General features: G+C 33.0%; 1 protein-coding gene across 1 annotated transcript; it reads right to left on the bottom strand.

Annotated features, from left to right (window-relative positions):
• Window positions 1-14,907: 14,907 nt before the first annotated feature.
• On the bottom strand, window positions 14,908-64,068 carry LOC119611651 (the record flags this gene model as incomplete). Its single annotated transcript, XM_037967301.1, is given in 20 exon segments — window positions 14,908-15,949; window positions 18,997-19,142; window positions 19,212-19,623; window positions 22,746-22,844; window positions 25,685-26,012; window positions 26,578-26,691; window positions 34,359-34,462; window positions 34,524-34,949; window positions 35,120-35,449; window positions 38,263-38,646; window positions 38,700-38,839; window positions 38,950-39,021; window positions 39,024-39,084; window positions 56,215-56,280; window positions 61,666-61,785; window positions 61,788-61,824; window positions 62,869-63,136; window positions 63,139-63,159; window positions 63,230-63,600; window positions 63,816-64,068. Coding segments are annotated over 20 exon segments (4,034 nt in total), but the record flags the coding sequence as incomplete, so codon positions are not given.
• Window positions 64,069-72,089: the final 8,021 nt, after the last annotated feature.

The following is a 72,089-nucleotide window of genomic DNA, read 5'->3' as shown; positions in this document are numbered from 1 at the left end:
TGAAAATTTAATTTAAAACAAGTGTGTAAATGATGTCGTTGGTAAAGGTCGACTTAAAAGTGTACTTAATAGCATAAACTATAAAATATACAATAACTAGACTAAAGAAAAGACTACAGACTTGACATTAGACTAGATTTTAGACTATAGACTAGACTATAGACTAGACGATAGACTAGACTATAGACTAGACTATAGACTAACTATAGACTAAACTAGACTAGACTAGACTATAGACTAGACTATAGACTGACTATAGACTAGACTATAGACTAGACTATAGACTAGACTATAGACTAGACTATAGACTAGACTATAGACTAGACTATAGACTAGACTATAGACTAGACTAGTACTAGACTATAGACTAGACTATAGAACTAGACTATAGACTAGACTATAGACTAACTATAGACTAGACTATAGACTAGACTATAGACTAGACTATAGACTAGACTATAGACTAGACTATAGACTAGACTATAGACTAGACTATAGACTAGACTATAGACTAGACATACTAGACTATAGACTAGACTATAGGTTAGGCTATAGGTTAGACTATAGACTAGACTATAGACTAGACTATAGACTAGAACTATAGACTAGACTATAACTAGACTATAGACTAACTATAGACTAGACTATAGACTAGACTAGAGACTAGACATAGACTAGACTATAGGTTAGCTATAGGTTAGACTATAGACTAGACTATAGGGTAGGCTATAGACTATACTATAGTTAGGCTATAGGCTAGGCTATAGACTAGACTATGAACTATATAATAGAAAATAGACTAGACTATGACTAGACTATGTTTAGACTATGACTAGATTATGACTAGACTATGACTAGACTATGACTAGACTATGACTAGACTATGACTAGACTATGACTTGACTAGACTATGACTAGACTATGACTAGACTATGACTAGACTATGACTAGACTATGACTAGACTATGACTAGACTATGACTAGACTATGACTAGACTATGACTAGACTATGACGAGACTATGACTAGACTATGACTAGACTATGACTAGACTATGACTAACCTAGACTAATAGACTAGACATTACTAGACTATGACTAGACTATGACTAGACTATGACTAGACTATGACTAGACTATGACTAGACTATGACTAGACTATGACTAGACTATGACTAGACTATGACTAGACTATGACTAGACTAATGACTAGACCTATGACTAGACTATGACTACTATGACTACGTAGACTATGACTAGACTATGACTAGGCTATGACTAGACTATGACTAGACTATGACTAGACTATGACTAGACTATGACTAGACTATGACTAGACTATGACTAGACTATGACTAGACTATGACTAGACTATGACTAGACTATGACTAGACTATGACTAGACTATGACTAGACTATGACTAGACTATGACTAGACTATGACTAGACTATGACTAGACTATGACTAGACTATGACTAGACTATGACTAGACTATGAGTAGACTATGACTAGACTATGACTAGACTATGACTAGACTATGACTAGACTATGACTAGACTATGACTAGACTATGACTAGACTATGACTAGACTATGACTAGACTATGACTAGACTATGACTAGACTATGACTAGACTATGACTAGACTATGACTAGACTATGACTAGACTATGACTAGACTATGACTAGACTATGACTAGACTATGACTAGACTATGACTAGACTATGACTAGACTATGACTAGACTAGACTAATGACTAGACTATGACTAGACTATGAACTAGACTATGAACTAGACTATGACTAGACTATGACTAGACTATGACTAGACTAATGACTAGACTATGACTAGACTATGACTAGCCACTATGACTATACTATGAAAGACTAATGACTGACTATGACTAACTATGACTAGACTAGGACTAGACTATGACTAGACTATGACTAAGACTATGACTAGACTATGACCTAGACTCATACTAGACTATGACTATACTATGACTAAGACTAATAATTTGGACTATGACTAGACTATGACTAGACTGATATTTGGACTATGACTAGACCTATACGAGACTATGACTAGACTATACTAATGACTAGACTATGACGAGACTATTAACTAGACTAATGACTAGACTATAGAAGCTACACTATAGACTGGGACTATAGACTACAAACTACTAGTACTGGACTATAGAATACACTATAATACTGGACTAGACTATAAACTAGAGTATAGGATAAACTATGACAGACTATAACTAGACTGCAGACTAGACTATAGATTGGACTATAGACTGGACTATAAACTAGTCAATAGACTAGACTATAGACTTGACTGAAGACTACACTATAGACTAGACTATAAACTAGTTTAGAGTATAGTACAGACTATAGACTATACTGTAGATTTGACTGTTGATAAGACTATAGATTAGACTATAGACTAGACTATAGACTGGACTATAGACTATTCTATAGACTATACTATAGATTTGACTATATACTAGACTATAGACTATACTTTGGACTAGAATATAGGCTATACTATAGACTAGACTATAGACTAAAATATATACTACACAAAGCTAGATTAGACTATAGACTAAATTCTAGGCTTAACTATAGCCTAGAGTATGTAGTATACTATAGACTGGAATATAGACTAAACTATAGACTAAACTATAGGCTAGACTATAAACTATACTATAGACTAAACTAGATTAGATTGAAGACTACACCATGGAATGGATTATAGAAAAGACTTTAGGCTATTTTATAGTCTATGTTATAGACTTGGCTATGGACTAGACTTTAATTTACTTCCCTTTCTCAGATAGCGACACAATTTAAACAATAACAACATCAAAGCAATTAACGGACATTGTCACTAACTGCAATAACAACAGCAAAAAAAATCCACATTTAACATTCAAAATTAATTAAATAATTCGTCATAAGGTTTTTTTTAAGTTAAAATAATATAAAAAATAATTAAACTAAAATGTAAGCAATATAAATTTAAGAAAAATAATTAAAATAAAATTTTTTTGTTAAATTCAATTTTTTCACTGTAAATCAAAGTGACTGACTTTTGATTTCAATAATCATAAACGCAAGGAGGTCTAGCATTTGTGCTGCACACACACACACTCAAGTAAATCCATATAAAATATTCATTACTTTGGTTTTTTGCCATTTAAAAAGAAATATTTAACAAAAAGCATACCAGTTTAATGAAAGATCTCGATAACCTAACGAGATCATCAACATCAGCGTCATCATCACTTTAGCACAGCCATCGTCATTTTATAGAATTTTTATATTTTAAGTAGATTGTGTTTTTTGTTGTTTCTCGTTCATTTACTTGTAAATCTGGACATTTTGATGAATGTAAACTTGTAAGCAGTTGTAAAAACTTGTAAGCAATTATTAAACATACAATAATATAAAACCGAGTTGTTGTCGAAAAAAGTAAAGTAGGAGGTTACGAGTCAAGGATTTAAGTGATGTGTGGTGATACTTTGCTGTTGTCATTGTTACGTTGCCGAGGTGGGCTGGAAATGGCACGACCGGAGAGTTAAAAAACAGATGTTTATGTCTCATGCGATCGAGTAAACGATCTTAAGGTGAGATAGATTAAGATGTGGCCAGTTATGTAGTCCCAGATTTAGTCTATTATGTAGTCTCCGATGCAATCTGGACTGCAAGCTACATCTTGACCTGTACTTTGCGCATCTCCCTAAGTAACTAGGGCGACTACTAACTAACTAACTAACTAACTAACTACTAACTAACTAACTAACTAACTAACTAACTAACTAACTAACTAACTAACTAACTAACTACTAACTAACTAACTAACTAACTAACTAACTAACTAACTACTAACTAACTAACTAACTAACTAACTAACTAACTAACTAACTAACTAACTAACTAACTAACTAACTAACTAACTAACTAACTACTAACTAACTAACTAACTAACTAACTAACTAACTAACTAACTAACTAACTAACTAACTAACTAACTAACTAACTAACTAACTAACTAACTAACTAACTAACTAACTAACTAACTAACTAACTAACTACTAACTAACTAACTAACTACTAACTAACTAACTAACTAACTAACTAACTAACTAACTAACTAACTAACTAACTAACTAACTAACTAACTAACTAACTACTAACTAACTAACTAACTAACTAACTAACTAACTAACTAACTAACTAACTAACTAACTAACTAACTAGCTAGCTAGCTAACTAACTAACTTGTGTTCTTGCTAGTCCTGTTCTAGTTCAGTTCAGTTCAGTTCTAGTTCAGTTCTAGTTCAGTTCTAGTTCAGTTCTAGTTCAGTTCTAGTTCAGTTCTAGTTCAGTTCTAATTCAGTTCTAGTTTAGTTCTACTTCAGTTCTAGTTCTGTTCTAGTTCAGTTCTAGTTCAGTTCTAGTTCAGTTCTAGTTCAGTTCTAGTTCAGCTCTAGTTCTATTCTAGTTCTGTTCTAGTTCGGTTATAGTTCTGTTCTAGTTCTGTTCTAGTTCTGTTCCAGTTTTGCTCCACTTCTGTTCTACTAACTAACTAACTTGTGTTTGATCTGGTATGTGATTTGTACCTAGTCTATGAAATATTCGATGATCATGTATGTTTATGATCAGCTCTATGATCTGCCTTATAGATTAGGAATTTTCCCAGGCTGCTCCAGAATATTTATAAACATTTTAAAAACATATATAATTACACTTTCTTAGAATTTCTTCTACTACTCCAAACTTATTGCCACTCCACTAACCTTAAAAAACAAATAAAATGATTGATTTCACCAACTTTTAATCACTTGTCGTTTTCAAATCTCTACTAAATCATCTACATATAACGAACACTTTCAAATAAATCATTTCTACTCTTTAACAAAATCTTGACTCTTTAAAATGCTCTTAATCTCCATACAAACCTGTTGCTGAGTTTTTAACATGAATCTCTGAAAATTAAATAAGAAAAATTTAAAACAAAACGCAATGAAAAGAATTCTACGAATTTGTCTTCTCCAACATTGTTGGAAATATAAAAATTTTAATTACTTTAACTAAATCATCTAGAGAAGATGGGGAATTAATGTTTGTGTGATGGCTTGAACTTTTAAAATTTGATATTGAGCATGACTAATGTTTTAAATGTTAACTAATGGTTTGTTTTACAAAAAAAAAAAAAACAAATCAACTTGCTGAAAACTCCAGACCCCTATAAGAAATTTACAAATAACTTAGTAACCCACCCAGCCGGTGATGATGATCTGGCGAGTCTTACCCCATAACATACGAGCTAATAATGTGTTTGTCTTCAAACGACGTGGCACTAAATTCTCGTTGACATTTTGACAAATTTTCGAACTACCAACAAATGTTTTCCCCCTTGTTATAAGTGCTTGAAATGAACGAATGCTCAGCATGTAGCCACTGGTTGCGCCTTTTCATCTGAAATTTGATATTTCGCTCTTATTTTGTTTGTTCTCTTCTCACTCTTTACGATTTTCTGTCTTTTAGAGTTTGAGCCAAATGCCGACCGGCATACATACACATTGATACAATCTTGTTGTTGGCCATTGGTTTGCTGTTTTGGTGTTTTTTGTTTAGCTTTAATTATTCAAATTTAATGAAAAAAGGTGGTCCAATATTTATAGTGGCTTACTGCCTGGTGGTTTTTTGCAGGCTAAAGACAGTGGTGTGGAATGACGTTTTTTCAGTTACTGAGCAACTTTTCTGTTTTAGTTCTGTTTTTATTTCTGTTCTAGTTTTGTTCTAGTTCTGTTCTAGTTCTGTTCTAGTTCTGTTCTAGTTCTGTTCTAGTTCTGTTCTAGTTCTGTTCTAGTTCTGTCTAGTTCTGTTCTAGTTCTGTTCTAGTTCTGTTCTAGTTCTGTTCTAGTTCTGTTCTAGTTCAGTTCTGTTCTAGTTCAGTTCTAGTCAGTTCTAGTTTGTTCTAGTTCTGTTCTAGTTCTGTTCTAGTTCTATTCTAGTTCTGTTCTAGTTCTGTTCTAGTTCTGTTCTAGTTCTGTTCTAGTTCTGTTCTAGTTCTGTTCTAGTTCTGTTCTAGTTCTGTTCTAGTTCTGTTCTAGTTCTGTTCTAGTTCTGTCTAGTTTCTAGTTCTGTTCTAGTTCTGTTCTAGTTCTGTTCTAGTTCTGTTCTAGTTCTGTTCTAGTTCTGTTCTAGTTCTGTTCTAGTTCTGTTCTAGTTCTGTTCTAGTTCTGTTCTAGTTCTGTTCTAGTTCTGTTCTAGTTCTGTTCTAGTTCTGTTCTAGTTCTGTTCTAGTTCTGTTCTAGTTCTGTTCTAGTTCTGTTCTAGTTCTGTTCTAGTTCTGTTCTAGTTCTGTTCTAGTTCTGTTCTAGTTCTGTTCTAGTTCTGTTCTAGTTCTGTTCTAGTTCTGTTCTAGTTCTGTTCTAGTTCTGTTCTAGTTCTGTTCTAGTTCTGTTCTAGTTCTGTTCTAGTTCTGTTCTAGTTCTGTTCTAGTTCTGTTCTAGTTCTGTTCTAGTTCTGTTCTAGTTCTGTTCTAGTTCTGTTCTAGTTCTGTTCTAGTTCTGTTCTAGTTCTGTCTAGTTCTGTTCTAGTTCTGTTCTAGTTCTGTTCTAGTTCTGTTCTAGTTCTGTTCTAGTTCTGTTCTAGTTCTGTTCTAGTTCTGTTCTAGTTCTGTTCTAGTTCTGTTCTAGTTCTGTTCAGTTCTGTTCAGTTCTGTTCTAGTTCTGTTCTAGTTCTGTTCTAGTTCTGTTCTAGTTCTGTTCTAGTTCTGTTCTAGTTCTGTTCTAGTTCTGTTCTATTCTGTTCTAGTTCTGTTCTAGTTCTGTTCTAGTTCTGTTCTAGTTCTGTTCTAGTTCTGTTCTAGTTCTGTTCTAGTTCTGTTCTAGTTCTGTTCTAGTTCTGTTCTAGTTCTGTTCTAGTTCTGTTCTAGTTCTGTTCTAGTTCTGTTCTAGTTCTGTTCTAGTTCTGTTCTAGTCTGTTCTAGTTCTGTTCTAGTTCTGTTCTAGTTCTGTTCTAGTTCTGTCTTTGTTCTGTTCTGTTCTTTCTGTTCTAGTTCTGTTCTAGTTCTGTTCTAGTTCTGTTCTAGTTCTGTTCTAGTTCTGTTCTAGTTCTGTTCTAGTTCTGTCTAGTTCTGTTCTAGTTCTGTTCTAGTGTTCTAGTTCTGTTCTAGTTCTGTTCTAGTTCTGTTCTAGTTCTGTTCTAGTTCTGTTCTAGTTCTGTTCTAGTTCTGTTCTAGTTCTGTTCTAGTTCTGTTCTAGTTCTGTTCTAGTTCTGTTCTAGTTCTGTTCTAGTTCTGTTCTAGTTCTGTTCTAGTTCTGTTCTAGTTCTGTTCTAGTTCTGTTCTAGTTCTGTTCTAGTTCTGTTCTAGTTCTGTTCTAGTTCTGTTCTAGTTCTGTTCTAGTTCTGTTCTAGTTCTGTTCTAGTTCTGTTCTAGTTCTGTTCTAGTTCTGTTCTAGTTCTGTTCTAGTTCTGTTCTAGTTCTGTTCTAGTTCTGTTCTAGTTCTGTTTAGTTCTGTTCTAGTTCTGTTCTAGTTCTGTTCTAGTTCTGTTCTAGTTCTGTTCTAGTTCTGTTCTAGTTCTGTTCAGTTCTGTTCTAGTTCTGTTCTAGTTTGTTCTAGTTCTGTTCTAGTTCTGTTCTAGTTCTGTCTAGTTGTTCTAGTTTGTTCTAGTTCTGTTCTAGTTCTGTTCTAGTTCTGTTCTAGTTCTGTTCTAGTTCTGTTCTAGTTCTGTTCTAGTTCTGTTCTAGTTCTGTTCTAGTTCTGTTCTAGTTCTGTTCTAGTTCTGTTCTAGTTCTGTTCTAGTTCTGTTCTAGTTCTGTTCTAGTTCTGTTTAGTTCTGTTCTAGTTTGTTCTAGTTCTGTTCTAGTTCTGTTCTAGTTCTGTTCTAGTTCTTTCTAGTTCTGTTCTAGTTCTGTTCTAGTTCTGTTCTAGTTCTGTTCTAGTTCTGTTCGAGTTCTGTTCGAGTTCTGTTCTAGTTCTGTTCTAGTTCTGTTCTAGTTCTGTTCTAGTTCTGTTCTAGTTCTGTTCTAGTTCTGTTCTAGTTCTGTTCTAGTTCTGTTCTAGTTCTGTTCTAGTTCTGTTCTAGTTCTGTTCTAGTTCTGTTCTAGTTCTGTTCTAGTTCTGTTCTAGTTCTGTTCTAGTTGTTCTAGTTCTGTTCTAGTTCTGTTCTAGTTCTGTTCAGTTCTGTTCTAGTTCTGTTCTAGTTCTGTTCTAGTTCTGTTCTAGTTCTGTTCTAGTTCTGTTCTAGTTCTGTTCTAGTTCTGTTCTAGTTCTGTTCTAGTTCTGTTCTAGTTCTGTTCTAGTTCTGTTCTAGTTCTAGTTCTGTTCTAGTTCTGTTCTAGTTCTGTTCTAGTCTGTTCTAGTTCTGTTCTAGTTCTGTTCTAGTTCTGTTCTAGTTCTGTTCTGTTCTGTTTGTTCTGTTCTAGTTCTGTTCTAGTTCTGTTCTAGTTCTGTTCTAGTTCTGTTCTAGTTCTGTTCTAGTTCTGTTCTAGTTCTGTTCTAGTTCTGTTCTAGTTCTGTTCTAGTTCTGTTCTGTTCTGTTCTAGTTCTGTTCTAGTTCTGTTCTAGTTCTGTTCTAGTTCTGTTCTAGTTCTGTTCTAGTTCTGTTCTAGTCTGTTCTAGTTCTGTTCTAGTTCTGTTCTAGTTCTGTTCTGTTCTGTTTGTTCTGTTCTAGTTCTGTTCTAGTTCTGTTCTAGTTCTGTTCTAGTTCTGTTCTAGTTCTGTTCTAGTTCTGTTCTAGTTCTGTCTAGTTCTGTTCTAGTTCTGTTCTAGTTCTGTTCTAGTTCTGTTCTAGTTCTGTTCTAGTTCTGTTCTAGTTCTGTTCTAGTGTTCTAGTTTCTTTTTTCTGTTCTAGTTCTGTTCTAGTTCTGTTCTAGTTCTGTTCTAGTTCTATTCTAGTTCTGTTCTAGTTCTGTTCTAGTTCTGTTCTAGTTCTGTTCTAGTTCTGTTCTAGTTCTGTTTCGTTCTGTTCTAGTTCTGTTCTAGTTCTGTTCTAGTTCGTTCTAGTTCTGTTCTAGTTCTGTTCTAGTTCTGTTCTAGTTCTGTTCTAGTTCTGTTCTAGTTCTGTTCTAGTTCTGTTCTAGTTCTGTTCTAGTTCTGTTCTAGTTCTGTTCTAGTTCTGTTCTAGTTCTGTTCTAGTTCTGTTCTAGTTCTGTTCTAGTTCTGTTCTAGTTCTGTTCTAGTTCTTTCTAGTTCTGTTCTAGTTCTGTTCTAGTTCTGTTCTAGTTCTGTCTAGTTCTGTTCTAGTTCTGTTCTAGTTCTGTTCTAGTTCTGTTCTAGTTCTGTTCTAGTTCTGTTCTAGTTCTGTTCTGTTCTGTTCTAGTTCTGTTCTAGTTCTGTTCTAGTTCTTTAATGTTTTACTCGACAATATATTCCATATTTAGATTTTCACCATAAAACTGCCTAATCATACCACTGTCTTTATATTTATTGGCTTTTTTTTACTACCTCTTGTCCGTTTTAGCCAATTTTAATGTCATGTGTTATCGGTTTCGATCTCAACTTGTATGGTCATTTGTTGTTGTTGTTGTAACAACTATTTCAAAATAGTGGTAATAAAATGTTTTTCTAGTTTTTTTGTGTTATTTATTTTATTATTTATATTTAAACTAGTAAAATTATTGCCAAATTTGTGTGGTTTGTTGTTTTTTTATAGATAAAAGCCTAAATACAAGTTGAGTTTTTGTTTTTTTTGCATGTGGAAATCATTTAAATCGTTTCTAAATTAATGTTAATTTAAATGCTATTAAGGTGTAACATAAAAATTAATCTTTTCATTTAGTAGAGCATTTTATTTGAAATTTACATTCATATGTATGTTTGATATTGAGTAGATGTATATATGTAAACTCTTCGTGAATGTGTGAATAAAGTTTAAAAATTATTTTTAGCTTTATAGCGGAACTGAAGTTTTTTTTTTAATTTTATTAAATAAAATTCCATAAATTGAAGTTTGGTAGTACCTAATTAGATCATAACTCAGACATATTCGAAACAATCTTATTTATTTCCATTACCTAGTTACACGATCGTTTGTCTAGTAAACTGATTCCAGTCTAGGTTCCATAACAGCCAGAAGCGCCCAAATAATAACACCTTTTAATTTTGTTAAATTTTTTTATTACTCTTTTTCATTAAATAACATAAAGAAAAACATTTAGTTTAATACTGACTTAATAATTTATATATTTACAAATATGTATATTTGTTGTTTTGTTGCTTGTTTTTTCTTCATTACAATCTAAATCTGTATTTATAATTTAAATCTCAAAATATGTTTTTTATAAGATTTTTATTTGTTGGTTTTTTGAAAATTTAAAAAAAGCATTTGAAAGTGTGTTGAGTTATTTTGTTTTTAGTATTTTGTTGTTGTTTTTGTAATATAAATTGTAAATAGTTTTAATATCTTATTTGTTTTTAAAAGCGAGTTTTTTGAATTTGTTTTGTAATATTTTTGCGGCCTGTGGAAGGAACAATGGACGATTCCTAGATACATATAAACTAAAAAAAGTGAAAAAATTTTAAACTAACAGCTTTTCTTTAGGAAAAGTTGCGCATAAACTAGAACAGAACTAGAATGGAACTAGAACAGAACTAGAACTAGAACAGAACTAGAACAGAACTAGAACAGAACTAGAACAGAGCTAGAACAGAACTAGAACAGAACTAGAACAGAACTAGAACAGAACTAGAACAGAACTAGAACAGAACTAGAACAGAACTAGAACAGAACTAGAACAGAACTAGAACAGAACTAGAACAGAACTAGAACAGAACTAGAACAGAACTAGAACAGCACTAGAACAGAACTAGAAGCTAGACTAGAACTAGAACAGAACTAGAACAGAACTAGAACAGAACTAGAACAGAACTAGAACAGAACTAGAACAGAACTAGAACAGAAACTAGAACAGAACTAGAACAGAACTAGAACAGAACTAGAACAGAACTAGAACAGAACTAGAACAGAACTAGAACAGAACTAGAACAGAACTAGAACAGAACTAGAACAGAACTAGAACAGAACTAGAACAGAACTAGAACAGAACTAGAACAGAACTAGAACAAACTAGAACAGAACTAGAACAGAACTAGAACAGAACTAGAACAGAACTAGAACAGAACTAGAACAGAACTAGAACATAACTAGAACAGAACTAGAACAGACTAGAACGACTAGAACATAACTATAACATAACTAAACAAACTAGAACAGAACTAGAACAGAACTAGAACAAACTAGAACAGAACTAGAACAGAACTAGAACAGAACTACTAGAACAACTAGAAAGAACTAGAACAGAACTAGAACAGAACTAGAACAGAACTAGAACAGAAACCTAGAACTAGAACAGAACTAGAACAGAACTAGAACGAACTAGAACAGAACTAGAACAGAACTAGAACAGAACTAGAAAAACAGAACTAGAACAGAACTAGAACAGAACTAGAACAGAACTAGAACAGAACTAGAAAACTAGAACAGAACTAGAACAGAACTAGAAACAGAACTAGAACAGAACAGAACAGAAAACTAGAACAGAACTAGAACAGAACTAGAACAGAACTAGAACAGAACTAGAACAGAACTAGAACAGAACTAGAACAGAACTAGAACAGAACTAGAACAGAACTAGAACAGAACTAGAACAGAACTAGAACAGAACTAGACAGAACTAGAACAGAACTAGAACAGAACTAGAACAGAACTAGAACAGAACTAGAACAGAACTAGAACAGAACTAGAACAGAACTAGAACAGAACTAGAACAGAACTAGAACAGAACTAGAACAGAACTAGAACAGAACTAGACAGAACTAGAACAGAACTAGAACAGAACTAGAACAGAACTAGAACAGAACTAGAACAGAACTAGAATAGAACTAGAACAGAACTAGAAGAGAACTAGAACAGAACCTAGAAGAGAACTAGAACAGAACTAGAACAGAACTAGAACAGAACTAGAACAGAACTAGAACAGAACTAGAACAGAACTAGAACAGAACTAGAACAGAACTAGACCGAACTAGAACAGAACTAGAACAGAACTAGAACAGAACTATACATAACGACAGAACTATAACTAGACCTACAACAGAACTAGAACAGACAGAACTAGAACAAACTAGAACAGACTAGAACAACTAGACAGAACTAGAACAGAACTGAACAGAACTAGAACAGAACTAGAACAGAACTAGAACTAGAACTAGAACAGAACTACAGAGCAGAACAGAACAGAACAGAACTAGAACTAGAAAGAACTAGAACAGAACTAGAACAGAACTAGACAGAACTAGAAAGAACTAGAACAGAACTAGAACAGAACTAGAACATAAAAACTAGAACAGAACTAGAACAGAACTAGAACATAACTAGAACAAACTAGAACAGAACTAGAACAGAACTAGAACAAAACTAGAACAGAACTAGAACAGAACTAGAACAGAACTAGAACAGAACTAGAACAGAACTGAACTAGAACAGAACTAGAACTGAACTAGAACTGAACTAGAACTGAACTAGAACTGAACTAGAACTGAACTAGAACTGAACTAGAACTGAACTAGAACTGAACTAGAACTGAACTAGAACTGAACTAGAACTGAACTAGAACTGAACTAGAACTGAACTAGAACTGAACTAGAACTGAACTAGAACTGAACTAGAACTGAACTAGAACTGAACTAGAACTGAACTAGAACTGAACTAGAACTGAACTAGAACTGAACTAGAACTGAACTAGAACTGAACTAGAACTGAACTAGAACTGAACTAGAACTGAACTAGAACTGAACTAGAACTGAACTAGAAACTGAACTAGAATTGAAACTAGAACAGAACTAGAACTGAACTAGAAGCGAACTAGAAACTAGAAGAACTAGAACTGAACTAGAACTGAACTAGACTGAACTAGAACTGAACTAGAACTGAACTAGAACTGAACTAGAACTGAACTAGAACTGAACTAGAACTACTAGAACTGAACTAGAAACTGAACTAGAACTGAACTAGACTGAACTAGAACTGAACTAGAACTGAACTAGAACTAAACTAGAACTGAACTAGAACTGAACTAGAACTGAACTAGAACTGAACTAGAACTGAACTAGAACTGAACTAGAACTGAACTAGAACTGAACTAGAACTGAACTAGAACTGAACTAGAACTGAACTAGAACTGAACTAGAACTGAACTAGAACTGAACTAGAACTGAACTAGAACTGAACTAGAACTAAACTAGAACTAAACTAGAACTAAACTAGAACTGAACTAGAACTGAACTAGAACTGAACTAGAACTGAACTAGAACTAACTAGAACTGAATCTAAAATAAAATAGAACATGTTCAAATAGTTATCTAGTGCATGAGAAAAAACAAAAAAAAAACTTAAAAATTCAACAAATTTTCTATTAAAACTAGGGATGCCAATCGGGACTGATATTTAGAAATCCCGGGATTCGGGATTTTTAAATAAATCCCGGAATCCCGATATCGGGATCCCGAGATTTTCGGGATTTCAAAATCACGAAAAATATAAAAAAATTCAAAAAATCTTAATAATTCACCGACAAAAATAACATTTTCTATTTCATATTGCAATATGAATACACTTAGAAGGTGTTTATTTTCCAATAAGCATTTGTGAAAAGAAAAACAAATTAATTCAAAGTACTTATAATAAAAATCTTTCCATCCCAGGTACTGAATAGTAGAATAAAAACCTACTTTTGAGCAAAAGCTTCTATATCTTATAAATATAAAATAATACCCATGATATCCAAATTTACAATGGTTTCCAAATTTACAATTTGATGAAACCTAATATTTAGATAGTATGCGTAATGAGGATCCATACGAGGCTACATAGAGCTCCTGTACTGCACCTATGTACTCATGAGACCATTCGTCTTGAGATGAATATCGGATATCTGGTTTTTAATGGTCAGTAGAGAAATAGTAATTCCATAGTAATTCCAGCTTTTGCCGTGTTCTCTAACCCAAATAAGGGAATTATCATCTCGCCATCTTATTGACAGGTGACTTCCATTATAGATTCTAATACACCCATTAGATATCCGATTATTGCCCTTTTTATACCCTATACCACCTTAGTGGGGAAGGTATATTGGGTATCTTCGGAGTATTGCTTTTGTTTTATACTGTCCTTAAATACCCTGATGAATTTTGAAGTTATCGGGCTTCTTCTCATCCTAGCCTAGTGTCCACATTTCGCTTAAAAAGAGAAGTGCCGTAATGAAATTCAGCATAAATAAATTTTATGTAACCGTAAATTCTTCCTCCAAATTTTATGAGGATCGACTCATGTGAAGGCTTCCCCCAAGCATATTTCAGAAAATAGTTTTTTAACAATAAATTGCTAAAATATATCGGAGGCGAAGTATAAATCAACTTAAATGATTATTATGAAAACTAAATCACATTTTACTCTCATAACTGTTGCAGGGGGTTATATGGTCGTCCTCGCCCGCCAATAATTTCTTACTTGTTATTTTATATATCCGATAGTATCTATGCCTATTTGTTGCCCTTTTTATTTTTGATATTTCAGCTTGTAAGTTAGTATAGTCATCTTAAGTCCAAAAACTTTTAAAATTCTCTTATTTAATAGTTTATAATGTATAAAATAGCGGAAAAACACTTAAAAATTCGGGATTTTAAAATCCCCAAATTTCCCGGTATTTCATTTTTTAAAATCCCGGTTTCGGTACTTTCAAATCCCGAAAATCCCGGGATTTTCGGGAATCGGGAATTCCCGTTTGGCATCCCTAATTAAAAACTCATAATTATCACATTTATTTAGCAAATTATATAAAAATATTTAATTTTCTATATTTTTCTGTTATGATTTTTTTTTTTTAGTTTAACTTGTTTTCTATTAAATTTGCAACCTAAATTTGTTAACAATTTTGTTTTATATGTTTTTGTAAGATTTTTTTTTTTTTTCAATCAACCATTAAATTTTTGTCTAAAAATTCTATGACTACAAAATAAATATCTTGATGATCTTCTAAGACTAATTTGAGTTTTTCTGTTTTGGTTTTGTTTTGTCACTAACTACTACAGTTTTTTTCTTTAAGTGTATTTGTTTATTTAATATGTTTGTTATTAGTAAAATGTTGTTGCTGTTTTTTTCATGCTTTTTGTAATTTTGTAAAATTTTTATTTTAATGTATTTTTTCGCATTCTGAATTAGATTTCGTTTGTATATTAAGTCACTTTTAGTTTTTTTTTGGTTTTTTATTTTTAGTTTTAAGGTGTGATTAGTTTTCGTTTTAGTTGGTTTAACTGTTTTAAAATAATTGTTGTAATTCGGAGTTTTTCAACTAAAAAAAGTCTTAAATTATAAAACATTATAAATACTTAAGTAGATTTTAAACCTTTTTTATCTTGGGGAGAAGTAAACTCTTCCTGAAAAATGCACTTTTGTCCAAAGGACTTGTATATGCTTATAAAGAGAATATAATGAAAACTAACAAATTCAAATTTAAAGATCTTCACTATCATCCAAAACTTCTGGTGAAAGATCTCTAATCATTAATATTTCTCTATAGTACACGCAGACAAAAAATGTTTTTTTTTCATTGTGGAAATGAACGTATATTTACACATCCTCTTTGATTTAAAAACTGCCGGAAGAAGAACTATGATGCTGCTGCTGTTGTTGCTGCTGAAGGTGAGCAGCAGCTGCTGCTAATAACGCTGACGAGGTGGTTGATGTATTCGCTAATGTTATGGCCGACGATGTTGAAGCCGTTGTTGAGAAGGGCATTAACGCCGTTGTGCTTACCGGTGGCGGCGAACGTAAAGCAGGTTTAATATCTTCAATTTTGATGAGTTGTTCGATGGGTATTAGAGATAATTCGCCACCGGCTTGTGGCATGGGCGGTAGTTTTGCTAAAGCCTGAAAAGAGATAAAATATAAATAAATGAAATATTTCTTTAGAGAAAACTATCCATTCTGAGCCATAGAAAAGTTACAAGTTTCTTCTACAGAAACTTCTCGTATAGAAAAGCTACTGAGCAACTTTTTCTAACCACAACAATTCTGATCAACTAGAACCAGACAGAACTAGACAGGACTCTGAACAGAAATAGAACTGAACGAATTGAACAGAACTGAACAGAACTAGACAGGACTGAACAGAAATAGAACTGAATGAACTGAACAGAACAGAACAGAACAGAACAGAACTGAACTGAAACAGAACTGAACAGAACTGAACAGAACTGAACAGAACTGAACAGAACTGAACAGAACTGAATAGAACTGAAACAGAACTGAACAGAATGAACAAACTGAACAGAACTGAACAGAACTGAAACAGAACTGAACAGAACTGAACAGAACGAACAGACTGAACAGAACTGAAACAGAAACTGACAGAACTGAACAGAACTGAACAGAACTGAACAGAACCTGAACAGACTGAACTGAACAGAACTGAACGCACAGAACTGACCCGAACTGAACAGAACTGAACAGAACTGAACAGAACTGAACAGAACTGAACAGAACTGAACAGAACTGAACAGAACTAACAGAACTGAACTGAACTGAAACAGAACTGAAACAGAACTGAACAGAACTGAACAGAACTGAACAGAACTGAAACAGAACTGAACAGAACTGAACAGAACTGAACAGAATGAACAGAACTGAAAGAACTGAACAGAATGAACAGAACTGAACAGAACTGAACAGAACGAACAGAAACTGAACAGAACTGAAACAGAAACTGAACAGAACAGGAACTGAACAGAACATGAACTGCAACTGAACTGACTGAAACTGAACAGAATGAACAGAAACTCTGAACAGAACTGAACAGAACTGAAACAGAACTGAACAGAACTGAACAGAACTGAACAGAGAACTGACAGAACTGAACAGACTGAACAGAACTGAACAGAACTGAACAGAACTGACCAGAACTGAACAGAACTGAACAGAACTGAACAGAACTGAAACAGAACTGAACAGAACTGAACAGAACTGAACAGAACTGAACAGAACTGAACAGAATGAAAGACCTGAACAGACTGAACAGAACTGAACAGAACTGAACAGAACTGAACAGAACTGAACAGAACTGAACAGAAACTGAACAGAACTGAAACAGAACTGAACAGAACTGAACAGAACTGAAACAGAACTGAACAGAACTGAACAGAACTGAACAGAACTGAACAGAACTGAACAGAACTGAACAGAATGAAACAGAACTGAACAGAACTGAAACGAAACTGAACAGAACTGAACAGAACTGAACAGAACTGAACAGAACTGAACAGAATGAACAGAACTGAACAGAAACTGAACAGAACTGAACAGAACGAACAGAACTGAACCGAAACTGCACAGAAACAGAACTGAACGGAACTTGACACAGAACAGCAACTGAACTGAACAACTGAAATGAACAGAAACTGAACACAACTGAACAGAACTGAACAGAACTGAACAGAACAACTGAACTGAACAGAACTGAACACAACTGAACAGAACTGAAAGAACTGAACAGAACTGAACAGAACTGAACAGAACTGAACAGAACTGAACAGAACTGAACAGAACTGAACAGAACTGAACAGAACTGAACAGAACTGAACAGAACTGAACAGAACTGAACAGAACGAACAGAACTGAACAGAACTGAACAGAACTGAACAGAACTGAACAGAACTGAACAGAACTGAACAGAACTGAACAGAACTGAACAGAACTGAACAGAACTGAACAGAACTGAACAGAACTGAACAGAACTGAACAGAACTGAACAGAACTGAACAGAACTGAACAGAACTGAACAGAACTGAACAGAACTGAACAGAACTGAACAGAACTGAACAGAACTGAACAGAACTGAACAGAACTGAACAGAACTGAACAGAACTGAACAGAACTGAACAGAACTGAACAGAACTGAACAGAACTGAACAGAACAGAACTGAATGAATTAGAACTGAAAAGAACTAGAAAAGCAGAATAGAACTGGAACAGAACTAGAACAGAACTAGACATAACTAGAACAGACACCTAGAAAAAGAGAAACTAGAACAGACCTAGAAACGAAACTAAACAGAAACTAGAACAGAAACCTAGAACAGAACTAGAAAACAGAACTAGACTAGAACAGAAACTAGAACAGAATTAGAACAGAACTAGAACAGAATCTAGAAAAGAACAAACAGAACTAGAAAAGAACTGAAACAGAACTAGAACAGAGAACTAGAACCGAAAATAGAACAGAACTAGAACAGAACTAGAACAGAACTAAGAACAGAACTTAGAACAGAACTAGAACAGGAACTAGAACAGAACTAGAACAGAACTAGAACAGACAACTAGAACAAGAACTAGAACAGACCTAGAACAGAACTAGAACAGAACTAGAACAGAACTAGAACAGAACTAGAACAGAACTAGAACAGAACTAGAACAAGAACTAGAACAGAACTAGAACAGAACTAGAAACAGAACTAGACAACTAGAACAGAACTAGAACAACTAGAACAGAACTAGAACAGAACTAGAACAGAACTAGAACAGAACTAGAACAGAACTAGACAGACTAGAACAACTAAAGAACTAGACAGAACTAGAACAGAACTAGAACAGAACTAGAACAGAACTAGAACAGAACTAGAACAGAACTAGAACAGAACTAGAACAGAACTAGAACAGAACTAGAACAGAACTAGAACAGAACTAGAAACAGAACTAGAACAGAACTAGAACAGAACTAGAACAGAACTAGAACAGAACTAGAACAGAACTAGAACAGAACTAGAACAGACTCTGAGCAACTCTTTCTTAGGAAAGTTGTGAGAATCTGAGCAACTCTTTCCATAAAAAAGTTGTCAGAGTCTGAGCAACATTTTCTCTAGAGAATATATTCTGTTTGTGCTTAATTTTCTATAGATATAGATAGATTTTCATATTCTTACCTTGGCATGCTCTACAGCTATAGCAGCCGCCTTTTCTGCCTCTCGTTGTCTGCGTTCCTTAAGCTTTAAAGAGAAAATGGCCACTGAACGGGCGCTCTTTACCAGTTTTTGTTTTAAACGGGATTTCTTAGCAGCCAATTCGGCAGCTTAAATTAAAAGAGAAATAAATAAATTTAAATATTTAATGAAATACAGAAGTAATCCTCCTGTTATACCTTTAGCTTCATCATCTGTAGCACCACTGGGTGTGGTAACACTTCCGCTGGTAGTTTTCGTTCCTTGTTGTTGCTGCTGCTGTTGAGATGTAGTAGCCGGGTCTTTGTCATTCTGTTGCTGCTGTAAAGAAGATGCTGATGAATTCGATATGCCACCCACACTGGGTCGTGTTGCTGATGTTTCGGCTTTGCTGGAGGATAAACCACTCACACTTACTCCTCCTCCAGAGGAAGATGATGACGAAGCTACTAAATGTTGTGCTGTTGCTGATGATGATAAGAGTGGTGGTGGTGTAGCTTGTTGTGCTTGTGTGGAGGCTGTTACTTGCTGTTGCTGTGTTTTTATGGCCACATTACTCCAGGAGGGTGCTGGCTTTAAAATATCCATCGTGTCTGTATTGCTTTTAAGCTCCTTTTTTTAGGTTCATTTTTTTTTGTATTTACAATATTAAAGAAATATGGTGATGATAATGATGATGATTACGAGATGAGGTTGATGATAATGATGATGATGGTATTTCGGGATATGTGTGTGAGGCATGTCATAGCCAGACAGTTGTTTAAACAAAGGGCAGCCATAATGACAGTATAGATATGAGAAGTAAAGAAAGAAAATTGGCAAAAGGCGAAAAAGAAGATTGTGGGTATCATACAAGGAAGATTCATATATTTGTACATTATTCAGGATAGATAGATGCAAAGTGCAATTATGGTTCAGTTCAGTTTTTTTTTTCGCACATCACATATTGTGTCAGTGCAGTAATTTTTCACATTTTTACATTAATCACAATTTTTTCAGTTTTTTGTCAAATTTATACATTTTTTTCGGATCATACACATGTGCATTTTTGTTTTATTATAATAAAGATTCCACATTTATGATTTGTTGTTGTTGTGTGCAGCAGCATGGAAAAAAAGGATGTTGAAGAAGAAAACATAAAAAAAATATTTGTTAAAGTTTTTTGTTAGTTGTTGCTATTTTACAGTTTTTTTTTTTCTTTCCAAACACAAAAGTACATAAGAACATTAAAAGCTTTTGTTTGGGGATTTATATTTAAATGCAAACAATTTTGTTTCAAACTTGTTTTTTTTAAGTAATTATTTGTTAACGATTTTTATTTTAATTTTTTTTTTTTTTTTGTTGTATATTATCATGCAGTGAACCAATAGACATTTGCGTTATTTTTTATTGCTGTTTTAACATTTTAAATTAGACACAGAAAAATCATAAAATAAAAGCTCTGCAATTTATTGCAAGCTTCTGAGTAATAAATTTGTGTGTTTTTTTTTTTTTAATAACTACTGCTGAAAAACGAGTTCTATTTAATCGTACAATAAGTCAAAATTTCTAGAAATTGATATACATTTTAAACAAATTTGTTCTATAACAATTAACCGTAAAAATTTAAGTTCAAATTAGAACAGAATAGTCTATAGTCTAGTCTATAGTCTAGTCTATAGTCTAGTCTATAGTCTAGTCTATAGTCTAGTCTATAGTCTAGTCTATAGTCTAGTCTATAGTCTAGTCTATAGTCTAGTCTATAGTCTAGATCTATAGTCTAGTCTATAGTCTAGTCTATAGTCTAGTCTCTAGTCTAGTCTATAGTTAGTCTATAGTCTAGTCTATAGTCTAGTCTATAGTCTAGTCTATAGTCTAGTCTATAGTCTAGTCTATAGTCTAGTCTATAGTCTAGTCTATAGTCTAGTCTATAGTCTAGTCTATAGTCTAGTCTATAGTTAGTCTATAGTCTAGTCTATAGTCTAGTCTATAGTCTAGTCTATAGTCTAGTCTATAGTCTAGTCTATAGTCTAGTCTATAGTCTAGTCTATAGTCTAGTCTATAGTCTAGTCTATAGTCTAGGTCTATAGTTAGTCTATAGTCTAGTCTATTAGTCTAGTCTATAGTCTAGTCTATAGTCTAGTCTATAGTCTAGTCTATAGTCTAGTCTATAGTCTAGTCTATAGTCTAGTCTATAGTCTAGTTATTCTAGTCTATAGTCTAGTCTATAGTCTAGTCTATAGTCTCGTCTATAGTCTAGTCTGATAGTCTAGTCTATAGTCTAGTCTATAGTTAGTCTATAGTCTAGTCTATAGTCTAGTCTATAGTCTAGTCTATAGTCTAGTCTATAGTCTAGTCTATAGTCTAGTCTATATCTAGTCTATAGTCTAGTCTATAGTCTAGTCTATAGTCTAGTCTATAGTCTAGCCTATAGTTCTAGTCTATAGTCTAGTCTATAATCTAGTCTATAGTCTAGTCTATAGTCTAGTCTATAGACTAGTCTACAGTCTAGTCTATAGTCTTGTCTTGTCTATAGTCTAGTCTATAGTCTAGTATATAGTCTAGTCTATAGTCTAGTCTATAGTCTAGTCTATAGTCTAGTCTATAGTCTAGTCTATAGTCTAGTCTATAGTCTAGTCTATAGTCTAGTCTATAGTCTAGTCTATAGTCTAGTCTATAGTCTAGTCTATAGTCTAGTGTATGGACTAGTCTAAAGTCTAATCTATAGTCTAGTCTATATTCTAGTCTATAGTCTAGTCTATAATCTAGTCTATAGTCGAGTCTATAGTCTGGTCTATAGTCTGGTCTATAGTCTAGTCTATAGTCTGGTCTATAGTCTAGTCTAGTCTATAGTCTAGTCTAGTCTATAGTCTAGTCCAGTCTAGTCTATAGTCTATTCTAGTCTATAGTCTAGTCTATAATCTAGTCTATAGTCTAGTCTATAGTCTAGTCTATAGTCTAGTCTATAGTCTGGTCTATAGTCTAGTCTATAGTCTAGAATATAGCCTATAGGCTAGTCTATAGTCTAGTCTATAGTATAGAATATAGCCTATAGTCTAGTCTATAGTATAGTCTATATTTCCCTTTCATAACTTTTGCTTAAAAGATTCTATAATTACCTTTCAAAATAAATTATTGCTTTTATATCAGAATTTTTTAACGCGAAGAAAGTAAATGTTTAGAGAGCTGTGTATTAACTAATATAAGGACACATTTAGCTAACGTCTCCTCACGAACCTTTGATTTATCTTAGATTTATAATTAGACAACAAAAATAATACATAATAACATGATTTACTTAGTATGTAATGATTATTCTGAAGTCCCTTTTGAACAAACTATTCTAGCACACATAAAGCAATTTTAAACCCAATTAACATGCAACCTTACAAAATTTTGAAAAAATGCCTTTTAGCTAGTTCAATACATTTAAAATTATTTATATCAGGCATTTGTCTAGCTTTACTTGCCAATTGTAGAAATATCGAAAATTTTATGATAATATAAACCAATTTAGTAATTTAAGATAAATGATTATTTTCAAAACAAACACTGCTGGTCCCTTGAACAGTCTGGCAGACATTTAAAATTATCTGTCTCAGTTTTCCAGACCCACAGTGCATGCTTTAATATTTTTGTAGACATTTATAAAATTTAACACCACATACATTTAGGCAAACTGTTTTATATTTATGTTTTTTTTTTTGTGTTTTTTGGTTTTTTATTGTACCATTAGTGGTCTACATCTAAACTACCTTTGCTATGCAATCTATACTCCTATGAAGATTTATATTATCGCTGACTTTTAAACGTGACATCCATTCGGGTGCATGAGTTTTTAATGTATATTTATCCTTTTTTGTGTGTAGATTTCGTTTTTTTTACATTTTTTGTTGTAAAATAAAGGAAGTTTAAAGAAGAATGTAGTTAAGGAAGTTGTATATATAAAGTGTAAGTGTGGGTGTGTGTGTGAAAAAGTGGCAGATATTGAAGAGAATGTAAACCTAGCTTATAATCTAGTCTATATACTAGTATATAGTCTAATCTATAGTCTAGTCTATTGTATAGTCTATAGTCTAGTCTATAGTCTAGTCTATGTCTAGTGTATAGTCTTCTTAGTCCTAGTCTATAGTCTAGTCTATAGTCTAGTCTATAGTCTATCTATAGGCTAGTCTATAGTCTAGTCTATAGTCTAGTCTATAGTCTAGTCTATAGTCTAGTCTATAGTCTAGTCTATAGTCTAGTCTATAGTCTAGTCTATAGGCTAGTCTATAGTCTAGTCTATAGTCTAGTCTATAGTCTAGTCTATAGTCTAGTCTATAGTCTAGTCCTATAGTCTAGTCTATAGTCTAGTCTATAGTCTAGTCTTAGTCTAGTCTGTAGTCTAGTCTATAGTCTAGTCTATAGTCTGTCTATAGTCTAGTCTATAGTCTAGTCTATAGTCTAGTCTATAGTCCTAGTCTATAGTCCTAGTCTATAGTCTAGTCTATAGTCTAGTCTATAGTCTAGTCTATAGTCTAGTCTATTATAGTCTAGTCTATAGTCTAGTCTATAGTCTAGTCTATAGTCTAGTCTATAGTCTAGTCTATAGTCTAGTCTATAGTCTAGTCTATAGTCTAGTCTATAGTCTAGTCTATAGTCTAGTCTATAGTCTAGTCTATAGTCTAGTCTATAGTCTAGTCTATAGTCTAGTCTATAGTCTAGTCTATAGTCTAGTCTATAGTCTAGTCTATAGTCTAGTCTATAGTCTAGTCTATAGTCTAGTCTATAGTCTAGTCTATAGTCTAGTCTATAGTCTAGTCTATAGTCTAGTCTATAGTCTAGTCTATAGTCTAGTCTATAGTCTAGTCTATAGTCTAGTCTATAGTCTAGTCTATAGTCTAGTCTATAGTCTAGTCTATAGTCTAGTCTATAGTCTAGTCTATAGTCTAGTCTATAGTCTAGTCTATAGTCTAGTCTATAGTCTAGTCTATAGTCTAGTCTATAGTCTAGTCTATAGTCTAGTCTATAGTCTAGTCTATAGTCTAGTCTATAGTCTAGTCTATAGTCTAGTCTATAGTCTAGTCTATAGTCTAGTCTATAGTCTAGTCTATAGTCTAGTCTATAGTCTAGTCTATAGTCTAGTCTATAGTCTAGTCTATAGTCTAGTCTATAGTCTAGTCTATAGTCTAGTCTATAGTCTAGTCTATAGTCTAGTCTATAGTCTATAGTCTAGTCTATAGTCTAGTCTATAGTCTAGTCTATAGTCTAGTCTATAGTCTAGTCTATAGTCTAGTCTAGTCTATAGTCTAGTCTAGTAGTCTATAGTCTAGTCTATAGTCTAGTCTATAGTCTAATCTATAGTCTAGTCTATAGTCTAGTCTATAGTCTAGTCTATAGTCTAGTCTATAGTCTAGTCTATAGTCTAGTCTATAGTCTAGTCTATAGTCTAGTCTATAGTCTAGTCTATAGTCTAGTCTATAGTCTAGTCTATAGTCTAGTCTATAGTCTAGTCTATAGTCTAGTCTATAGTCTAGTCTATAGTCTAGTCTATAGTTAGTCTATAGTCTAGTCCTATAGGTCTAGTCTATAGTCTAGTCTATAGTCTAGTCTATAAGTCCTAGTCTAGTAGTCTAAGTCAGTCTATAGTCTAGTTATAGTCTAGTCTATAGTCTAGTCTATAGTCTAGTCTATAGTCTAGTCTATAGTCCTAGTGTATAGTCTAGTCTATAGTCTAGTCTATAGTCTAGTCTATAGTCTAGTCTATAGTCTAGTCTATAGTCTAGTCTATAAGTCTAGTCTAAGTCTAGTCTAATCTAGTCATAGTCTAGTCTATAGTCTAGTCTATAGTCTAGTCTATAGTCTGTCATAGTCTAGTCATAGTCTAGTCTATAGTCTAGTCTAGAGTCTAGTCTATAGTCTAGTCTATAGTCTAGTCTATAGTCTAGTCTATAGTCTAGTCTATAGTCTAGTCTATAGTCTAGTCTATAGTCTAGTCTATAGTCTAGTCTATAGTCTAGTCTATAGTCTAGTCTATAGTCTAGTCTATAGTCTAGTCTATAGTCTAGTCTATAGTCTAGTCTATAGTCTAGTCTATAGTCTAGTCTATAGTCCTAGTCTATAGTCTAGTCTATAGTCTAGTCTATAGTCTAGTCTATAGTCTAGTCTATAGTCTAGTCTATAGTCTAGTCTATAGTCTAGTCTATAGTCTAGTCTATAGTCTAGTATAGTCCAGTCTGTAGTCTAGTCTATAGTCTAGTCAATAGTCTAGTCTATAGTGTAGTCTATAGTCTAGTCTATAGTCTAGTCTTTAGTCTATTCCCATCTTTAGTTTATGGTCTAGTCTATGGTGTAGTCTGCAGTCGAGTGTATAGTCTAGACTAAACTTTAAAAAAGCTTTTTGTTACTTTTTCAATATTTACGCTTTTTGAGTGCAAATTATTTTTATGGTCTATTTAAGAATACATTCTCTTTAATATCTGTATGTTTTTAAAGTAAACTATAATAAAGTGTTGGTTTTCTTTTGACAGGAACTTAAAAAACAGTGTAAAAACTTTTAAAGTTTTTTTTTTACAACACTTTCTTTTACAAGTATTGTACAGTTTTTTTACATGTTTGTTTTTGTTTTTTAATATGAAACACTACAACATAAAACCAAAAAAATAAGTATTTTTTTTTTTTTTGCTTTTAAAAGAGAAGAAATTTTATGGCTTACGCTCAAATTCAAATGCGTAGTACTCTCAGCGGATATTTTGCGAGCTTTATATGGTGGTATTTCCGGTATTTTGGCGCTGGTTTGCTGATTAGGATTGGAGGATAGTGTTGGTGGTGATGATGATAATGGCGTAGCAATTAACGGTTGGCGGGTGTTAGAGATGGCGGCGGCATTTACAATGGAAATGGCAGAAGTACGCTGGGGACTACTGCTAGTGCTGCTGCCGGTGGTGTGATCAGCAGAATCACTGGATTTTTTCCGAAATGGTGGTATTTCTGGTATATGCATAGGTTGACGGGTATTTAAGGCCAAGGAACTTGCAGAAGCTCTATACAATTTTTAAATCATAGAATAGAAACAAAACAAGGAAAGAAAGAAAGAAGGAAGGAAAAAAAAGCCCACAAAGAAATAAAGCCGGTAAAAAGGGTAGTTAGCGGTGGTGAGGAGGGGGGTAGGATGTTAAATACACAAAAGTAAAGGGTTTATAAAATCAAAAGGAATTAAAGTGTTTAGGATAAAAGGGCAAACGCATACCATTTATAAAAAGTGGGGATTTATTAAAAAAAAGTGCATTTAAAAAAAGAGTTATAAAAGTTTTTTTAAGAGGAAAAGAAGTAGAGAAGAAAAATATTTTCACAAAATTAGCTTTTCATAAAAAAGGTTTTAAATTAAATACACAAGTTTACAACTATTTGGAATTTATTGTTAAATAAAATTCGAAAAAACTAAAACATTAAACATGCTTTTTATTACTAAAATGAAAAGTAAATTATATTAAAACCACTACTTTAATAATTTATTATTTTTCCTAAAATAGTTTTTTTTTCTAAATTTCTCTACACACTTATACATAAACACAGTTTTTTATACATTTAAGTATTTTAAGAATTTACCCCATTAAAGCGTGCAATCTTTGTATTGGTATCGAGCTTAAATTACGAACTGAATATCCATGAAATGGGGGTATTTCCGGTATTTTCTTTTTCTGCTTACAACTTTTACATGCGCTTTAGTTAGTTTTATTATTTTTATTTTAAACGTATATAAAAAATAAATTTTAATTTATAGGTAAATAATATCATATTTTATTTCATAAAATGTTGGGAGTAAAATAAATTCTTAGAATTATTATGTAAAAAAAAAACATTTGTTAAACAAATGCTTTACATTTAGGGAATTTTGAAAACAAAAATGTCAAAGTTGAAAGTTTAAAACGTTAAGATTATAAATATCGTGAGAGATTTAGTTAAAGTGAGAGGGTGTGTTTAATAAGTGATCAAGTGTTGTGTTAAATAAAATAAATAATAAATATTTTTAAGGTGTTATTTATAAACTAATATACATACAAATAGCTTAAATAGGTCATATCTAGCGATAAGTCATATCTAGTTTCTATATATCACTTGACAGGTATATGTACTACATCATACTGGTCCCACATTTCAACAGTCCTACTTAAATGAGAAAGGGGTTTTAAATACAGGAAACATATTGCCCGATATGTATAAAAACTACTTTTACGGAATCCCACTTAATGAAAGCAAACGGTAAAAAGACAAAATGTTCTATTACCAGGATCAATGTTGCATAAAGAACGCAGAACTTAATTGAGGAATATAATGTGGTAATGCTTGGCATCGACTGTACATTGGAAGGCGGGGCGCTCATTTTCTTCTTAGGTTTTTTCGTCAGACCCGAAAGAACACAACTAAAACAGAACTAAAACAGAACTAGAACAGAACTAAAACAGAACTAGAACAGAACTAGAACAAAACTAGAACAGAACTAGAACAGAACTAGAACAGAACTAGAACAGAAATAGAACAGAACTAGAACAGAACTAGAACAGAACTAGAACAGAACTAGAACTAGAACAGAACTAGAACAGAACTAGAACAGAACTAGAACAGAACTAGAACAGAACTAGAACAGAACTAGAACAGAACTAGAACAGAACTAGAACAGAACTAGAACAGAACTAGAACAGAACTAGAACAGAACTAGAACAGAACTAGAACAGAACTAGAACAGAACTAGAACAGAACTAGAACAGAACTAGAACAGAACTAGAACAGAACTAGAACAGAACTAGAACAGAACTAGAACAGAACTAGAACAGAACTAGAACAGAACCAGAACAGAACTAGAACAGAACTAGAACAGAACTAGAACAGAACTAGAACAGAACTAGAACAGAACTAGAACAAAACTAGAACAAAACTAGAACAAAACTAGAACAGAACTAGAACAGAACTAGAACAGAACTAGAACAACACTAGAACAAAACTAGAACAAAACTAGAACAGAACTAGAACAGAACTAGAACAGAACAGAACAGAACTAGAACAGAACTAGAACGGAACTAGAACAGAACTAGAACAGAACTAGAACAGAACTAGAACAGAACTAGAACAGAACTAGAACAGAACTAGAACAGAACTAGAACAGAACTAGAACAGAACTAGAACAGAACTAGAACAGAACTAGAACAGAACTAGAACAGAACTAGAACAGAACTAGAACAGAACTAGAACAGAACTAGAACAGAACTAGAACAGAACTAGAACAGAACTAAAACAGAACTAGAACAGAACTAGAACAGAACTAGAGCAGAACTAGAACAGAACTAGAACAGAACTAGAACAGAACTAGAACAGAACTAGAACAGAACTAGAACAGAACTAGAACAGAACTAGAACAGAACTAGAACAGAACTAGAACAGAACTAGAACAGAACTAGAACAGAACTAGAACAGAACTAGAACAGAACTAGAACAGAACTAGAACAGAACTAGAACAGAACTAGAACAGAACTAGAACAGAACTAGAACAGAACTAGAACAGAACTAGAACAGAACTAGAACAGAACTAGAACAGAACTAGAACAGAACTAGAACAGAACTAGAACAGAACTAGAACAGAACAGGAACAGAACTAGAACATAACTAGAACAGAACTAGAACAGAACTAGAACATAACTAGAACAGAACTGGAACAGAACTAGAACAAAACTAGAACACAACTAGAACAGAACTAGAACAGAACAGCGGTTACAAATCCTATTGAAAATGGTTTAAATCTTCACGGGAGACCACATCCTCTTTGCTTCAGATATTGAGAGAATCCGATTCCGCAGGTACACAGACAGACGTACATAGCTTAATCAACTCAGAAAGTGCTTCTGAGCCATCTATTTGGGCATTACAAACATCAACACAAACGCTTTCATTGAAGTGTCGTTAGATTTCCTGAAGCATGTTCTACAACTTCCTCCTCTGTGCTTCAGAAAGTCGTTTTTTAGTACTAGGTAGTTTAGCTGTGCTATCACTCACCTCGTTTACCATTTGCTCCATTTCATACTTTTTGGGATACAGTATGATGCTGAGTCGGAACTCTTGCCTGTGTTTAGAGGCTGAGGTAGCTTAAAGCTCTCTCCGAATACATCCTTATCTTTCACTCTTAATGTGATCAAAGGGCAAAAAGACAAAATGTTCTATGAACTTGCATCATTAGTAGGACCAATGCTGCATAAAGAACGTAGAACTTAATTGATGTAACCACGGAAGAACACTAGTTTTTTAACTTCTTTAGAAGCTGTCAGGAAGGAACGGAAGAGGAATATATTGATCGCCTTCTTTGTCATTTCTACCCTGTGTGCTATCCGTTCCCGTGGTTGCTATCCTAACCTATGTTTAAAGGCTGAGGTAGCTTAGAGCTCGAGTGCATCCTTATCTTTCCCTCTTAGTGAAATCAAAAGGCAAAAAGACAAAATCTTCTATGAACTTGCATCTCTAGTAGGACCAATGCTGTATAAAGAACGCAGAACTTAGTTGATGTAACCAGGCAAGAACACTTTTTTTGACCTATTGTTTAGAAGCTAGTAGGATAAAGCGAAAGAAGAAAGCATTCTTTGTCATTTATAAAAGCTCTGGTTTGACCTCAGGACACGATACATTTAACATCACCAGTTTATAGTACCCGAGGTATTGGTAGCATCTCTATACCACGGACTACAATAACATCAAAATGGTGAAGTTCAGTACTGTGTGAGTGTGTGTATGAATGCTTTCGAAATGTTTTACTTGAACACCAGCCGTGTTGGCTTTATTTCTCGGTGGTATTTTTCAATCACTGAGTGAGTTTCTTTGTGTATCTTACACATGGTTGTGCCGAGCTATCGAGCTATCTAATGTATTGCCATAGTAGTCCCATTGGGGAATGACAGGTGTCATGAGTCAAGCTCAATTTTACCTTGACAAAAGAAAAGGCAATCACTGGTTAGAGCCCATAGATGCTATGAGGAATACTGTGTCCCTACAAACATTCTTATCATCTAAAGACTCAAACCAGTGATAAGCTGAGCATGTTTAGAGTAAACTCCAACATACTCAAACATAAAGAAAAATCGCCGATATAAGTACTAATGATTAAGGTATAAACAACTACGTCAACGTCTCAACCAACTCCTCCTCTACTTCAACCGTCACTCCATCCTTCATTCCGATCTGTCCACAGATACAACTAAGAATCCCTCTAATCCATTAGATACAAGTATCCCATAGTACACCGCACACCAATGCATACCCAATCTTTGCATTATTAGCTCAAATGGTTTGTACCACTCCTAGAAGCTAGGAGGGGTAAGAGAAACTTATCCCGAAAATTTTATATTTCACCGTGTATCAATCTATTAAGCAAGTATCCTTCCCGCGAACATGGGTTTAAACCCAAGGAAGGAACCTCAAACAACTGACCAGCCAGGACGAAGTCCTCTGGGCAATTGGTCACCCGTAGTACCAAATTGTGTGTTGCTCTGATTCGACCTCATGTTAAATCATTCCAAGGAAAGTCGAGGTTACATTTGATCATCACTAGTTTATAGTCTCGGCAGACAAGAGATATTGATTGGTGGCACCACTTTTCTCCGGGATTGCAATCACACCAAGGTGAGGTCTTTCATCAAGGAAATATGCGCTGGAGGGTGTGTGTGTGTATTAATGGCGAAGTGCTTTACGTGAACACCTGCTGTGTTGGCCTATTACACGGTGGTCTTTTTCAACCACTGGGTAAGCTTTTGCAACGACTCACCAGCGCGGTGCACCGCCCCTTTATTTATCTTGCACGCAGGTGGCAATTTACGTATATGGAATTTCCGGTCCGGTAAACGTGCACTTTGCTTAAGTACTCGAGCTATCCAATCTCTGATCATTGCTGCCCCATTGCTTAACTTCCGAGACGTAAAAACATCACTTCCGTTTACAAACCGGCAGATGGGATGGCCACTGTTGAGTCGGCAACAGCACCTAGAGACTTCACCGTTAGACCGAAATACAAATCCATCAAATAAGCCGAGACCTGTTCTTACTCTGGTATGAACAGAGTTTTCCCTGAACATACCTGGACAAGGATGGAAAATTCAATGGTATCACTTGTATAAGATACCTTTTAACCCAGAACACTTCTTATTCATCCGGTGCACTCATAGAGAACAACATCCGACATACTCACTCTATGTATACGAGTTGGTAACGACCGTATACCCCTACATTCATCCTGTATCATATAACATCAACTCATTTCCAACGCTTAGTCCGACAGTCACTCCTCTGTGGGGTAACTGTTGTCAATCGGCAACAGCACCGAACTTATCCTAAGCATCAGTCCTTTGAGCGCAATTTACTCTTTCCGCTAATTTGGTCTGTATGTTGAAATCAGTTATTAGAAGACGCCAGATATCTGCAAGTTTTGAAACTTCAATTGTTCTATCAGACATGCTTTCGAAAAGATCCCTATTTAAAGTCAGCAAAATCGGGCCATAAACAACGGACAACTAGAAAAACTTTGACAAAAAGAAACAAGTAAGAAATTATAGTCGAGCGTGGCCGACCATATGATACCCTACACCAATTGCGAATATTAAATGTGATTAATTTCAATAATGAAGCATTTCTGTTAATCTTATATAGGTTCCAAATAATGTCTGTTCATGTTCGGTTGTATGCTGACTACGAAAAATAGAAGACCGATTTCAATCATTTTCAACAGCCATCGTCAGTGGATCCAGAGAATAGTATGTGACACATTTTAGCAAATTATATTCAAAATTGCGATCTGTTGCGTGCACACAAGGTTTACACGGTCACAAAGATGGACATAGCTTAATAAAGACAAATATTTTTGAGTATTACAAACATCACCACATTGTGCCGACTTTTGGATAGATAGTAGTATATTAGATGTAGTTAAAAGATAAACGACCGAAATCGGAAGGTCAGGATGTATGGAGGCTAAGGCAGAAAGTGAACCGATCCTTACAAAATGTATTATTGGGAATTATCTATATACATATATAAAAATGAATGTGTGTTTGTTTGTATGTTTATATGTTTGTATGTTTGAACGTTATAGACTACTAAACGGCTAAACCGATTTTCTTCAAATTTTCACAGCACATTCGTATGTCTGGCAATAGGCTACTTTTTATTTCCGATCATGGCGAAAAATGACAGTGTTATTTATAATTACATATCAAACTTAGTTGTGCCAAATTTTGGGAAGATAGTAGTATATTTATCGTAGTTATGAGCTAAGAGGCCCTAATCGGTAGGTCCGGTTATATGGGGGCTAGGGCAAAAATTGGTCCGATCCTTATAAAATTTAATGTCGACATTTTATATAAAATGTTTATATAAAATCTATTTGTGGTAAATTTCATATTGATACTAGTGTTTATAAGAGAATTGTGGACATTGAAGTCATTTCCTGAAGGGGATTTTGTATGGGGGATAGGGTCAAATAATGCCCGATCATTATAAAAATCGACAGTGTTATTTATAATTATATCCAACTTAGTTGTGCCGATTTTTGGAGAGATAGTAGTATATTTGACAAAGTTATGATCTAAAAGGCCCAAATCGGAAGGTCCGCTTATATGGGGGCTAGAGTAAAACTGGTCCGATCCCTACAAAACTTTTTGTTGGGAATTATGTTTATATAAAACTCATTTGTGCCAAATTTCATCGTGATACTACTGTTTATAAGTGAATTGTGGACATTCAAGTCATTTTCTGAGGGGGACTTTGTATGGGGGCTGGGGTCAAATAATGCCCGATCTTTACGAAAATCACTAGAATTTTTAAGACATATATAAAACTAAACTTTTCCAATTTTTGTAGAGATAGCAGATCATTTAACATAATTATGAGGTCAAAAGCCCTATTCGGGGGGTCCGGTTGTATGGGGGCTAGGTTAAATAATGGACCGATTTCAACCATTTTCAATAGCGTTTGTCCTTGGACCAAGAGAAGTGTATGTTCCAAATTTCATCAAATTATCTCAAAAATTGCGACCTGTAGAGTGCGCACAAGGTTTACATGGACACACAGACAGACAGACGGACGGACGGACGGACGGACAGACGGACATAGCTTAATCGACTCAGGAAGTGATTCTGAGTCGATTGGTATACTTTAAGGTGGGTGTAGGACCAATATTTTTGGGTGTTACAAACATCAGCACAAACGCATAATACCCTCCCCACTATAGTGGTGTAGGGTATAAAAACAATGTATAGCCGGACGTGACTGACTATATGATACCATACACCAGTGAGTAGTATAAAAAAACTTTAAGTTGTTTTTTCTGTAATTCCGAAATATTTTTGGAATTTTTTGACAAAATACGTGATTTGATGAAAGAGGGGTTATACGGCGACCAGTGTAAATATGGGCCTATTCTTAGAAGAATTACACATTAAAGTTATTTAAGCAGCATTATCTCGTAGTTAAAGCTAGTGTTTTTAAGAGAACTATTGACCATCAAGTCATATTCTAAGGGGAACTTTGAATATGGGCAAGGGTCAAATTTAGACTTATGTCAAATTAGGTTATGCCGATTTTTGTAGAAATACTAGAACATTTAACATAATTATGAGCTCAAGAGCGCTATTCGGGAGGGAGCTAGATGCTTTCAATCATTTTCAATAGCTTTCGTCCTTGGACCAAGAGAAAAGTAGCTATCCAGAGCCAAATTTCATCAAATTATCTTAAAAATATGGTTTACAAGGACACGTAGATCAACGGACAGACAGACATATAATCGGACGGATGGATAGACAGACAGACAGACAGACAGACAGACAGACAGACGGACGGACAGACAGACAGACAAACGGACGGACGGACGGACTGACAGACAGATTTTATAAACATTTAATTAAAAGAAGTTTTAAAATATTTCAGTTGGTCCGATATTTGTAAAAACTTTACTAGATAGTGACGTTCAAAATTTACTTTGAAACCTCTTATTTACTAACATTCCCTTAATCCTTCCACTTCATGCTTGTAATTCAAAAACAAACAAAAAAAAACATTTTCAAAACAAAAACTTTAATTGAGTATTAGTTATTTAAATATTTGTTTGGTGTTTCTGTGTGTGTGTGTAGCAAAAAACAATTGTTAGTAGTGTTAAACAAAATAAATGCAAACTTTGTTTGTTATTATATAAAAAAAGTGTTAGAACAAAACATTGAGTTAAAAAAAGTATGTATAAGTAAAGAACTGGGTAAATAGTAGTTAAAATATAGTAGTAAAGTTGAAAAAAGAGGAAGTATTTGAAAAAAAGGGAAAACAAAATATGCATAATGAGTAAAAGGGCAAAATTAAACTATACACACCCACTGGGTCCATGTGTTAATATATCCTGATTGAGGCTGGTCAAAGAGGCGCCACTATTAGGGGGAGTAGAGTCCAGTAGAGGGCGTATTAATATAGTGCTGGTCTGAAATTAAATAGTATTTAGTATGGGGAACACAATACATTTCGTATCATCATTCGATTACCTGTGAGGGAGGCGAATCTGGTGATGAATCACGATTATCAAAAACATTTAAATCTCCTGCTGCCACATTCCTCTGTAAGCCAAAACGTGTTATCTCATCTATATAGGGTTCATACTCGGCTTGTTTCAATAGCTCCTGTTGATACAACAACTCTTCTGACATTTGACTATCCATGGATGGTTCATTGGTGGTTGTTGTATTGTTGGTGGTGCCGGTTACAGCATCTAGCAAATTCAATGATGCCAGCTCATGTTCGGGTTGTGTTGAAGTTGTGCTGGGTGGTGTGGGTGGCGTGGGTCTAGGTGAGGTTCCCTTGCATTGCATTTCTCGTCGACAATGTTCAGCTCTGGCTATTTCTGCAGCCAACCATGATGGCAGCTCGGGTAATAGCCATGTTAAAGCTGAACGTAAACCCAACATTATATGCTGTGTTAATTAACAAAAAAAAAAAAAATATACAAAAAGCTAAATAAAAACTACTTCTGTTAAACGTTTAAAGTACCTATTAAGTGTTTACATGTGTTTGACACTTAATAGTCGACCCCTATAACAACAAAACAAGCCCCCCTCCCTCTTCACCCACTCTTCCTACTTACCTCAAGTGTAACAATTAATATGATTGTTTGTGCTGTGGTTAAGCCAGGCCACAAACGAGACACTTGCCCGGACAAACCAATTAAAGCACAATTCACAATTACAGCTGCCAACGATAACAGGCTAAGTGCATTCTGCCAGGTGCCAATGTTTGCCACACGCTGTCCAAATGGTCTCTGATGTACATGAGCCAGTTTGAAAGCATCCGAACGTATTTCCATTAGATTATTGATGAGTGCACATACCCCCGCCAGAGGGAAAGCAGCCGAAAAGAGTACAACATAACCCATTTGTACAAGCATTTCCAAATGATCGGAGAATGTGCCATCATACTATAGAGATGAAGCAAAAAACTTGGTTAGTATGAAAGTCAATAATGTGTTGTTAGAGAATTTTTGCCTTAAAAGCAGTTCTTACGGTTTTGTGGTCATATTCTGGGTGAGTTTATGTGTTGTGAGATGTAATTAGTTTAGCTTAAAAGAGGGTTGCCAAGAGAAAATATATAATAATATATCACGATATTTGTGATAAACAAATCCGAAGTCCTTTAGATTTCTAGCAATCCTTAAGATTTCAGGTTATGTTCTATGAAACAGCTGATATTCAATTCAAACTGGTACCGATTTTATGCCGACGTTCTCTGAGTAATGAATAACTAACTAACTACTAACTAACTAACTAACTAACTAACTAACTAACTACTACTAACTAACTAACTACTAACTAACTAACTAACTAACTACTAACTAACTAACTAACTAACTAACTAACTAACTAACTAACTAACTACTAACTAACTAACTAACTAACTAACTAACTAACTAACTAACTAACTAACTAACTAACTAACTAACTAACTAACTAACTAACTAACTACTAACTAACTACTAACTAACTAACTAACTAACTAACTAACTAACTAACTAACTACTAACTAACTAACTAACTAACTACTAACTAACTAACTAACTAACTAACTAACTAACTAACTAACTAACTAACTAACTAACTAACTAACTAACTAACTAACTAACTAACTAACTAACTAACTAACTACTAACTAACTAACTAACTAACTAACTAACTAACTAACTAACTAACTAACTAACTAACTAACTAACTAACTAACTAACTAACTAACTAACTAACTAACTAACTAACTAACTAACTAACTAACTACTAACTAACTAACTAACTACTAACTAACTAACTAACTAACTAACTAACTAACTACTAACTAACTAACTAACTAACTAACTAACTAACTAACTAACTAACTAACTAACTAACTAACTAACTACTAACTAACTAACTAACTAACTAACTAACTAACTAACTAACTAACTAACTAACTAACTAACTAACTAACTAACTAACTAACTAACTAACTAACTAACTAACTAACTAACTAACTAACTAACTAACTAACTAACTAACTAACTAACTAACTAACTAACTAACTAACTAACTAACTAACTAACGAACTAACTAACTAACTAACTAACTAACTAACTAACTAACTAACTAACTAACTAACTAACTAACTAACTACTAACTAACTACTAACTAACTAACTAACTAATAACTAACTAACTAACTACTAACTAACTAACTAACTAACTAACAACGACTACTAACTAACACTAACTAACTAACTAACTAACTAACTAACGTAACTACTAACTAACTAACTAACTAACTAACTAACTACTAACTAACTAACTAACTAACTAAACTAACTAACTAACAACTAACTAACTAACTAACTACTAACGAACTAACTAACTACTAACTAACTAACTAACTAACTAACTAACTAACTAACTAACTAACTAACTAACTAACAACTAACTAACTAACTAACTAACTAACTAACTAACTAACTAACTAACTAACTAACTAACTAACTAACTAACTAACTAACTAACTAACTAACTAACTAACTACTACTAACTAACTAACTACTAACTAACTAACTAACTACTAACTAACTAACTAACTAACTAACTAACTAACTAACTAACTAACTAACTAACTAACTAACTAACTACTAACTAACTAACTAACTAACTAACTAACTACTAACTAACTAACTACTAACTAACTAACTAACTAACTAACTACTAACTAACTAACTAACTACTAACTAACTAACTAACTAACTAACTAACTAACTAACTAACTAACTAACTAAGCTAACTAACTAACTACTAACTAACTACTACTAACTAACTAACTAACTAACTACACTAACTAACTAACTAACTAACTAACTAACTAACTAACTAACTAACTAACTAACTAACTAACTAACTAACTAACCTAACTAACTACTAACTAACTAACTAACTAACTAACTAACTAACTAACTAACTAACTAACTAACTAACCACTAACTAACTACGACCAACCAACTAACTGAGAAGAACTAGTTCAATATACTTCTTTGAAACACTGGATCTAGCACAATTATTCGATCGTCGACAGCGACTTCGTGAGTTGGCCCAACTATGGAAAGAAATTTTAAACTCTTCGGAGCTTTCACTAAGCAAAACTAAATTAAATATGCCTATGCTAAACATCAGCTCGAATAATATTCCCCCTTCTTTGAAGGAAAAGTTTAACACTAGGAAGCTTTTATTAAGTAACACTTACTAAAATGTGGTTATGCTGAATATCAGGTCGGTCAACTAGAATCGACTGTTGGATCCCATTCAAACTCAGATCTATAATTTACCAATTACAGAAACTTTAACGAAGAAAAACTTTAGATTTACTTTGGCTGGTAATCTCGGTTCCAATCAAGGACATTATCTTTAGAATGTATCATTCAAAAAATGAGAAAATTATATGTCGAAGAAAAGATTGACCTCAAAAGTGAGAATTAAACATGGAAACCAAATTTTCAACGAAAATACCACCCAGATGAGCGTAATGTTTTGTGGATATAGATGATTATATTTCGTATTAGGCAACATGTTCTATCGATGGTCCTAATGATTGAGGTTTATGTTGATAATATCACGAAACTTGATCTTTTCGCCATTGTAATCACATGTACGTCATTTCTTAACTTGGCAACCCATTTTATTACACATAATTACCAGCAAAACATCATCGGTAATTATATCTAAATACTACTTACCTTATATAAAGAGCTTTCAATTTCCGCTTGACCAATATTACGTTTAGCACTAGCTGTTGTTGTAGTTGGTGTAGAACATCCGGTATCAAGTGATTTTTTCGGCAATTGTTTCGATGGTGTGCCCGATTGGGGTGTTGATGTTTCGCTTGGCTGCTTAGTTTTCTCAGTATCCGTTGATGCTGTTGTCGAACCAGCCGTAGCTGCAGAGGCAGCTGATGATGTTAGAGTACCAGCAAAAGTGCGGTTAATATCCTGGGTGGGACTTAAAGCGCCCCACATGTTAAAACTTAATTTAGCCAGTTTCCATTGTTCCAAAAAGTAGGGTATGGCGGATTCGCGTAAATTGCCAATAATTTGACGGGAAATTAAAAGACCAGCCAATTGCTAAGGATAAAGAAAATATGGCTTTATTTTGAGGGGGAAAAAACTAAGTAAACCTTTACCAACCTCCTTTAGCTTTCCTCATCTCTTAGATAGAAAGCTATATAGAACAGCGATAGAAAGGAGTTGACAAATTGAAATAATGCCACTTTGGCAATTAAATGATTTTCATATTTTGACTGTAAACGATAATTTTCTAGAAAAAATGAAAAACAGAAAAGAGAAGATGTTTGCCATTAATCTTAGTCAGTCAAATGAAAGAAATATTTTTTAGGTTTTCTTGTTTATATATTTTTGCTTCCGTACCTTTATCATTTAACCAAACAGCCAATTTATAATAAGCCTCATCCATTAGGGTTATAGCTCCGGCCAACAAACTTTGGGTATAACACTCAAACAACAAAATATACCAGTTTCCGGCAGTTTAGAATCCCACCAATCCTATGGAAAAGGAATAAAAAGAAGAATTTGAGATTAATGTAAGCAAAAGAAAGTCCAGTGATAACATATTTGGATTTAGACTCAAGTTAAATTTTCAAACGATCAAGATGTTTTATTATAGACTAGACTATAGATTAAACTATAGACTAGACTACTTATAGACTAGGCTATAGATTATACTATAGATTAAAGTATTAGACTATAGATTAGACTATAGACTAGACTATAGACTAGACTATAGACTAGACTATAGACTAGAGTATAGACTATACTATAGACTAGACTATAGATTAGACTATAGAATATGAACTATAGACTAGACTATAGACTAGACTATAGACTAGACTATAGACTAGACTATAGACTAGACTATAGACTAGACTATAGACTAGACTATAGACTAGAACTATAGACTAGACTATAGACTAGACTATAGACTAGACTATAGACTAGAACTATAGACTAGACTAGCTAGACTAGACTATAGACTAGACTATAGACTAGACGAATAGACTCGACTATAGACTAGACTATAACTAGACTATAGACTAGACTATAGACTAGACTATAGACTAGACTATAACTAGACTATAGACTAGACTATAGACTAGACTATAGACTAGACTATAGACTACTATAGACTAGACTATAGACTAGACTATAGACTAGACTATAGACTAGACTATAGACTAGACTATAGACTAGACTATAGACTAGACTATAGACTAGACTATAGACTAGACTATAGACTAGACTATAGACTAGACTATAGACTAGACTATAGACTAGACTACTAGACTAAGAACTATAGACTAGACTATAGACTAGACTATAGACTAGACTATAGACTAGACTATAGAAGCTATAGACTAGACTATAGACTAGACTATAGACTAGACTATAGACTAGACTATAGACTAGACTATAGACTAGACTATAGACTAGACTATAGACTAGACTATAGACTAGACTATAGACTAGACTATAGACTAGACTATAGACTAGACTATAGACTAGACTATAGACTAGACTATAGACTAGACTATAGACTAGACTATAGACTAGACTATAGACTAGACTATAGACTAGACTATAGACTAGACTATAGACTAGACTATAGACTAGACTATAGACTAGACTATAGACTAGACTATAGACTAGACTATAGACTAGACTATAGACTAGACTATAGACTAGACTATAGACTAGACTATAGACTAGACTATAGACTAGACTATAGACTAGACTATAGACTAGACTATAGACTAGACTATAGACTAGACTATAGACTAGACTAGACTATACTAGACTATAGACTAGACTATAGACTAGACTATAGACTAGACTATAGACTAGACTATAGATTAGACTATAGACTAGACTATAGACTAGACTATAGACTAGACTATAGACTAGACTATAGACTAGACTATAGACTAGACTATAGACTAGACTATAGACTAGACTATAGACTAGACTATAGACTAGACTATAGACTAGACTATAGACTAGACCATAGACTAGACTATAGACTAGACTATAGACTAGACTATAGACTAGACTATAGACTAGACTATAGACTAGACTATAGACTAGACTATAGACTAGACTATAGACTAGACTATAGACTAGACTATAGACTAGACTATAGACTAGACTATAGACTAGACTATAGACTAGACTATAGACTAGATATAGACTAGACTATAGACTAGACTATAGACTAGACTATAGACTAGACTATAGACTAGACTATAGACTAGACTATAGACTAGACTATAGACTAGACTATAGACTAGACTATAGACTAGACTATAGACTACTATAGACTAGACTATAGACTAGACTATAGACTAGACTATAGACTAGACTATAGACTAGACTATAGACTAGACTATAGACTAGACTATAGACTAGACTATAGACTAGACTATAGACTAGACTATAGACTAGACTATAGACTAGACTATAGACTAGACTATAGACTAGACTATAGACTAGACTATAGACTAGACTATAGACTAGACTATAGACTAGACTATAGACTAGACTATAGACTAGACTATAGACTAGACTATAGACTAGACTATACAGACTAGACTATAGACTAGACTATAGACTAGACTATAGACTAGACTATAGACTAGACTATAGACTAGACTATAGACTAGACTATAGACTAGACTATAGACTAGACTATAGACTAGACTATAGACTAGACTATAGACTAGACTATAGACTAGACTATAGACTAGACTATAGACTAGACTATAGACTAGACTATAGACTAGACTATAGACTAGACTATAGACTAGACTATAGACTAGACTATAGACTAGACTATAGACTAGACTATAGACTAGACTATAGACTAGACTATAGACTAGACTATAGACTAGACTATAGACTAGACTATAGACTAGACTATAGACTAGACTATAGACTAGACTATAGACTAGACTATAGACTAGACTATAGACTAGACTATAGACTAGACTATAGACTAGACTATAGACTAGACTATAGACTAGACTATAGACTAGACTATAGACTAGACTATAGACTAGACTATAGACTAGACTATAGACTAGACTATAGACTAGACTATAGACTAGACTATAGACTTGACTATAGACTAGACTATAGACTAGACTATAGACTTGACTATAGACTAGACTATAGACTAGACTATAGACTTGACTATAGACTAGACTATAGACTAGACTATAGACTAGACTATAGACTACACTATAGACTAAATTACAGACTAGATAATAGGCTAGACTGTAGACAAGACTGCTGACCAGATAGAACTATTTCATAAAAAATTGTTATTTTATAAACGGTTTATAATTCAAATTTTGTTTGATAAACCTTTTATAAAATACAATGTTGTTTATGGATATTTTTATTTCCATAAGTGATTTTACTTGTTTTAATGAATACCCTCAATATCTTATTTGCCATTATTATTGCATTCGTATTATTTACAAATATTTTATTTAATAATCCTTGAAACTTGTCCTTCTCATAATTTTGCGGTATTTTCATGTTTAAACACGTACTTTATTTATTTAGATTTTTGTGTTTAAACTTTTAGCTGGTAGGTACACAAATGTAAATAAAAACTAACAAGTAAAACCAGAATTTTTTTCCAAAGAATTTAAACCTAAATAAATAAAACTATAACAAAGAGGAAAAGTTTTATATTTTACGGGAAAAATGTGACTATCTGTCATAAATTTAAATTAAACAATTTGTCAGAATTATGGTGATAACCTTGCGAACAAATTTGTCTTAAACATTTTGCTGAGGAGGTAAAAGTTTGATAAACTTTTCGATAAATGGGAAAAATTCAATAAATTTTACTCCAATCAAAGAAGTTCCATTAAGAGATAACTCCCCGAATACTCAAAAAGTCTATAGTCTACGCTGTAGTCTAGTTTTTGTTCTAGTCCTTAGTATAGCCTAGTCTATAGTCTAGTCTATAGTCTAGTCTATAGTCTAGTCTATAGTCTAGTCTATAGTCTAGTCTATAGTCTAGTCTATAGTCTAGTCTATAGTCTAGTCTATAGTCTAGTCTATAGTCTAGTCTACAGTCTAGTCTATAGTCCTAGTCTAGTAGTCTAGTCTATAGTCTAGTCTATAGTCTAGTCTATAGTTAGTCTATAGTCTATCTAGTCTAGTCTATAGTCTAGTCTATAGTCATAGTCTATAGTCCTAGTCTATAGTCGAGTCTATAGTCTAGTCTATAGTCTAGTCTACAGTCTAGTCTATAGTCTAGTCTATAGTCTAGTCTATATCTAGTCTACAGTCTAGTCTATAGTCTAGTCTATAGTCTAGTCTATAGTCCTAGTCTAATAGTCTAGTCTATAGTCTAGTCTATAGTCTAGTCTATAGTCTAGTCTAGTCTAGTCTATAGTCTAGTCTATAGTCTATCTATAGTCTAGTCTATAGTCTAGTCTATAGTCTAGTCTATAGTCTAGTCTATAGTCTAGTCTATAGTCTAGTCTATAGTCTAGTCTATAGTCTAGTCTATAGTCTAGTCTATAGTCTAGTCTATAGTCTAGTCTATAGTCTAGTCTATAGTCTAGTCTATAGTCTAGTCTATAGTCTAGTCTATAGTCTAGTCTATAGTCTAGTCTATAGTCTAGTCTATAGTCTAGTCTATAGTCTAGTCTATAGTCTAGTCTATAGTCTAGTCTATAGTCTAGTCTATAGTCTAGTCTATAGTCTAGTCTATAGTCTAGTCTATAGTCTAGTCTATAGTCTAGTCTATAGTCTAGTCTATAGTCTAGTCTATAGTCTAGTCTATAGTCTAGTCTATAGTCTAGTCTATAGTCTAGTCTATAGTCTAGTCTATAGTCTAGTCTATAGTCTAGTCTATAGTCTAGTCTATAGTCTAGTCTATAGTCTAGTCTATAGTCTAGTCTATAGTCTAGTCTATAGTCTAGTCTATAGTCTAGTCTATAGTCTAGTCTATAGTCTAGTCTATAGTCTAGTCTATAGTCTAGTCTATAGTCTAGTCTATAGTCTAGTCTATAGTCTAGTCTATAGTCTAGTCTATAGTCTAGTCTATAGTCTAGTCTATAGTCTAGTCTATAGTCTAGTCTATAGTCTAGTCTATAGTCTAGTCTATAGTCTAGTCTATAGTCTACTATAGTCTAGTCTATAGTCTAGTCTATAGTCTAGTCTATAGTCTAGTCTATAGTCTAGTCTATAGTCTAGTCTATAGTCTAGTCTATAGTCTAGTCTATAGTCTAGTCTATAGTCTAGTCTATAGTCTAGTCTATAGTCTAGTCTATAGTCTAGTCATATCTAGTCTATAGTCTATCTATAGTCTAGTCTATAGTCTAGTCTATAGTCTAGTCTATAGTCTAGTCTATAGTCTAGTCTATAGTCTAGTCTATAGTCTAGTCTATAGTCTAGTCTATAGTCTAGTCTATAGTCTAGTCTAGTCTAGTCTATAGTCTAGTCTAGTCTAGTCTATAGTCTAGTCTATAGTCTAGTCTATAGTCTAGTCTATAGTCTAGTCTATATCTAGTCTATAGTCTAGTCTATAGTCTAGTCTATAGTCTAGTCTATAGTCAAGTCTATAGTCTAGTCTATAGTCTAGTCTATAATCTAGTCTATATTCTAGTCTATAGTCTAGTCTGTAGTCAAGTCTGTAGTCTAGTCTATAGTCTAGTCTATAGTCTAGTCTATAGTCTAGTCTGTAGTCTAGACTATAGTCTAGTCTATAGTCTAGTCTATAGTCTAGTCTATAGTCTAGTCTATAGTCTAGTCTATAGTCAAGTCTATAGTCTAGTCTATAGTCTAGTCTATAATCTAGTCTTTAGTCTAGTCTATATTCTAGTCTATAGTCTAGTCTGTAGTCAAGTCTGTAGTCTAGTCTATAGTCTAGTTTATATTCTAGTCTATAGTCTAGTTTATATTCTAGTCTATAGTCTAGTCTATAGTGTAGTCTATATTTGATAAAAGTTTTAATATTAAAATATTTTGCAATTTAAATTCATAAAAAACTCTTCAAATTCAATCCCTGGTACGTGTCGCTTATAGCTCCCACCTCCTTTTGAAAAACATTTTTTTCTGATACAATCTTTGTTAAAAATTTAATTTTTCACAAAATAAGTCAGAAAATAAAGTTGTTGTTTTTTTAATGAAAAATTTTGTTGGAAATTATTTTTTTATATTTTAACATGAGTGTTCCATTCAATTACCTCGTCACATTTTTAAACACTTGAGTTTTTATAATTTCATATATGTTTTTGTTTACTTTAGATGTTGTTGTTGCTATTGAGGACGTATTTTTATTACTCCATTTAACCCCTGTTGTAAACCCTGATACTCGCTTACTCATAATGTAATTTTTGTGTGATTTTTTCTTTTTGTGAATTTTTTATTCTACAATTTTTATAACGCCTTTGGGCGTTTTTGTTGTTATTATTCTTGTAAATTTTTATGATGTTTGTTCAGTATATTTATGGTTTGCTACAATAACAACAGCAGCAGTAGTAGCAACAAAACATCAACAACATAAATATAACACAGATTTCTTCTTTGCCTTTTGTAAGTTCTTCTTTCTTTCAAAAATAACAACAGCAGCCATACGAGAGTAGCTAAAGTTCACACGAGTATATTTTTAGGGGTTTCCCATTAAGTGTTTGTGTTCCGTTAAAGAACACACTCAAACGTATAAATCTCTATAAATTGTTTGTGTGTACGTGAGTTTTTCTTTACAACGGAGAGGGGAAAGTAATATTATACTTTTACTCTTACAAACTGATTGCCATAATTGCATGTGTTAAAGGATAACAAAGACAAAAAGAAATTTAGTTGTATAAAATGTAGCATATTTTTATGCTTAATCTAGTACAGGGTTGAAGGTCATATTCAAGTGCTAAAATTAATTTATGATTTTTTGGCTGCGTTTCAAGAAAATAAATAATGTGTGCTTTTTGCCAACTCTTGAGAAATGTTAAGCAATTTAAATAGACATTTATTTGTTGTGTGTGTTTGGAAATACATATAAATGGTAATAATAAGAGATTTTATTTTGTTGCTGTTGGAGGAATGTAACTGGAAATAAGTTTGGCACTTATATTTTCAGCTAATCTGCTAATATCGCATCAAACCGAGAAAAAACTTTAATAGCGTCTAATTAGTGACACATAGTGCTTAATAATGTTGAAGATAAAGTATGAACTGGCTCAAGAATACTTTCTCAGAGGATTCTAGTCTTACTCTCAAGTCTCGGAGATTGCCAATAACTAGGCAGTACATGGACCGAAAGCGAAAACATTCATCACCTTGTGTTTGAAGTAGACTTCAGAGAAGAATAGCTTTGGGAAATGTTGGTCGTATTTGCTGTGAAAGACTGACTTATTGCCTCCTAAAATCAGGACAAAGGACTAACTAACTAACTAACTAACTAACTAACTAACTAACTAACTAACTAACTAACTAACTAACTAACTAACTAACTAACTAACTAACTAACTAACTAACTAACTAACTAACTAACTAACTAACTAACTAACTAACTAACTAACTAACTAACTAACTAACTAACTAACTAACTAAGTAACTAACTACTAACTAACTAACTAACTAACTAACTAACTAACTAACTAACTAACTAACTACTAACTAACTAACTAACTAACTAACTAACTAACTAACTAACTAACTAACTAACTAACTAACTACTACTAACTAAACTAACTAACTAACTACGAACTAACTAACTAACTAACTAACTAACTAACTAACTAACTACTACTAACTAACTAACTAACTAACTAACTAACTAACTAACTAACTAACTAACTAACTAACTAACTAACTAACTAACTAACTAACTAACTACTAACTAACTAACTAACTAACTAACTAACTAACTAACTAACTAACTAACTAACTAACTAACTAACTAACTAACTAACTAACTAACTAACTAACTAACTAACTAACTAACTAACTACTAACTAACTAACTAACTAACTAACTAACTACTAACTAACTAACTAACTAACTAACTAACTAACTAACTAACTACTAAACTAACTAACTAACTAACTAACTACTAACTAACTAACTAACTAACTAACTAACTAACTAACTAACTAACTAACTAACTAACTAACTAACTAACTAACTAACTAACTAACTAACTAACTAACTAACTAACTAACTAACTAACTAACTAACTAACTAACTAACTAACTAACTAACTAACTAACTAACTAACTAAACTAACTACTAACTAACTAACTAAACTAACTAACTAACTAACTAACTAACTAACTAACTAACTAACTAACTAACTAAACTAACTAACTAACTAACTAACTACTAACTAACTAACTAACTAACTAACTAACTAACTAACTAACTAACTAACTAACTACTCTAACTAACTAACTAACTAACTAACTAACTAACTAACTAACTAACTAACTAACTAACTAACTAACTAACTAACTACTACTAACTAACTAACTAACTAACTAACTAACTAACTAACTAACTAACTACTAACTAACTAACTAACTAACTAACTAACTAACTAACTAACTAACTAATCTAACTAACTAACTAACTAACTAACTAACTAACTAAACTACTACTATCTAACTAACTAACGTACTACTACTAACTAACTAACTAACTAACTAACTAACTAACTAACTAACTAACTAACTAACTAACTAACTAACTAACTAACTAACTAACTAACTACTAACTACTAACTAACTAACTAACTAACTAACTAACTAACTAACTAACTAACTACTAACTAACTAACTAACTAACTAACTACTAACTAACTAACTAACTAACTACTAACTAACTAACTAACTACTAACTAACTAACTAACTAACTAACTAACTAACTAACTAACTACTAACTAACTAACTTAACTAACTAACTAACTAACTACTAACTAACTACTAACTAACTAACTAACTAACTAACTAACTAACTAACTAACTAACTAACTAACACTAACTAACTAACTAACTAACTAACTAACTAACTAAATAACTAACTAACTAACAAACTAACTAACTAACTGCCCATAAACATAGTGACACTTTTAAACAGGATTAGAATTCAGAAAAGGGGATCGCGAAATGAATCGCTGCTAAATTTGACGGCCTTTGGCCATGCTCAGCAATTTTAAAACACTGGAGTATACGAATACTAGTTTCGCAAAATTATGCCTTTTTGATCTCTTTGCTTGAGATCCATGGACTTTATGAGATTCATCTCTTAGATATTGCGACAATTTTAAAACAGACATGTTTTGGAAAATTTGTTCAGAATTTAGGGAAGGGATACTTTATACCGTAAAGAATTGCTCCTAAAAATGGACTTTATGTCTATCTGCTCATACACATTGTGACACTTTTGAAATCGTCAGGTGTCTCCTTAAGATTATATAAATCGACCGACCTTGATGGTGAACTGAAAGTCAATCGCTGAACAAACGATCGCATTCGGATGCGACGGAATCGATTTAATTTTAAACAAAAACAACAACAAAAACTTAAAATATGTTAACGTATAACCGTAATGGGCTTATACTGAAGAGATAAGTCTAGATCCAGAATCGGGATAAGAGGAATGTCTTTTGCGGATGAGTCATTTCAATATCCAGAAACAGTATCAGTAGATTAATTATTAACTCATCCTCAATTTAACAACAACTGCAGAGAATTGACTTGATGACAGTATGTTAGTTGGTATTGCTCTAGTCTGACGAGGGATGGAGGGTTCAACTCCCAACAGAAATGAGCCCCCCACATAGGCCTGATAGTAGTCTAGGTGTAGCTCTTCGTACTTCTTGAAACCAACTAAATAACTATGACGAAGCTTAAATATTCATCGCCAAAACATTGTCATATTTCAAAATCAATTGGACAAGTTATCGATAACTTTGATTTTCTATAGAAAAGTTTTCGATAACTTTGGCATTGTGGTGTATCGTTCATTTATATTTTATCTCGAATTACCACTCTATTTCATATTATTATTCATTTTATTTATATTTCCATTTTATGATCTTAATCAGTAGCTAAAACATAAATAATGACCTCTCTTCGCGCTCTCTCTCTCTCCACTCTCCATCTACTTCTGTAAGTTATTTTTATACTTCTTCTATTATTACCCTTTTGATAACATTATTTATTTATATTTCTTTTTCTTATATACGAGAAGAGTACAATGACTTTTTTCTCTTGGCCATTGCACTAGTACTTTCGTGTTTTGGTTTCTACAAAAGCTAGATTATTATACATACACAAACGCATACTTTTAGGCGCCTACCTTTTGTTTAAATACAGCAAATATTAGTTAAGAAATACAATAACCTAACTTGTACTAGGGTATAAGTAGATGTTTTTATACAGAAAAAAAGTTTGTGTATTTGTGTATGTGTGGATGTATGTGTGTATGCGTTAATTTATATAAGCATTTATTGTAATGTAAATGTTAACTTTTCATTTAATTTAGTTTATATTGAAACAAATAAGTAAAAAAAAAAACACAAATTACCATAATTACTGGCAATTAACTACAGGGGGTTTCTTTTATAGTTAAGTGTCATAAAAAAAAACTGTACATATTAAAATTAATAAATAAAAGTAGGGTGTTGGTATAAAGAATATTTAATTTTAAAACTTATTAACACGCAATGTTTAAGCACTAAAAAATGCAAGACACAAACGGCTGATTAAGTTTTCCCAACATAAAATATATAATTTATACAATTGCTGTTTTAAGGCCAGAAAAGGGGTAAAGTAAGATAAAATGTTAATATAAATAAAAAAAAATTATAAAAGGAATGGAAAAAGCATAAATATGGAATGTTAATGCAGGTCTCCAGAATTTAACTATTTGTTGTTTCCTTTAGTTGTAAAACTCATAAATTTCAAAGAAACCTTTTAACTGAAAATTAAATTGTAAAACCGATATAAACTTTATCCTTTTTTTCAAATGTGTTTCTCTTTAGGGGTTTATTGAACCCACAGTTTATCACATTTCTATCAAATTTAAATAACAATTGTGTCTTTTTCAAACTTATTGTAACATAATAAGTAATGTTTGATGTTAATTGTGCGGTAATTAGAAAAAAAACTAGTAACTTAGTTAAGAGCAACTTTTCTATACCCCACAAACAAATTGGGAATCAGGTTACGTATGAGTAATAAGTAATTATTCACAGAACAAATGTATACGCCTTGAATATTTAAAAAAAAAAGTTTAAATTTATCTTTAAGTTTAGTATTTTTTATAGAAAAATAAAAATCTTAAAGAAAATTAACAACTTTTATAGAAAAGTTATCGATAACTTAAATTTTTTATAAAAATTTATGGATAATCTTATCGATTAATTTGATTTTACGTGTAGAAAAAACATTGTTTTGCCTTTCTCTAAAGCAAAATTATCGATAACTTTGATTTTCTATGTATATATTATCGATAACTTAAATTTTGTATAAAAATATTAAAAACGTTATTGATAATTGTAACTTTCTTTGAACATTTTTGGAATAGTTTTGATTTTCGAAAGAACTTTTATCTATAACATTCTATCGAAAAATTAACGATAACATTAGTTTTCTATAGAAAAATTATCTATAAGTTAGATTTTCTATAGAAAAGTTATTGATAAATTTGGTTTTCAATTGAAAACTTTGGTTTTCTATATATAAGTTATCGATAACTTTGGTTTTCTATAGATAAGTTGTCAATAACTTTAGTTTTCTATAGAACGATTTTTGATAACCTTGATTTGTTATAGAAAAGTTATCGATAAATTTGGTTCGCTATAGAAGAGTAATCGATAACTTATGTTTTCTTTAAAAAATAATCGATAACTTTGGTTTTCTATACAAAGGTAATCTATACCTTTTGATGTTCTATAGAAAAGTTTTCGATAACGTTGATTTTCAATAGATAACGTTGGATTTCTATAGAAAAATTATCAATAACTTTGGTTTTCGATAGCAATGTTATCAACAACCTTGGTTTTCTATTAAAAAGTTATCGATAATTTTGGTTTTCGATAGCAATGTTATCAACAACTTTGGTTTTCTGTAGAAAAGTTATCCATAACTTTGGTTTTCTACAGAAAAGTTATCGATAACTTTGATTTTCATTAGAAAAGTTATCAATAACTTTAGTTTTCTATAGAAACGTTATATATGTCTTTGGTTTCCTAAAGAAAAGTTATTGATAACTTGGGCTCTCCATAGAAAGTTATCGATAACATTGATTTTCTATAGAAAGTTATCATTAAGTTCGGTTTTCTGTAAAAAAATTATCGATAACATTGATCATCTATAGAAAAGTGATCGATAACTTTGGTTTTCGACGGAATAGTTATCGATAACTTTAGTTTTCTATAGAAAAGTTTTCAATAACTTTGGTTTACTATAGATAAGTTATCGATAACTTTGTTCGCTATAGAAGAGTAATCGATAACTTAGGTTTTCATTAAAAAGAAATCGATAACTTTAGTTTTCTTTACAAAAGTAATCCATAACATTGATGTTCTACATAAGAGTTTTCGATAACTTTGATTATCTATAGAAAAGTTATCGATAAGTTTGATTATCTATAGAAAAGTTATCGATACATTTTGGTTTTCTATAGAGTGTTATCGATAAATTTGTTTTTTCATAGCAAATATATCAATAATTTAGAAAAGTTATCAATAACTTTGGTTTCTATAGAATAGTTATCGATAACATTGATTTTCTATAGAAAACTTTATTTTTCTATAAATATGTTATCGATAACTTTTGTTTTCTATAGAAAAGTTGTCAATAACTTTTGTTTCCTGTAGAAAGATTTTTAATAACTTTGGATTCCTATAATTGGATTCCGTAATCGATAACTTTGGTTTTCTATAGTAAAGTTATCAATAACTTTAGTTTTATATATAAAAGTTATCGATAACTTTGGTTTTCTATAGAAAAGTTATAGAAAACTTTGATTTTCTATAGAAAAGTTATCGAAAAATTTGATTTTCTATAGAAAAGTTATCGATAACTTTAGTTTTCTATAAAAAAGTAATCGATAACTTATATTTTCTTTACGAAATTAATCGATAACATTGATTTTCTATAGAAAAGTTATCGATAATATCGGTTTTCCATAGAAAGTCATCTACTTTTAAAAGTTTCTATAGAAAAATTATTAATAATTTCAGTTTTCTAGAGAAATATTTTCGACAACATTACCTTTCTATAGAAAAGTTTTCGATTATTTTGGTTGGAAAAGTTATCGATAACTTTAGTTTTCCATAAAAAGCCATAGATTTTTATATTTTCGCTATATTATCGAAAATTTATCATTCAATATTTTGTAGGAATTACTTTTTGTAGTACTCTAGCTGTACTGCTCCACGTATACGTAATATTTATTAATCATGAATTAATTATAAAGTATACGTACTGTATAACAAATTCATATATTTTAAGGTAAAAACATCAGAATAACGTTAGTTTTTTTTCTATTTTTTCATATTTGCCAAGTTAAACGTGTAATTTTATGACAAGAACAAGAGAAACCAACAGCAATATACAATAATTTACACTATTAGTTAATATGGTTTCTCGATACCCTAAAGTGTTTTATATACAGACAGAGTCAATGTTTTCATTACATATTCCCCAGTTCCCCTCTCAAACATTAAAATTCCCAGTTTGTAAAAAAAACTTTAGCACAAAATACCTTTCAAAGTATGCTTAAGTATTTGTTAGCAACATATTAAATTAGGTTAGGTTAGGTATTCAGGCTGCAAAGACGCACACTTGGGTCCTGTTGGTCCCTTTGTGATACCTGTAAAGATAATAAAATATAAAAGAAAGAGGGTAGAGGATAGTAGAAGATAGTTTAGGATTAAGTCATAGAAGAGAAATTGAAGTGGAAGAGAAGATTGAGAGGTCTGTCCTTGCGGACTAGTGAGTGCCTTAATTATGGCTTGGTGGTCCTAAAACCAGTTACTGTGCCTGATGAAGGCATTTATGTTATCCAGTCCTAGATTGGATAGTTCTGACAAGTCATCAAATAGTCGTTTTCCTAGATATACTGATCGAGTGTCCGCTAGCGCCGGGCATTGACAGAGAAGATGTTCGATGGATTCTTCCTCCTCTTCGTCTTGACAGCTTCTACAGAAGTCGTTGTGGGGAATTCCAAGTCTTCTTGCATGGTTTCCCAATGAGATATGCCCCGTAATGACAGCAACAAGGTTGCTGATATGAGGGCGGTTTAGTTGCAGAAGATATGACGTGCGTTTACTGTCCAAATTTGGCCATATCTTCCTTGTATTGATACAAGTTGGTTCATTACGCCATCTTGTCTGAGAAATTTCATAGAACTTTCCATCTATTATGGTCTTGCAAGCTTTTAGCGGTATTCCGCAAAAGATGTCTATGTCTCTGTCGGACATTGAGGCTCCTAGTTTCGCTAATTCATCAGCGATATAGTTGCCAGTCAAATCCCCGTGTCCCCGTACCCATTTGAGCACGATTATTGAATGTCTCGCCATCCTGTTTAAGGATGCCCGGCATTCCTGGACTAGTTTAGATGTAGTATATACACCAATCAGGGATTTGATAGCAGCTTGGCTGTCGGTACAAATTTGAATATCTCTGTTTGATATTCTGTAGTACCAAAGCCAATTTGCTGCTCTTTTTATGGCTGATAGTTCAGCCTGTAGTGGACTACAATTATTCTGTATCCTAAAGCTTATTTTAGTTCCAAATTCAGGGATAAAAATGCCACCTCCAACTCGTTCCCCTTTTTTAGAACCATCCGTATATACCAGGAGGGTTCTTGGTTCTAAACATATTAAATTACTTGTTTAGAAAAGTGTTTACACTGACAAAGTTATTTTTGAAAAAGGGAAAAATTACTTGGATATTTGTTTAGGTTTTTTAGGTAAACCTTGTTGTTTAAATATATTTTACTTATTTTTAAGACATTTCGCTGTTAATGTAAACGCTTTGTTTTAATCTATTTATAATATGGCTTAAAGTATTTTTGCCCTCCACACGTGTTAGTAGATGTTTTCTCTAGAGTTGGAACTGAATTATGGTTTTGGTTTTAACGGAAATTCATTAATATTATAATTACAAAGAACTCTTGCTGTTTAACAATATTTAAAACAACGACTGAAGTTTTTAGAAATTGGCTATTTTACATCATTATTTTCTAACCTCAAATTATATGACCTTTAACCTTAACAATCTCTTATAACCTCAAAGGTATACAATTTCTATAGAATTGCCAACATTTTAAATAATATTCTTAAATTCTATAAAAAATTGTTATTGAATATTATTTAAATTAATATTTATTTTATTCTCTTATTTGATCTACAGTTTTATAACAAAACCCACGCATAAATAAAAAAAAAATACCAAATTTAATAAATTTTAAATGACATTTTTAAACCATAAATAAGTATAAATATGAGTATGTGTGTATGGATGGCTGTGTACAAAAGAATCGTAAATTAATTACCACAATTCTGGTTATTTTGGTAATAATAGCAAAAATTCCATAAAAACACACAATAATGCCACAGACTTAAATACTCATTTCACAACAAATATTTGTTTAAAGTTTAAGAGAGGAAAAAATATACAAAAAAACTATCACAATGAAAAATCTATGCATTTGACATTGATTGGCATGATGACAAAAATCATTAAAAATGGTCAGTACAATAATGTATGATGTTTTTATAAGTTTAAATAAAAAAATCAATTACTTGTTACAGAAAAAATTTTAAAAAATACACACACATAAAAACCTATAAAAGCCTGATGAGTTATATTTACACCACTTTTATATAAAAAGTTATATTGTATGAAAAAGTAAGTTTTAATCCATGGAAATGAACTATACATGACCTATGGAATACAAAAAACTAAATATTTAAAAATATCAATTAGTTGATATTAAATATGAAATAAAATGCACAATTTATAGGGAATTAATCAATTTAACTATGAAATTTTTTGTACTAAGGAAAAGATATTTTGAGTTTCCGTTTTACTTTACAAAAATAAATCTGAAAAATTTTATATGTAAAATGCAAAGTATCAACTACAGAACTGAACTAGAACAGAACTAGAACAGAACTAGAACAGAACTAGAACAGAACTAGAACAGAACTAGAACAGAACTAGAATCGAACTAGAACAGAACTAGAACAGAACTAGAACAGAAAGAACAGAACTAGAACAGAACTAGAACAGAACTAGAACAGAACTAGAACAGAACAGAACTAGAACAGAACTAGAACAGAAACTAGAACAGAACTAGAACAGAACTAGAACAAGACTAAACAGAACTAGAACAGAACTAGAACAGAACTAGAACAGAACTAGAACAGAACTAGAACAGAACTAGAACAGAACTAGAACAGAACTAGAACAGAACTAGAACAGAACTAGAACAGACTAGAACAGAACTAACAGAACTAGAACAGAACTAGAACAGAACTAGAACAGAACTAGAACAGAACTAGAACAGAACTAGAACAGAACTAGAACAGAACTAGAACAGAACTAGAACAGAACTAGAACAGAACTAGAACAGAACTAGAACAGAACTAGAACAGAACTAGAAACAGAACTAGAACAGAACTAGAACAGAACTAGAACAGAACTAGAACAGAACTAGAACAGAACTAGAACAGAACTAGAACAGAACTAGAACAGAACTAGAACAGAACTAGAACAGAACTAGACAGAACTAGAACAGAACTAGAACAGAACTAGAACAGAACTAGAACAGAACTAGAACAGAACTAGAACAGAACTAGAACAGAACTAGAACAGAACTAGAACAGAACAGAACTAGAACAGAACTAGAACAGAACTAGAACAGAACTAGAACAGAACTAGAACAGAACTAGAACAGAACTAGAACAGAACTAGAACAGAACTAGAACAGAACTAGAACAGAACTAGAACAGAACTAGAACAGAACTAGAACAGAACTAGAACAGAACTAGAACAGAACTAGAACAGAACTAGAACAGAACTAGAACAGAACTAGAACAGAACTAGAACAGAACTAGAACAGAACTAGAATAAAACTAGAACATAACTAGAACAGCACTAGAACAGAAAATGGACAGAACTAGAACTTAACTATTATTTGGTTTTTCAATTAACGTAGCTGCATATGTATCTTTTCTTTAGCTCATCCCATGGAGCGTATACTTTATTTTTTCCCCCATATCATAACAATAACAACTCATACGTCAAGTTGTCTGCAATAATTCTAACAGAAGTCTTAAAAGATTTTAATAAAAGTTCTGCTTTGTGCATAAAAATCCTTATACCTTAAAAATAATTACTTTTTTTTAAATAAGCATTTTTAAGCACTTCCTGTTATTAACAAAAGAAACATTTAGTTTTGTTAGTGTACGTAAAAATAAACCATGTATGTAAAGCATAATAAAATTTGTTCACAAATAATCACAAATGTTAATGAAGTCGTACGGAAATTAAGTATAAAGCAACGAAAATCATAAAAAATGTATTATTAATAATTATATGTATGTATATAATAAAAATAAAATATTAAAATTAATTAACCTTGTGCAAATTATACATGCATTGAGCAATTCCTCTATCAGGTATATTATTATTATCCAGCCAATCCTGCAAATAAAAATGCATGAGTGTGAAATTGTTTTATAAAAAAAAGAATTAATGTTTGTCTTAAAAATGAAGTGTATATGTTATAAAAATCAATCAGTGGATTTATGAATGAAAAGAATTAATGAAGAAAAAACAGAAAGGAAAAGTTATAATAAAAACGTGTGACACTTTATATAAATACCCCCAAAATAAGGTGTGAAAATAAAGAAGAGGAAATCAACAGCAAATAGTAAAATTAATTATAAATTGCATAAAAAACTTTGGATTTGTATTTATTCAGTTCGCAAAAGCAAGACGTAGTAAAAGTTTTTTTTTTTGTGCTTAAAAGCAAACAACAAGAACAACACCAATATTAAAGGAAACGGAAATAAATGTGAGAATAATGGTGACAAATTGAAATAAAATTATTATACTCTATACTTATACATATAACAAAGAAATCAAAAGAAAGTGCCAGCAACGTAAAGCCGAAAGAAAAGAAAAGTAGTGAAAACAATTTCGAACAAATTACACAAATGAAAAACTTGTGCGCAAATAAAATGAAATAAAAATATAATGAAAAGTGTTTGCAACAAGGATTAAGTTTTGTAAGTAGTTAATAGTTATTGTAACTATTATTTTGCTGTAGTTTTTCCTCTTTGTTGCAGTTGTTGCTTTAGTCATTATTAAAACATCCCCAGAGCCCAATAATAAACAACAATGACCACCGCCCCTTAATGTCTACTATTATAAATATTTTAGTGACAATGACCAAACAACATTGCCTTTTGAATTTTTTAAAACGAAGGACATTTTTTTGGCGAAGAGATTGGTGAAAGAATAGACTTTTCGTATTTAAATAATTTAAAACACAGTGTCTCTCTAAAATAGAACAGAGTTAGAACAGAACTAGAACAGAACTAGAATAGAACTAGAACTAGAACTAGAACAGAACTAGAACAGAACTAGAACAGAACTAGAACAGAACTAGAACAGAACTAGAACAGAACTAGACAGACTAGAACAGAACTAGAACAGAACTAGAACAGAACTAGAACAGAACTAGAACAGAACTAACAGAACTAGAACAACTAGAACAACTAGAACAGAACTAGAACAGAACTAGAACAGAACTAGAACAGAACTAGAACAGAACTAGAACAGAACTAGAACAGAACTAGAACAGAACTAGACAGACTAGAACAGAACTAGAACAGAACTAGAACAGAACTAGAACAGAACTAGAACAGAACTAGAACAGAACTAGAACTAGAACAGAACTAGAACAGAACTAGAACAGAACAGAACAGAACTAGAACAGAACTAGAACAGAACTAGAACAGAACTAGAACAGAACTAGAACAGAACTAGAACAGAACTAGAAGAACTAGAACCGAACTAGAACAGAACTAGAACAGGAACTAGAACAGAACAGAACAGAACTAGAACAGAACTAGAACAGAACTAGAACAGAACTAGAACTAGCACTATGAAAAGAACTAGAACAGAACTAGAACAGAACTAGAAACTAGAACAGAACTGAACAGAACTAGAACAACTAGAACAGAACTAGAACAGAACTAGAACAGAACTAGAACAGAACTAGAACAGAACTAGAACAGAACTAGAACAGAACTAGAACAGAACTAGAACAGAACTAGAACAGAACTAGAACAGAACTAGAACAGAACTAGAACAGAACTAGAACCGACAGAACAGACTAACAGAACTAGAACAGAACTAGAACAGAACTAGAACAGAACTAGAACAGAACTAGAACAGAACTAGAACAGAACTAGAACAGAACTAGAACAGAACTAGAACAGAACTAGAACAGAACTAGAACAGAACTAGAACAGAACTAGAACAGAACTAGAACAGAAACTAGAACAGAACTAGAACAGAACTAGAACAGAACTAGAAACAGAACTAGAACAGAACTAGAACAGACTAGAACAGAACTAGAACAGAACTAGAACAGACTAGAACAGAACTAGAACAGAACTAGAACAGAACTAGAACAGAACTAGAACAGAACTAGAACAGAAACTAGAACAGAACTAGAACAGAACTAGAACGAACTAGAACAGAACTAGAACAGAACTAGAACAGAACTAGAACAGAACTAGAACAGAACTAGAACAGAACTAGAACAGAACTAGAACAGAACTAGAACAGAACTAGAACAGAACTAGAACAGAACTAGAACAGAACTAGAACAGAACTAGAACAGAACTAGAACAGAACTAGAACAGAACTAGAACAGAACTAGAACAGAACTAGAACAGAACTAGAACAGAACTAGAACAGAACTAGAACAGAACTAGAACAGAACTAGAACAGAACTAGAACAGAACTAGATCAGAACTAGAACAGAACTAGAACAGAACTAGAACAGAACTAGAACAGAACTAGAACAGAACTAGAACAGAACTAGAACAGAACTAGAACAGAACTAGAACAGAACTAGAACAGAACTAGAACAGAACTAGAACAGAACTAGAACAGAACTAGAACAGAACTAGAACAGAACTAGAACAGAACTAGAACAGAACTAGAACAGAACTAGAACAGAACTAGAACAGAACTAGAACAGAACTAGAACAGAACTAGAACAGAACTAGAACAGAACTAGAACAGAACTAGAACAGAACTAGAACAGAACTAGAACAGAACTAGAACAGAACTAGAACAGAACTAGAACAGAACTAGAACAGAACTAGAACAGAACTAGAACAGAACTAGAACAGAACTAGAACTAGAACTGAACTAGAACAGAAACTAGAAGACTAGAACAGAACTAGAACAGAACTAGAACAGAACTAGAACAGAACTAGAACAGGAACTAGAACTGAACTAGAACAGAAGTAGAACAGAACTAGAACAGAACTAGAACAGAACTAGAAACAGAACTAGAACAGAACTAGAACAGAACAGAACTAGAACTAGAACAGAACTAGAACGAACTAGAACTAGAACTAGAACAGAACTAGAACAGAACAGAACTAGAACTAGAACAGAACTAGAACTAGAACAACAGACAACTAGAACAGAACTAAACAGAACTAGAACAGAACTAGAACTAGAACAGAACTAGAACAGAACTAGTAACTAGAACAGAACTAGACAGAACTAGAACTGAACTAGAACAGAACTAGAACAGAACTAGAACTAGAACAGAACTAGAACAGAACTAGAACAGAACTAGAACAGAATAGAACAGAACTAGAACAGAACTAGAACAGAACTAGAACAGAACTAGAACAGAACTAGAACAGAACTAGAACAGAACTAGACAGAACTAGAACAGAACTAGAACAGAACTAGAACAGAACTAGAACAGAACTAGAACTAGAACGAACGAAACTAGAACAGAAACTAGAACAGAACTAGAACAGAACTAGAACAGAACTAGAACAGAACTAGAACTAGAACAGAACTAGAACAGAACTAGAAACAGAACTAGAACAGAACTAGAACAGAACTAGAACAGAACTAGAACAGAACTAGAACAGAACTAGAACAGAACTAGAACAGAACTAGAACAAACTAGAACAGAACTAGAACAGAACTAGAACAGAACTAGAACAGAACTAGAACAGAACTAGAACAGAACTAGAACAGAACTAGAACAGAACTAGAACAGAACTAGAACAGAACTAGAACAGAACTAGAACAGAACTAGAACTAGAACAGAACTAGAACAGAACTAGAACAGAACTAGAACAGAACTAGAACAGAACTAGAACAGAACTAGAACAGAACTGAACGAACTAGAACTAGAACTAGAACTAGAACTAGAACTAGAACTAGAACTAGAACAGAACTAGAACTAGAACAGAACTAGAACAGAACTAGAACAGAACTAGAACAGAACTAGAACTAGAACAGAACTAGAACAGAACTAGAACAGAACTAGAACAGAACTAGAAAAGAACTAGAACAGAAATAGAACAGAACTAGAACAGAACTAGAACAGAACTAGACAGAACTAGAACAGAACTAGAACAGAACTAGAACAGAACTAGAACAGAACTAGAACAGAACTAGAACAGAACTAGAACAGAACTAGAACAGAAACTAGAACAGAACTAGAACAGAACTAGAACAGAACTAGAACAGAACTAGAACAGAACTAGAACAGAACTAGAACAGAACTAGAACTGAACTAGAACTGAACCTGAACTGAACTAGAACTGAACTAGAACTGAACTAGAACTGAACTAGTACTGAACTAGAACTGAACTAGAACTGAACTAGAACTGAACTGGAATGAACTAGAACTAAACTAGAACTGAACAAGAACTAGAACAGAACTAGAGATGAACTAGATCTAAACAAGAACTGAACTAGAACTGAACTTCATCTGAACTAGAACTGCACTTCAACTCAAATATAGACAAAGGTAGTTTATCTCACTTTCGAAATAAACATGTCTCCTGTTGTTTTAATTAATTATTTCCATTCTGGCCTAAACCTCTGTAACCACCTAACAAAACGTTTATTTAACAAACTAGTTCATACCTATGAGTAATTGACATCACGTTTGTAATTTTAATTAAAATTTATATTTTAACTCAAATGTTCCACCATAATTGTAAAAGTCATCTAGTACTCGACACTTTCAATCATACAAATAAATAAAATTATAATTCAGCAAAACCTCCTGCAAGTCATACTATTGCTAACAACAATTTCAAATAAAATTTAAACAAATACTAGAGGAGGAGAAAATGAAATAGTAAAACAAAAAATTATTATTATTATTATTATAAACACAAAAAGTATAGAAAGAACTAAAAACATTTAAGTTTATAAACACGTCTCACTAATACAAGGAGTCTTGCGTTTTTAGGTTTATTTTATTCTCAAACAAAAGGAACACTAAAAAGGATAAAAAAGGATTTACAATATTACTTTCTTTCGTTTTATAAAACACAACTTTTACTCTTGTTTCGACATGCACGCCGGAGAAAAAAAGAGGAAATAGGAAATAAAATTGTGTGTGTGTGTGCGTAAGGAATAGAAAGAGTTAGAGAAGTCTGTGGCAATATTAAAGTAGAAAACAAACTTTTACTTTTCTTTGTATTCTATACAAACATTCCACTCACACACACACACACTGTCACATACATAAATCCATACAATAATAAAAACAAGTCAAGTATGTGCATGATTACACTTTAAAGTTAATCATGAGTCATGTTCACAAACAAGTACAAGCACATACAACAACCACATTACATGTTGTTGCATGTTGTGAGGCAAGACGACAGTAGCACCATTACATGTTGATATTAGGATAGAGTAGAGCGAAGTTCTTAAGGAAATGTTTTCTTGCTTTTCATCTTTGTTTTCATTATTTTTTTGTAGTTGTTGTGGTTTATTTACACCACTTTACTTTACCTGAAAACGTAACATCACGAACATGACAACGAATACGAGACACAAGCACAAACCGATTATGGGAAAACTGACTAAATAACGGAATGCACGTCGTTTCCACGCCGGGTGCTTCTTTGGGCTCTTAAACGTCCGGTGACATTGTTCTCGACGAGGGGACCCCTAAAAAGGAAGGAAATAAATAAATGAATGAGATAAATACTGTTTCTTTTTGTCCAGTTCTAGTTGTTCTGGTTTGTTCTATCGGTTCTAGTTCTGTTCTAGTTCTGTTCTAGTTCTGTTCTAGTTCTGTTCTAGTTTCTAGTTGTTCTAGTTCTGTTCTAGTTCTGTTCTAGTTCTGTTCTAGTTCTGTTCTAGTTCTGTTCTAGTTCTGTCTAAGTTCTGTTCTAGTTCTGTTCTAGTTTCTGTTCTAGTTCTGTTCTAGTTTCTGTTCTAGTTCTGTTCTACTTCTGTTCTAGTTCTGTTCTAGTTCTGTTCTAGTTCTGTTCTAGTTCTGTTCTAGTTCTGTTCTAGTTCTGTTCTAGTTCTGTTCTAGTTCTGTTCTAGTTCTGTTTCTAGTTCTGTTCTAGTTCTGTTTTCTAGTTCTGTTCTAGTTCTGTTCTAGTTCTGTTCTAGTTCTGTCTAGTTCTGTTCTGTTCTAGTTCTGTTCTAGTTCTGTTCTAGTTCGTTCTAGTTCTGTTCTAGTTCTGTTCTAGTTCTGTTCTAGTTCTGTTCTAGTTCTGTTCTAGTTCGGTTCTAGTTCTGTTCTAGTTCTGTTCTAGTTCTGTTCTAGTTCTGTTCTATTCTGTCTAATCACTGTTCTAGTTCTGTTCTAGTTTTTCTAGTTCTGTTCTAGTTCTGTTCTAGTTCTGTTCTAGTTCTGTTCTAGTTCTGTTCTAGTTCTGTTCTAGTTTTTGTTTTTCTGTTCTAGTTCTGTTCTAGTTCTGTTCTAGTTCTGTTCTAGTTCTGTTCTAGTTCTGTTCTAGTTCTGTTCTAGTTCTGTTCTAGTTCTGTTCTATTGTCTAGTTCTGTTCTAGTTCTGTTCTAGTTCTGTTCTAGTTCTGTTCTAGTTCGTTTCTAGTTCTGTTCGTTCTAGTTCTGTTCTAGTTCTGTTCTAGTTCTGTTCTAGTTCTGTTCTAGTTCTGTTTTAGTTCTGTTCTAGTTCTGTTCTAGTTCTGTTTTAGTTCTGTTTTAGTTCTGTTCTAGTTCTGTTCTAGTTCTCTTACCTTATACAAAGGTCTCGGTGGTTCCAAAAGTTCTGGTGGCGTTGATAAAGTTCCCCAACGAAAAGCCAACTCAACGGAGTAACGTTTCCAAGCCTCCAGATACAAAGAAGCCCAGGCCACATTAAACAGAGAGAATAAAACATGACCCATATCCTGAGCCGTTTGACCTTTACCCCAGAGAAAAGCATATAAAATTGTGCCAAAAACAGCAGGAACTCCCAAAGCACAAGTGTAGTGGCCTAACCAAGCAAAATACAAAGCCACCTTACACCAAAATATTCAGCAATATCATCTAAAGGAACAAACGAACCAAAATTGCTCAATTCAGTAGCAAAAAGACAACCAAATATTCCGTAATTTACCCAAAGGTTGTGGTGCAAACACCTGTCTAACCCAACTATACTGCAGCTGAGTCAGGGTTTTAGTTTCATGCAAAGGAAATATTTGTGTGATGAGACCAGTCTCTTGCCAAGCAGCCACTATACTTTGACCCTCTTCCACTGCTGCCCTACCCTGCAGAGCTTCTATATCTGTTTGTCCTGCACGCAGACCTTGTAGAACTTGCAAAACCAACCATTGACGTTCCTGAGAGGTGAAGAGAGATGTATTGCCGTCATCGCTTTTGATCTGTTGAAAACAATGACTTTCGCGGGTTGTAAATTCACGTAAGGCACCACCTAAATCAGGACGTAAACGTTTTGGCAAACGAGCCTCTTCCGCAGCTCGAAACAAACTACAAAGCATAAAAAATGTTTGTAAAAGAAATGTTAAAAGGAAAAAAAAAAACGAAAAAATGAAATCATTATTGTAATGGATTTCCGTTTCCATTACCTCCATTAACCACATGTGTATGTGTACAAAACACTTAATACAGTTTTTTGATATATTTCCCATAATGTTTGTAAATAGTTATTTAATCTATAAAAGAATACTTTTGCTCATACTTACATATTTGTGGGAGCACTTATATAGAAAGCATTTCGCCTTGAACTTTCATGGGCCTTAACCTGCACTACCAAACCCAAACCAGCGGGTGGTTGTGAGCGTATGCGTGCTAGTAACCATCTTAATGCCTCATCGGGTGCATCTTCGGGAAATTCTATAACAACATCACATTGTGTGGGTATTTTATTCAGCCACAATCTGCGTGGAGTCATCAAGTGGCCAGCATATGGTACTTTACGTCTTAATTGTCGGGAAGCTGCAAGTTGAAAAAGTAAGAGGCAAATTGTTATTAAGTTACGAAACTACAACTATTTTGTAATTTATCTTTTTCTCTAACATTGTTGTTTTTAAAAGTTTTTCTTTAACAGATTCTTGTTGGATACTTAAATGAAGGAGTACATTCATTTATCAGTTAAACAAAATTACTCAAACATTGTCTACGTTTAGTTTAAGTTTAAACTTGATTAAATGTTTTCAAAAACTATTTCTTTGTCATTAAGTAAAAGGCATTTTTTATCACTACAACTTTTACTTAAGCATTCAAATGGTGGTGATAAACTAAAAAGTTGTTAAAAGTAAATTCAACTAAGGATTTCATAGAAAAAAGTTCATTTAAGGGTATTCCGTTCTAGTTCAGTTCTAGTTCAGTTCTAGTTCTTCTAGTTCGTTAGTCGTTCTAGTTTCCCGTTCTAGTTCCGTTCTCGTTCAGTTCTAGTTCAGTTCTAGTTCAAGTTCTCGTTCAGTTCTATGTCAGTTCTAGTTCAGTTCTAGTTCAGTTCTAGTTCAGTTCTAGTTCAGTTCTAGTTCAGTTCTAGTTTCAGTTCTAGTTCAGTTCTAGTTCAGTTCTAGTTCAGTTCTAGTCAGTTCTAGTTCAGTTCTAGTTCAGTTCTAGTTCAGTTCTAGTTCAGTTCTAGTCAGTTTAGTTCAGTTCTAGTTCAGATTTCTAGTTCAGTTCTAGTTCAGTTCTAGTTCAGTTCTAGTTCAGTTCTAGTCAGTTTCTAGTTCAGTTCTAGTTCAGTTCTAGTTCAGTTCTAGTTCAGTTTAGTTCAGTTCTAGTTCAGTTCTAGTTCAGTTCTAGTTCAGTTCTAGTTCAGTTCTAGTTCAGTTCTAGTTCAGTCTAGTTCAGTCTAGTTCATTTCTAGTCAGGTTCTAGTTCAGTTCTAGTTCTTTCTAGTTCAGTTCTAGTTCAGTTCTAGTTCAGTTCTAGTTCAGTTCTAGTTCAGTTCTAGTTCAGTTCTAGTTCCGATTCTAGTTCAGTCTAGTTCGTTCTAGTTCAGTTCTAGTTCAGTTCTAGTTCAGTTCTAGTCAGTTCTAGTTCAGTTTAGTTCAGTTCTAGTTCAGTTCTAGTTCAGTTCTAGTTCAGTTCTAGTCAGTCTAGTCAGTTCTAGTCAGTTCTAGTTCAGTTTAGTCATTTAGTTCAGTTCTAGTTCAGTTCTAGTTCAGTTCTAGTTCAGTTCTAGTTCAGTTCTAGTTCAGTTCTAGTTCAGTTCTAGTTCAGTTCTAGTTCAGTTCTAGTTCAGTTCTAGTTCAGTCTAGTTCAGTTTAGTTCAGTTCTAGTTCAGTTCTAGTTCAGTTCTAGTTCAGTTCTAGTTCAGTTCTAGTTCAGTTCTAGTTCAGTTCTAGTTCAGTTCTAGTTCAGTTCTAGTTCTAGTTCAATTCTAGTTCAGTTCTAGTTCTAGGTCAATTCTAGTTCAATTCTAGTTCAGTTCCAGTTCAGTTCTAGTTCAGTTCTAGTTCAGTTCTAGTTCAGTTCTAGTTCAGTTCTAGTTCAGTTCTAGTTCAGTTCTAGTTCAGTTCTAGTTCAGTTCTAGTTCAGTTCTAGTTCAGTTCTAGTTCAGTTCTAGTTCAGTTCTAGTTCAGTTCTAGTTCAGTTCTAGTTCAGTTCTAGTTCAGTTCTAGTTCAGTTCTAGTTCAGTTCTAGTTCAGTTCTAGTTCAGTTCTAGTTCAGTTCTAGTTCGTTCTAGTTCTTCTAGTTCAGTTCTAGTTCAGTTCTAGTTCAGTTCTAGTTAGTTCTAGTTCAGTTCTAGTAGTTCAGTTCTAGTTCAGTTCTAGTTCAGTTCTAGTTCAGTTCTAGTTCTAGTTCAGTTCTAGTTCAGTTCTAGTTCTAGTTCAGTTCTAGTTCAGTTCTAGTTCAGTTCTAGTTCTAGTTCAGTTCTAGTTCAGTTCTAGTTCAGTTCTAGTTCAGTTCTAGTTCAGTTCTAGTTCAGTTCTAGTTCAGTTCTAGTTCAGTTCTAGTTCAGTTCTAGTTCTAGTTCAGTTCTAGTTCAGTTCTAGTTCAGTTCTAGTTCAGTTCTAGTTCAGTTCTAGTTCAGTTCTAGTTAGTTCAGTTCAGTTCTAGTTCAGTTCTAGTTCAGTTCTAGTTCAGTTCTAGTTCAGTTCTAGTTCAGTTCTAGTTCAGTTCTAGTTCAGTTCTAGTTCAGATCTAGTTCAGTTCTAGCTCAGTTCTAGTTCAGTTCTAGTTCAGTTCTAGTTCAGTTCTAGTTCAGTTCTAGTTCAGTTCTAGTTCAGTTCTAGTTCAGTTCTAGTTCAGTTCTAGTTCTAGTTCAGTTCTAGTTCAGTTAGTTCAGTTTCTAGTTCAGTTCTAGTTCAGTTCTAGTTCAGTTCTAGTTCAGTTCTAGTTCAGTTCTAGATCAGTTCTAGATCAGTTCTAGATCAGTTCTAGTTCAGTTCTAGTTCAGTTCTAGTTCAGTTCTAGTTCAGTTCTAGTTCAGTTCTAGTTCAGTTCTAGCTCAGTTCTAGTTCAGTTCTAGTTCAGTTCTAGTTTCTAGTTCAGTTCTAGTTCAGTTCTAGTTCAGTTCTAGTTCAGTTCTAGTTCAGTCTAGTTCAGTTCTAGTTCAGTTCTAGTTCAGTTCTAGTTCAGTTCTAGTTCAGTTCTAGTTCAGTTCTAGTTCAGTTCTAGTTCAGTTCTAGTTCAGTTCTTGTTCCGTTCTAATTCAGTCCTAAGCTGAATGCTCCGGTAGATCCCTCCAAATAATAAATCTTCTAAACACTTAACGAAATTATTGTATTTTTTGGGCAAAAAGGAAAAAAAATCATTGTTGATTAAGGATTACACTTTAGTGCAACAAAGCGGTATATAAAAGTCTATGGGCTGGCAGACGTACAACATCCACGTGACATCATCATACAAAACATTTGATCTGCTTGAGTGCATAACATTGTGTGTTAAATTATGAGGACATTTAGACACAAAACAAAATATTATATTCAAAAGGCACATAAGCACGTATAATGAGTCTCAGGTTGGTATTTAATGCGAATACTTTCACAAATACTAGATATAAACAGTTTTGGTGTACAATACAAAAACAACAACAACAAATAGTAAAAATAATAATACTCGTTATTTGAAATATTATTTCATCATAACAATTTTTTCTCTAAAACAGCCACCCACATGCAGGGTACTACTAAGTACTACACATGGTACATGGCAACATATTTGAATGAGGAAATTTTGTTCTAAAAAATATTTGATAAAAACATGACTGATGTCAGTCATTCAGTTGTTTCGCTTACAAAGTGTGTATAATTTTTGCGGTAGATAAATGTGGCTATTTTTAATTACTAAAATTTATTTATAAAGTGTGTCGTTTTGAAGGAATCTTGATTTTATTGTTAAAAATGTTTTTATTTAATGTGGATGATTTGTAAGGTTTTAATTAAGTGTCCAGTTCCAGTTAAGTTCTGATTCTAGTTCAGTTCTAGTTCAGTTCAGTTCTAGTTCAGTTTAGTTCAGTTCTAGTTCAGTTCTAGTTCAGTTCTAGTTCAGTTCTAGTTCAGTTCTAGTTCAGTTCTAGTTCAGTTCTAGTTCAGTTCTAGTTCAGTTCTAGTTCAGTTCTAGTTCAGTTCTAGTTCAGTTCTAGTTCAGTTCTAGTTCAGTTCTAGTTCAGTTCTAGGTCAGTTCTAGTTCTGTTCTAGTTCAGCTCTAGTTCAGTTTTAGTTCAGTTCTAGTTCAGTTCTAGTTCAGTTCTAGTTCTCTTCTAGTTCAGTTCTAGTTCAGTTCTAGTTCAGTTCTAGTTCAGTTCTAGTTCAGTTCTAGTTCAGTTCTAGTTCAGTTCTAGTTCAGTTCTAGTTCAGTTCTAGTTCAGTTCTAGTTCAGTTCTAGTTCAGTTCTAGTTCAGTTCTAGTTCAGTTCTAGTTCAGTTCTAGTTCAGTTCTAGTTCAGTTCTAGTTCAGTTCTAGTTCAGTTCAGTTCAGTTCTAGTTCAGTTCTAGTTCAGTTCTAGTTCTAGTTCAGTTCTAGTTCAGTTCTAGTTCAGTTCTAGTTCTAGTTTCTAGTTCAGTTCTAGTTCAGTTCTAGTTCTAGTTCAGTTCTAATTTAGTTCTAGTTCAGTTCTAGTTCAGTTCTAGTTCAGTTCTAGTTCAGTTCTAGTTCAGTTCTAGTTCAGTTCTAGTTCAGTTCTAGTTCAGTTCTAGTTCAGTTCTAGTTCAGTTCTAGTTCAGTTTCTAGTTCAGTTCTAGTTCAGTTCTAGTTCAGTTCTAGTTCAGTTCTAGTTCAGTTCTAGTTCAGTTCTAGTTCAGTTCTAGTTCAGTTCTAGTTCAGTTTCTAGTTCAGTTCTAGTTCAGTTCTTATTCAGTATAAGCGACACTATCTTGTTTTTATTAATCATTATCTTTATCATTACTGTACTCATTATTCTGCTCATTAAGCTAATTATAGAATTGCAAAAACTAAAGAAAACATACACCAGAGGATCAATTTCTTTTCCAATTTAACCCATTTAGGTTGTATTTGCCTTGTTCTTTCCTGTAAATTACTTTCACTTTTAAGTTAATTAAAAAGCAGCAATTTTTTCTGTGACATATTTAGAAGCTGAAATAAGTCGTATTTTAAAATCCAACATTAATAGGAATGTCCTGCAACATGCTGCAGCACGTTAATGACATGTTTTTACTTGTTTGCTTTTTAGCTTTATCATGTTCATACTAACGCATTTCAAATACCGCTGGAAAAAAATAGAGAAATGAGGAAATAAAACTACTGAAAAGAACAGAACATTTGTCAGCTGAACTCCCACATGAGCATTTAATTGATGACATTATACACAACATGTGTGTTAAAATGGCAGGTTGAATATTTTCGAAATTTAGTTCTTATTTTTCGACTTTATTGCAATATTTATTTTTTATTCGTCACTTCCGTTTGTTGAATTTTTAACGGCGTTTGGTTTGATGTCTTTAGTTTTTTGCGCTATTTCAGAAAAGGAAGCAAAAATTATAGTTTTTCCTTTCATTAATAACTCAAGCATTGAAGCAAGGAAAATATGATGAGAATTAATGGTAAATTTTTGATTTCTTTTTATTTGATATTTATTTGACATGTTAGTTTTTATGTCATAAACTGCAATAGTAGGGAGGATATGATGCATTTTAAATGTTATTTGAAACGGCAAACCAATAGTCTCACAATCACCATTCGAGTAAACAGAACAGAACTAGAACAGAACTAGAATAGAACTAGAACAGAACTAGAAAAGAACTAGAACAGAACTAGAACAGAACTGAAACAGAACTAGAACAAAACTAGAACAGAACTAGAACAGAACTAGAACAGGACTAGAACAGAACTAGAACAGAACTAGAACAGAACTAGAACAGAACTAGAACAGAACTAGAACAGAACTAGAACAGAACTAGAACAGAACTAGAACAGAACTAGAACAGAACTAGAACGGAACTAGAACAGAACTAGAACAGAACTAGAACAGAACTAGAACAGAACTAGAACAGAACTAGAACAGAACTAGAACAGAACAAGAACAGAACAGAACTAGAACAGAACTAGAACAGAACTAGAACAGAACTAGAACAGAACTAGAACAGAACTAGAAAGAACTAGAACAGAACTAGAACAGAACTAGAACAGAACTAGAACAGAACTAGAACAGAACTAGAACAGAACTAGAACAGAACTAGAACAGAGCTAGAACAGAACTAGAACAGAACTAGAACAGAACTAGAACAGAACTAGAACAGAACTAGAACAGAACTAGAACAGAACTAGAACAGAACTAGAACAGAACTAGAACAGAACTAGAACAGAACTAGAACAGAACTGGAACAGAACTGGAACAGAACTAGAACAGAACTGGAACAGAACTAGAACAGAACTAGAACAGAACTAGAACAGAACTAGAACTAAAACAGAACTAGAACAGAACTAGAACAGAGCTTCGGTAGAACTAGAAAAGAACACAAACTAAATAGAATCTAGAATCTTATTAAAACTTTAGAGAAATTATTTGCTTCATTAATTCTATTGATTTTGTTTTGTCAAATGAACGATTTTACCTAAATTACTGAGTGAATATTGTGTTGATGTAACAATCTTAAAATAAGCTATAAATAATTCAAACAAGCTTTACCTAAAATAGCTTGTCACATTTTCATTTATTTTCAAATTTAAGCCCCCACTCGGTTTGACTGACATTTGTCAGTCCCCTTCAAATGGATTTGCAAATAATATTGTTATTAGACTTGGCAACATTCACTCTTCATTAAGAGATGATGCCTCTGTATCAGCTATGTTTACGATACTAAGAATTGCCATAGTAAATATATTACCTAAAATAAAAGTACACAGACATTTTATAAGAATTTCTAGGAAATAGAAATCCATAATTTAAATTTATATTGTTATCGACAAGTGACGACAATATTTCAACTACACTGGGAGTGTTTATAAGATACCGAACAGCACCATAAATTAAAAACCTGCAAGCAGGCGACACATATACACAGGTTCACTTCGTCTTCGAAAATCCTGTCACGAACTGATAAGAAATGATACAATTCTCTTGTTACCACAAATATACAAACACACGCCAGCTCTACACTGGGAATACTACCGCAGCAGCGGCAACAAGAATACAAACATTATCACCCTAACTAAAGAAGTTTTAATTTTTGTTTCTAGCAAAAACAATAATAAACATCTCAATGTTATTGTTTTCATGAAGCCAACAGAATTCTTTCATAAACTTTTTTCTTTTTCGTTTAAATTAAAAGTCTACCAGACAGGAGCAAATAAATTATCCTTGAGAACGAACATCAGTATTTCTAAGACAATAAAGAAATAGATTTGTTTAAAGCAATTCTAATACATTTGGGAATGAAATAGTTATTAGAGAACAAGCAATGATTGGTATTTTTTAATATACAAAACCATAGTATCTAATGAGGATTTAAATTATTCAAATCATGAAGCAGACACATAGGCTGGAATTCGCAATTTTTGCTCCATATTTGAAGTCTTTAAAAAAAATTTAACCAGAACTAGAACTGATCGGGAACTCAACTAGAACTGAACTAGAACTAAACTAGAACTGAACTAGAACTGAACTAGAACTGAACTAGAACTGAACTTGAACTGAACTAGAACTGAACTAGAACTGAACTAGAACTGAACTAGAACTGAACTAGAACTGAACTAGAACTGAACTAGAACTGAACTAGAACTGAACTAGAACTGAACTAGAACTGAACTAGAACTGAACTAGAACTGAACTAGAACTGAACTAGAACTGAACTAGAACTGAACTAGAACTGAACTAGAACTGAACTAGAACTGAACTAGAACTGAACTAGAACTGAACTAGAACTGAACTAGAACTGAACTAGAACTGAACTAGAACTGAACTAGAACTGAACTAGAACTGAACTAGAACTGAACTAGAACTGAACTACAACTGAACTACAACTGAACTACAACTGAACTACAACTGAACTACAACTGAACTACAACTGAACTAACAACTGAACTACAATGAACTACAACTGAACTACACTGAACTGCAATTGAACTAGAACTGAACTACAACTGAACTACAACTGAACTACAACTGATCTACAACTGAACTAGAACTGAACTAGAACTGAAACCATAGTATCTAATGAGGATTTAAGATTATTCAACTCATGAAGCAGACACATAGGCTGGAATTTGCAATTTTTGCTCCATATTTGAAGTCTTTAAAAAAATTTAACCAGAACTAGAACTGAATCGGGAACTCAACTAGAACTGAACTAGAACTAACTAGAACTGAACTAGAACTGAACTTGAACTGAAACTAGAAACTGAACTTGAAACTGAACTAGAACTGAACTAGAACTGAACTAGAACTGAACTAGAACTGAACTAGAACTGAACTAGAACTGAACTGAGAACTGAACTAGAACTGACTAGAACTGAATTAGAACTAGAACTTAACTAGAACTGAACTAGAACTGAACTAGAACTGAACTAGACTAGAACTGAACTAGACTGAACTAGAAC

This window comes from Lucilia sericata, unplaced genomic scaffold, assembly GCF_015586225.1.
Source record: "Lucilia sericata isolate MDLA Ls3-8-SP2 unplaced genomic scaffold, ASM1558622v1 Contig001505F_arrow, whole genome shotgun sequence".
Taxonomy (NCBI): Eukaryota; Metazoa; Arthropoda; class Insecta; order Diptera; family Calliphoridae; genus Lucilia; species Lucilia sericata.
This window is presented reverse-complemented; position numbering and strand designations above follow the sequence as displayed.